Source organism: Castanea sativa, chromosome 6, assembly GCF_040712315.1.
Source record: "Castanea sativa cultivar Marrone di Chiusa Pesio chromosome 6, ASM4071231v1".
In the NCBI taxonomy this organism is placed as follows: domain Eukaryota; kingdom Viridiplantae; phylum Streptophyta; class Magnoliopsida; order Fagales; family Fagaceae; genus Castanea; species Castanea sativa.
This window is the reverse complement of record NC_134018.1, coordinates 28,255,694-28,327,782: the sequence shown is the minus strand read 5'-3', so window position 1 is coordinate 28,327,782 and position 72,089 is coordinate 28,255,694. Positions and strand designations below refer to the sequence as shown.

At 36.7% G+C, this 72,089-nt stretch overlaps 2 protein-coding genes, 1 long non-coding RNA gene and 1 pseudogene across 3 annotated transcripts; all 4 read right to left on the bottom strand.

Moving 5' to 3' along the window:
* Positions 1-26,830: 26,830 nt before the first annotated feature.
* Positions 26,831-32,255, bottom strand: LOC142639229 (calcium-transporting ATPase 12, plasma membrane-type-like). Its single transcript, XM_075813362.1, has 2 exons — positions 31,407-32,255; positions 26,831-29,670 (listed from the first exon to the last, which is right to left on the bottom strand). Exons 1-2 carry the CDS (start codon positions 31,776-31,778, stop codon positions 26,968-26,970), a joined length of 3,075 nt encoding a protein of 1,024 aa, XP_075669477.1. The 5' UTR covers positions 31,779-32,255; the 3' UTR covers positions 26,831-26,967.
* Positions 32,256-39,288: 7,033 nt separating this feature from the next.
* Positions 39,289-43,839, bottom strand: LOC142639228 (calcium-transporting ATPase 12, plasma membrane-type-like; annotated as a pseudogene).
* A 2,133-nt stretch (positions 43,840-45,972) lies between these two features.
* LOC142639286 (nuclear pore complex protein NUP133) lies at positions 45,973-54,969 on the bottom strand. Its single transcript, XM_075813481.1, has 8 exons — positions 54,648-54,969; positions 53,991-54,106; positions 51,947-53,779; positions 50,904-51,625; positions 50,674-50,820; positions 50,037-50,373; positions 47,946-48,019; positions 45,973-46,681 (listed from the first exon to the last, which is right to left on the bottom strand). The coding sequence occupies exons 1-8, from the start codon at positions 54,839-54,841 to the stop codon at positions 46,133-46,135; spliced, it is 3,972 nt and encodes a 1,323-aa protein (XP_075669596.1). The 5' UTR covers positions 54,842-54,969; the 3' UTR covers positions 45,973-46,132.
* Positions 54,970-62,541: 7,572 nt separating this feature from the next.
* On the bottom strand, positions 62,542-66,853 carry LOC142638006 (uncharacterized). Its single transcript, XR_012844955.1, has 2 exons — positions 66,354-66,853; positions 62,542-63,078 (listed from the first exon to the last, which is right to left on the bottom strand). It is a non-coding gene; the product is annotated as an uncharacterized LOC142638006 (long non-coding RNA).
* Between the last annotated feature and the right edge of the window lie 5,236 nt (positions 66,854-72,089).

Genomic DNA, 72,089 nt, shown 5'->3' with positions numbered 1-72,089 from the left:
GTTGTTTTGAGATGATTTTGACCGATTTTGACTTTTGGTTAACCTAGGGTTTACTGGGGCATTTTGGTCAATTTGGCCGGAAATGGCACTTCGAGTGCTCCAATGCCTGAACGGGTTGCGCCACGTCAATCTAAATGTTTCCATGACTCCTTGGAGAATAGTTAATATTTTTGGAATTTTTAGGGTCCGACATGCAAATCGAGGGCGGACAATATACAGTATCTACATCCACGCTTTCCATAATTATCATTTCTTGAAAATTCTTTGTTAGGATTTAAATATTCTATTTTATGATGGCAAGCATGTTAATCAAAACTAGTCTTGTTATAGTCTTTAGAGTCTATAGATATGTTAAGACAAGTGCTCAAGGTTTTGGATTTAGTGTGCAAGAATAGAAATTCGATTCATTTCAACTGATCAAAAACTTATAGCTTCGACTAATTGAAATGAATCTCAACTGATTGAAACATGGTTTTACTAAAAACATATTTTTAGCCTGTAAGCCCATCAATTGATTAGGGTTTCAGTTCTATTTCACTTAGTATATAAAGAAAACCCTAAGGCACGTTTTTAGAAGACTATGGAGCTACTCATTTGAAATCTAAAAGGTTCTACAAAGTCACTATCGGTGTCCATTCTCATACAATCTGAACTGGTGGATTTGAAGTTGCTGCACTCCAGTTATCATAGCTATTGGATCTAAAATTTCAAGGGGATATTGAAGTCATTGATTGGAGGTTTACATTGCAACAAGTTGCTATTAGAGACATCTATGGATCTCAGAGTTCAGTTTGATAATTGTAATTAAATTTATGAAGAATGTGCTTATTTAGTCTGTAAACTTTTATTTGATAGTGGATTTATTCACCTTGGGATTGATAAGGTCAAGTCCCTTCAAGTTTAACCTATGTGTAACGATATATTTGTAAAAAAATTAGGATATCCTGAGACAAAACTTACTTTACATATAATTGAGTCCTAGTTTCTACTGTGTTCAAGAAGACCTCAAAGTTGACAAATAAGTGGTATTATTGAAGACACAAGAACACTCAAGGAACTACCCAAGAAAAGTTGAAACTATAGATGCCGATACCTCCTTGATACTTTTCAATCTATTGAGATTTGGTGAACTTCGATACTTGCTAGATGACACCTTTCGATCTATCAAGCCTTGGGTAAATTGAAATCCAAGATCTGTTTTTGACCCATGATGACAAGGCTTCCTAAGGATCCGCATACTAGGGTTCCAGTGCATATAAAAGGTCTTAACAGCCGTCATCTGATTATAGAGAAATATAGAGAGGTACACGCTTAATAAAAGTTGCTGCAACATTTTGTATGTCTTAGGTTTTGTGCCAAACTGCTTCTAGATCATCCAAGTGTGAATTGACGAACTCAACCAAGCTACAACAATCAACAAGTTGTTGTAGAGTTTGTCACATACTAGTATTCGTGCAAAGGAGAAGTCTTCTACAAGATTAAGTCCAATTAGGGATTAGAACTGAGACTGGTTTATCTCAGTTGGTTCTTCTATAGATAGGTACTTTGAAATAGGCCAAAGGGCTCTTTTCTTTATACTTGTAACCACTTGTTCTTAATCAGTGTATTCTTCAGGAGTGGTGACTTAAAAAACATCTGGTGAGGTTTTTGCCTGCGAAGATTTTCCCTATCATAATCAAATCGTTGTGTCAAACTTATTTTACACTGCACTCAATTTAGTTTGGTGATTTGATTGTGCCTTATTTTGATTTGCATGTAATATTGACTAATTAATTTACTTGGGTAATTGGATTGATTAGCTAGGGTCAACCTATAACCCAACACCATGGAACTAGTTTGTTTCATTAGTTTCCTAGATCATCATTTCATGTATTATTTACTTTTTCGCACTTGCATGATTTTGATGTTTATCTAATTAACCTAAGACTTTTCAACAACCTCCTCCTCTAATTATTATATCATAAAAAAATTAAAAAAATATATATTAAAAAAAAAGCAAGAAAAAATTTGAATATATATATATGTGTGTGTGTGTGTGCAGGATTTTTCCTTGCAATTATGGAAATGAATCAAGACTGGCTTGAGCAGATGCCATTAGTAGTATGTCACTTGTCAACGTGTCTAACGCGTATAAGGTGGTGGATTATTGAGCAAATATTGTCTAAAAAATTAATTTAACCACAGCAAGCAAACAAAGTTGTTTGTTGACTAATTAAACTTGAGTGTTGTGTGTGAACTTGTTTGATTGAGTTGAAACTTGAAACCTATATATGTCGGTAATTGTGGGCCGGGATTGGCAGATTCTATTCACCTGAGCTTGTTCAAGCCAATACGGCCGGGGCTCTTAGTGCATTTAATTATCTTTTTGATAAATTCTACCTTTCATTTTAACTAAAAAATTATCTTTTTGATAATCCCATGTTCAATTTGGGTCGAATTATAGGCATAGATTGAAAATTTACATTTACAGGCATGTTTTGAAGATGCTATACATAGGTAGGCATATGTTCTTTCCAAAATGTTTGTAATCCAAGGTAGCATTAGTGAATAATACCGTGCTATGCCTATACAAGGATTGAAAAGAAAAATCAAGCCCTCATAGTTCTTTTTCATTTATTAAAGCAACAAGATTTAAATGTGGAATCCACTCCATTATTATGATGATACCACTAAACTAACCAGCAGTGGTTACGATGAACACTGAAAACTCAGGAGATGTTTGGTTTGTGTTTTCAAACAACCATTTTTAATTTTTAAATAATATTACATATATTTTTACACACTTTTTTACTCACATATATTTTCACAAATATTTTCAAACAATAATTTTCAATTTTTAAACACATATATCAAACAAACCCTAGTTTTCATATTCAGGAAACGTCTTTGAAACTACATGCAGAATTTTTCCATGCAATTATGGCCAAGGACTTCAGACAAACGCGTCTAATGCGTGTAAGGTCAAAGGTGGTAGATATTATCTTGTAACTATTTTCTAAAACTAAAAGATTAATGTCACTTCAGCAACACAAAAAAAAAAAAAAAAGATTAATGTCACCACACCAAACCAATCAGAGTTTTTTTGTTGGGTTAAAGTAATAAAACAACTATTTTCAGTTTTTAAACAATATTACACATATTTTTACATATTTTTTCTTTCACACGTATTTTCATAAATATTTTCAAATAACAATTTTTAATTTTTAAACACATAAACCAAACTGGCTCAATTTTCATATTCAGTAAACGTCTTTGAAACTACATGCAAGATTTTTCCTTGCAATAATGGCCAAGGACTTCAGACAAACGCGTCTAATGCGTGTAAGGTCAAAGGTGGTGGATATTATCTTGTACTAACTATTTTCTAAAAGATTAATGTCACCACACCAAACCAAGCAGAGTTTTTTGTTGTGTTAAAGTAATAAAACTTGTTTGAAGCCGTGCATGTCGGTAACGCGGCTAGTTTTGGGGGTGGCAGATTCTACTGACCTGAACTTTTTTAAGTCAATACACGGCTCTTAGTGCATCTAATTATCATTTTGATCATTTCTACCTTCCATTTCAATATTATATATATATATATATATATATATATATATATATATATATTGTAAGTGCACAATTGTACCTGGACCCAAAGACAATCACGGGCTCAGGCCCAATGAGCCTTAAACAATAAAATTTGTAGAGTGTGGGCTTGAAATCTAGATTAGAAGTACTGAGAACTTGAGAACATGCTAAAAGTTACAAACACTTGTAAATAATAAACGATAATTGCAAATAGACCTCCTCGGACGTGAGCCAAGGACTACTTCTGTATTATTCTCTTTCTTTCTTAAAGGTTACAATTCTTCTTTCTTTCTTTTGTTTCTTGGACCCCCCCTTTCTTTGGCGTTCATCCCCCTTAAATACTTCTTTTCCTGATGCTTTATCCACCTGTTGCTCCAACCCCCTCCCTCCTAGATATTTCTTTTCTTAGTGCCTTTGAATAGTGACCAGAAGCTTCAGTTCTACTGTTCAGGGGTCACTTCCCCATTAATGCGGCCAGGGAGGTAGGTGCAGAGTCTTTAATGTGGAGGTGGCAGCCTTTGCTTTTGGTATTTTTCTAACACCGGTGTATCTCTAAGGTTCAGGGTTTCCCCCCTTTAACCAACAGTCTTTCCGGAATATTGCCTTGACCTTCATAGTGAAGCTTCGAGTTCTCCTGGGTCCATCCGAAGAGAAACTTACCCTCGGATGTGTCCTCGGATCCTCGGCGTATGGACCGATTCGCAGCACTAACAGATTCTTAGCTTAAGAACAGGTCGGCCCTCCTTACTACAGCCCAAAGGCCCATATGCCCACTTGGGTCCTTTTACTCCCCACAATAGCCCCTCAAAACTCTATTTTTCACCATCCGAGGAGAAAAATAGGGTTTTGATCCAACGAGAACTTTCCCCACACGTTTTGTAAATAACCGCACGTGTGAAGACCGTTTCGCGTTCCAGAGGATGCCACCTGGCGGTTTGATTTTCAAAAACGCGCGCATTTATTACTGTAAGTTACACATTGTCCCCCACGTTCAACGGTGAGATGAGCATCCAACGGCTCTCGTTACTCCACGAAAGTTGGGCGGGACAAATGCAATTTCGAGGCCGCTTCCCGTACGTCGTGACGCTTCGGGAACCTGCGCCCTCATTTATTTCCTCAGAGGCTAATCCCATCAAAACATCAGTAATCACCTTTTGTCTACAGAAATCCGTGGAAGTTCGCACAACTTGAAATTTGTAAGTTCTTATTCTTTTTCCTTAACCCTTTCTCCTCGGATCTTGTCATCGGCTCCCCTTCTAACTGTTCCCCCTCTTAGAACTTAGTCTTTCGTTTCTTTCTGATGGGAAAGTTTAAGTGTCTAGTAGATACCGCCGCTGGGATGGAAGGTTTTAGGGCCAAGTATCGCATTCCCAGCGACGTAGGTTTAAAATACTACCCGGCGGAAGCCGTGGCCGATTCTAGGAAAACCGGAGAGGTCATCATCCCAATGGTCGCCTTCGTAGAAGGTGGGATAACCCTCCCAATGAAACCCGTAACCAGGGAGTACCTCCGCAACCACCGGTTGTGTCCCGATCAATGCGCTCCCAACGTTTTTAGAGTTTTGGGTAGCGTCGACGCTCTAAACGAGCAGATGGGTCTCAACCTTACCTGGCACGACGTTGTCTTCATGTACGAGTGCCATAAACTTACCAATGTAGGTTATTACATCAAATCTCGTTCCAGCATAATTAGGCTAATCTCCTGTTTGCCCAAGTCTAATAAAGGCATGAAGGATGACTACCTCATCGTCTCTGGCAACTGGCACGACGGCCCCCACTGCCCAGTTGAGTGGGGAGATCCAGGTGCGACACCTTAGGATTTAACTTCCCACCCTATAATTCCCTCTGTCATTTAGGAATGTGCATTTGCATTTACTTGAGCGTCTAACCTTAATTTATCACATGTTCTATGAATCTAACCATGTTTGTCTATTTTGATGTCTTTCTTTGCAGATAAGCAACTCGTGCGCCCACGCCTAAGCCACTGCAACGTTGCAGATTTGAATCGTGTGCTATGCTCCGAGGTGTTTGTCAGCGAAGATTTACAACTTAGAGCGGCTCATCTAATACTAGGCTACGATCCGATATCCTCGAACTTCCAGGAGATAGAGAACGCCATCATCGCGGGGGATAGAAGGCGTAAGAGAATACACGTAGCAAGACTGCGATTTCTTGCCGACGACGACATCCCTGACGCCCCTTACACCATTTTGTACCATCGTCCTATTGCGGCAATTCCCCTCGCCACGCACTCTCAGGCAACAGTTATCCTAGAGGAGCAGGTGTCTTCGTCGAACACGTTGGACGAGGAGATAGATAGGTTCCAACTCGAGGACGCCCCACGACCTCGCGGAAACCAGTTCGTTGTTCTTTCCGATGAGGAAGAAGAAGCAGCCGAGGCCTCTGGGATCACGGGTCTAGTGATAGCGTGTCCAGACGACAGCTCCATTGAAGAAGAGATGGACGAGCTGAAGGACCTTATGACCGCGAGAGGCGCACGAGTGGCAAAGAAGGGAACGAGAGGGTCCCAAACTCCCCCGGCTTTACCACCACCTCCTCCTCCTTCAGCCGAGCCCAAGCCTCCGGCCGAAGATCCAAAGAAGAAAAGGAAGGCGGAGGCCGAGGGGGTTGGTGGTGAAAAGCAGAAGAAAATGAAACAGCCCGCGCCGGCCCAGCAGCAGAAATTGGACAAGGGCAAAAGGCGCGCCCGCTCAGTCGAAAACGGGGAGATCAGGGACGTGGCCGAGGTTCGCCGAGCACCAGCCACCTGGTCTCCTGACTTGAGACTGGACGGCGCACCAATTCCCTGCCACTCCAGCATTAGGGCAGTCCAACAAGGGCACGCCCACCACTTAGCCGAGGTGTTGGAGCGTCCTCTTCTACTGTCCAAGGACATGGAACCTTGGAGAAGATGGGCCAGCCGCAGCTGTTCCTCTCGTTAAAAAAGGGTTTAGCTTTGGTAAGTTCCATCTTACACTTATATTCTAGACTCATTTGTAGACACTTCTCCATTTTTAAACTCCTGACATTTTTTGCAGTCCATCCAAGAAGTGTTCGCGGCCGAGAAGTTCGTGGAGGACCATTGGAAGCGAGCTAGGATGGAGCAAGAGCTAAGGTAGGAGACAGAAAAGTCCCTAGGCCAGGCCCTAGCAGAGAACGGGAAGATCATGTCGCAGCTGGCCGACTTGAAAAGAGAGAGAGATGGTGACAAGGCCAGCTTGAAGACGATGGAGACCCAAGTGGAGGGGCAACGTAAGCTCCTTCGCCAAAAGGACGACGAGCTCTCTCAAGCCCAACGAGTACGCTCTGACTTGGAGAAAGAGCTTACGCAAATGAAGGCGGAGGCTTGCAGCCATAAGCAAGCACTAGAGGCCGCGAAGAAGGCCAGCTATCAGGAGGGGGTGACTAGAACGCAAGAATAGCTGACAGAGGCTTTTGCGGCCTTGTACCGAGAGTACTGTCGGCAGGTCTGGGGAGAGACCATGAATGCAGCAGGGGTTCCTCAAGCTTCCGAGCTGAGGAAGCCCGAGAACATTTGGCTTCCCCTAGACATACAGGAAATTGAAGACCCTCCTGTTGCTGCCTCTCCTGCCCTTCCTCCTGTGGTGCAAGAACTTGTTCCTGATCCTACAGAACCTGAAGGTTCCCATAAAGAAAAGGACGAGTGTGGTGGTGCCGAGAAGGAGCAAGTTCAAGACATAGAGCCTCTCATCCCTTCAACAGACAAAGGGAAGCAAGTTTTGTCCCCCTTTGAGCTGGAACTGAAGAGTACCGAGGCTGGCAGCAGCTCCCTCTAAGACCCCCCTGCACAAGCTTAAGGCCTAGGATAGAACTTTTTGTACTCCTCCCCTTTTTTTTGTATATGATTAATGAAAAACAGTTTTATTCAACTTTCCTTCGTGTCGTATTTGTTTTACTTTATTCTTTTTGTGCTTGTCATGAAAGTTCTCACTAATAAATAGTTAAAGGAAGAACAGAATAAATAAGTCTAACTCCACCAATCAAACAACTATAACTTCAAAACAGCCGTATGACTTAGTTTGAATATTAAACAATGCCTTAGTTAGAAAACTCACATGATGGTTAAACCTTTGTAATCTGAGGTATTGCTTTTAGTAGGATGTAAGGTCCGAGGACCATTCCTTACCAAAATTTGTTTAATACTTAAAGATATAGAACTTAAGATCCAAATTAATGAATGGTAAGATACTGATTTGCACAAAACGTGTAATAAGAATAAGAACAGTGACAAGATATTAGGAATAGTAACTTCAAATGTTAATTTCCCCAAAGTAGGAGGTCTAAGGACCCGGCATAACTAAGGTTCTGTTTAACAAATGACAAGATATCAATTTTCCACAAGGTTTGTGGTCCGAGGACTACACTTAACCAAGTTTCTGTTTGACTCTTAAGAATAGCAACTTCAAATGTTAATTTTCCCAAAGTAGGAGGTCCGAGGACCCGGCATAACTAAGGTTCTGTTTAACAAATGACAAGATATCAATTTTCACAAGGTTTGTGGTCCGAGGACTACACTTAACCAAGTTTCTGTTTGACTATTAAGAATAGCAACTTCAAATGTTAATTTTCCCAAAGTAGGAGGTCCGAGGACCCGGCATAACTAAGGTTCTGTTTAACAAATGACAAGATATCAATTTTCACAAGGTTTGTGGTCCGAGGACTACACTTAACCAAGTTTCTGTTTGACTATTAAGAATAGCAACTTCAAATGTTAATTTTCCCAAAGTAGGAGGTCCGAGGACCCGGCATAACTAAGGTTCTGTTTAACAAATGACAAGATATCAATTTTCACAAGGTTTGTGGTCCGAGGACTACACTTAACCAAGTTTCTGTTTGACTCTTAAGAATAGCAACTTCAAATGTTAATTTTCCCAAAGTAGGAGGTCCGAGGACCCGGCATAACTAAGGTTCTGTTTAACAAATGACAAGATATCAATTTCCACAAGATTTGTGGTCCGAGGACTACACTTAACCAAGTTTCTATTTGACTCTTAAGAATAGCAACTTCAAATGTTAATTTTCCCAAAGTAGGAGGTCCGAGGACCCGGCATAACTAAGGTTCTGTTTAACAAATGAAAAGATATCAATTTCCACAAGGTTTGTGGTCCGAGGACGACACTTAACCAAGTTTCTGTTTGATTCTTAAGATCAGCAACTTCAAATGTTAATTTTCCCAAAGTAGGAGGTCCGAGGACCCGGCATAACTAAGGTTCTATTTAACAAATGAAAAGATATCAATTTCTACAAAGTTTGTGGTCCGAGGACTACACTTAACCAAGTTTCTGTTTGACTCTTAAGAATAGTAACTGCAAGCCCCAGAGGTACTTATAACTTTGAAATGTTAACTAACAAAAGCACATTTTATTAATAATAATACCTTCTAAGGTTATTTACATTCCATGGGCGTGGTACAATTCTTTCATCTAGGTCAGCTAGCCGATATGACCCTATGCCAGCTACTGAAACAATGCGATAGGGGCCTTCCCAATTTGGTCCTAGCTTACCCCAAGCTGGGTTCTTAGAAGTGCCCACTACTTTTCTTAGTACAAGATCACCAGGTGCGAGTGGCCTTAGCTTCACGTGGGAATCATATCCCCGTTTTAGCTTCTGTTGATAATAAGCCATTTGGACCATAGCTGCCTCGCGTCGTTCCTCAAGTAAATCAAGACCTTTCTCCAGGAGTCCATTGTTATTCTCCGGGCTAAAAGAACTCGTCTTCAGGGTGGGAAAACCAGATTCCAGAGGTATAACCGCCTCGGCTCCATAAGTCATAGAAAATGGTGTTTCTCCCGTGGACCAGCGCGGTGTAGTCTGATACGTCCACAGAACATGTGGGAGTTCTTCTACCCATCTGCCTTTCGCATCGTCCAACCATTTCTTGAGCCCACTAACTATGACCTTGTTAACGGCCTCGGCTTGCCCATTTCCTTGAGGATAAGCTGGGGTAGAGTATCTGTGTATGATGCCCATGTCACCACAGTATTTCCTAAAAGCCTTGCTGTCGAATTGAACGCCATTGTCTGAGATAAGTGTGTGTGGTATACCGAATCTGGTGACGATGTTTTTCCAGACAAATTTCTTGGAATCAACTTCCCTGATATTTGCTAAGGGCTCGGCCTCAACCCATTTAGTGAAATAGTCTGTCCCTACGAGAAGCCATCTTTTATTTCCTGCAGCCCTCGAAAATGGCTCCACTATGTCCAATCCCCACTGTGCAAAAGGCCAAGGACTGGAGAGAGGGTTTAGAACCCCTCCAGGTTGATGAATATTAGGGGCGAACCTCTGGTATTGATCACATTTTCGAGCATAATCCTAAGCCTCCCTCTGCATATTGGGCCACCAATAACCCTGAGTTAGAGCTCTGTGGGCTAAGGATCTTCCCCCGGTATGACTCCCGCAAATACCTTCATGTAGTTCTTCTAGAAGTACTTCCGTTGATTCAGGGTGCACACACAACAAGTACGGTCCTGAGAAGGATCGTTTATACAGTTTCTGGTCCTCGGACAACCAGAAACGTGGCACCTTTCGACGTATCTTATCTGCTTCAGACCTGTCCTCAAGAAGGATGTCATTCTTAAGGAAAGATATAACCGGGTTAATCCAACTAGGTCCAGGCCTTATCAGATGAATGCGAACTGCATTGACAGCAGTAAGAGTTGGCTCTAGTAAATCCTCCACGAGGATAATCCTGGGCAAGCCCTGAGCCGAAGACGTTGCTAACGTAGCCAAAGAATCTGCATGGGTGTTTCCACTCCTAGAAACGTGAGCTAAAACGAAGGAGTCAAATTCAGCTTGCTGGCGCTTGACCTGGGCCAAATATTCTTGCATTCTTGGGTCCCTAGCCTCCATGGTCCCCGTGACTTGTCCAACCGCTAACTGAGAGTCCGAGAACACATGGATTTCCTTTCCACCCATTCTGTGTACCATCTTCATGCCCACCAAGACTGCTTCATACTCAGCCTCATTATTAGTAGCCGAGAACGCCAATCTCAAAGATTTTTCAAAGACAATTCCCTCAGGGGACATCAGGACAAGTCCCACACCAGACCCTCTCTGATTAGCTGCCCCATCGACATACACTTTCCAAGTCGAAGGTACTGCAGCTGTGATCACACCAACTGATTTTTCATCCATGTGTGCCTCTTTCAGAGTTTCTTCTAGCAATGGTTCGGTAAATGCTACCACCAAGTCAGCGAGGACCTGGCCCTTCACCGAGGTACGAGGCTTGTATTTAACATCAAAGGCTCCCAAAATGGTTCCCTATTTTGCCACCCTGCCAGAGTAATCGGCACTACGTAACACCGCCTTAAGAGGCAATTGGGTCAGGACCACCACAGTGTGAGACTGGAAATAATGAGGAAGCTTGCGAATGGCGTGAACTATGGCCAGAAGCGCTTTCTCCAAGAGCAGATAGCGCACCTCGGCCTCATTCAAAGACTTACTAACGTAGTAGACTGGTCTTTGCACCCTGCTTTCATTCCTTATAAGGACCAGGCTGACCGCGTGGACGGCCACTACCAGATAAGCAAACAAGACCTCGTCCGCCTCGGGGTGAGACAAAATGGGTGGCCGAGAAAGATATTGCTTAAGCTGTTGGAAAGCTAACACGCAGTCCTCGGTCCATTGAAACCCTTTTCACTTATTCAACAATTGGAAGAAAGGACGGCATCGGTCAGCTGATCGAGAAATAAACCTATTCAATGCAGCAATCATTCCGGTCAATTTCTGGATCTCCTTTGGGTTCCGAGGCAGCTGCAAATCCTGAATAGCCTTGACCTGCGCTGGGTTCACTTCTATGCCTCTATGATTAATCATATATCCCAAGAACTTTCCGGACCCCACGCCAAAAGAGCATTTTGAGGCGTTAAGGCGCAGCTTGTACTTTCTTAGCACCTGAAAGGTGTCGGCCAGATCTTTCACATGTGAAGGTATTGTTTTACTCTTCACCACCATATCATCCACATATACCTCAATGGTCTTCCCTAGCTGCTGTTCAAACATTCTGGTCATCATTCTTTGGTAGGTAGCCCCAGCATTCTTCAACCCAAATGGCATGACCTTATAGTGGTAGTTCCTTGAGGGAGTAATGAAAGCAGTCTTCTCCTGATCCTCCAATGCTAATGGGATCTGATGATAACCCTGGAAGGCATCCAAAAAACTCATACGAGGATATCCGACAGTGGCATCCACCAATTGATCAATGCGCGGCATTGGGAACGAATCCTTGGGGCAGGCCTTGTTCAAATCTGTGAAGTCCACACATACTCTCCACGTTCCATTCTTCTTTTTAACCACAACCGTATGCGCCAGCCACTCGGGGTAGAAAACTTCTTTAATGGCCCCGGCCCTCTTGAGTTTGAGCACCTCTTCCTTCACAGCCTCGGAATGTTCTTTGGAAGAACGCCGAGGTGGCTGCCTTCTCGGAACAATGGCAGGGTTGACGTTTAAACGATGACAAATGAAGCTCGGATCCACACCTGGAGCCTCATAAGGGTCCCACGCAAAAACATCGTTATTGTCTTTCAAAAATTCCAACAACTCCATCTTCTCCTGGTGCGGCAAGCGTATGCCGACTTGGAAGAACCTCTCTGGATCATCGGCTATCAAAAACTTCTCTAACTCCTCACAATGAGCCTCCTCTCCTGTCACCACTACAGGTGCATCAAGAACTGTTAATTGCTATAAGTCTTTGGTGATCAAAGCCGAAGACTCGGCTTCCGTCTGGTGCAGCACTGCAGCCGATATGCACTGCCTGGCCACCGATTGACTGCCGAGGATCTCTTCAACGTATTCCCCCGAGGGGAACTTGACCTTAACATGTAAGGTAGAGGAGACTGCTCCCAGGGCGTGCAGCCATGGCCTGGCGAGGATAGCTGTATATGGGGAGTACGCGTCAACCACAATGAAATCCACCTCAACCGTTTCTGAACCAGATTGAACGGGTAGGCGAATCTGTCCCTTCGGCACAACGGCTCTTCCTTCAAAACTTATGAATGGTGAATCATAAGGAGTGAGATCTTCCAACTTCAACCTCAGCCCCTTAAATAAATCAGGGTACATGATATCTGCACCACTGCCCTGATCAATCATCACCCTTCTTACATCATAATTCCCTATCCTAAGAGTAACTACAAGAGCATCGTCATGGGATTGGATAGTCCCCACCTTATCCTCCTCGGAAAATCCCAAGACGGGCAAATTCAGCTTCAACCTCTTCGGCCTGCAGCCTGACCCCTCGGCCTGAGGATGTGAAACTGCCATCACCCTGGTGGGACCCGAGCCGGTCCTGCCAGGTGCAGCAAAAATAACATTAATTGTTCCTAACGCCGGCCGAGATGAATTGTTCCTCTAATTGTTTGAGCCGGATTGACTGCCCTGCCGATTGGGTTAACACAGGTGCTGCTTCAGTTTTCCTTCACTGACAAGCTGCTCCAAGTGGTTCCAAAGGGTCCGACAGTTCTCGGTAGTGTGGCCCACATCTTGATGGTACTGGCAAAAAAGGTTCTGATTCCTCTTTGCAGGGTCTCCTGCCATCTTACTAGGCCACTTGAAGAAGGGCTCCTTACGAACTTTCTCCAGCAATTGGTGTACTGGTTCTCGGAACACAGTGTTCACGACCTGAGTTGCTGCCGAGCCGGATCGACCGATGTAATCTCTCCTCGGCTTGTTGTTGTGGTATCTGTCCGACCTGAAATCCCTTCTCTCCTGCGGGATAACCTTCTCCTTACCCTTTCCCTGCTGCTGGTCTTCCTCTACTCTTTTGTACTCGTCAATACGATCCATGAGGCGACGTACACTGCGGACGGGCTTTTTGGTCAAAGACTTTCTCAAGTCATGATCAGTAGGAAGACCTACCTTAAAGGTATTAAGCGCCACCTCATCAAAGTCACCATCTATTTCATTAAACATTTCCCAGTACCGGTCGAAATATGCTTTCAACGTCTCCCCTTCCCTCATGGTCATGGATAGCAGCGAGTCCAATGGCTGAGGTACTCTGCTACACGTAATGAACCGCGAAGTGAATGCTCTAGTGAGCTCCCCAAACGAACCTATAGACCCCGATTTAAGGCCGTTGAACCACCTCATAGCAACAGGTCCCAAGCTAGAGGGGAAAACTTTACACATCAGAGTCTCGTTATGAGAGTGCACCGCCATCCTCTGGTTAAAGTGACTCACATGCTCCACCGAATCAGTCCGGCCATTGTAGATGGTAAAGGTAGACTGGGTGAACCTCCTGGGAAGCTTCTCTTTCTCAATCCTCCGTGAAATGGGGATTTGGAGAGTTGGTGCAACGCCTGACTCATAGCATCGTTCCCTAAGCCCCTAGAAGGAAGCTTCTTGTGTCTGCGAGCTGGCTGGTCGTCCTCCTCACAAGAGGACATTGCGCTGGGGGGTGAGCATGACTTTGAGCTATAACTACCTCCCCAGACTTCCTCTGAAGAAGGATTAGATGAGGATGGTGAAGACTTACGTCTGGCGCGGCGCAGCTTTCTTTTCAAACGACCAATCTCCTTCTGCATGGCTTTAGCATCATCCTCGTGGGTGGTGCTACCCCCGCCATGAGTATGGCTAGCCCTAGGGTATTTTGTATGGACACTTCCCTCACGATCCCTTTGACGCTCAAGACGCTCGAAATGATCCTCCGGTTGTGATCCCTGTGATTCTGCATGGTGAGAACCTAGGCCTGCCATGGTATCCCAATCCTTTCTAGACTAGACTTCCCACAGACGGCGCCAATTGTAAGTGCATGATTGCACCTGGACCCAAAGACAATCACGGGCTCAGGCCCAATGAGCCTTAAATAATGAAATTTGTAGAGTGTGGACTTGAAATCTAGGCTAGAAGTACTGAGAACTTGAGAACAGGCTAAAAGTTACAAACACTTGTAAATAATAAACGATAATTGCAAATAGACCTCCTCGGACGTGAGCTGAGGAATACTTCTGTATTATTCTCTTTCTTTCTTAAATGTTACAATTCTTCTTTCTTTCTTTTGTTTCTTGGACCCCCCCTTTCTTTGGCGTTCATCCCCCTTAAATACTTCTTTTCCTGATGCTTTATCCACCTGTTGCTCCAACCCCCTCCCTCCTAGATATTTCTTTTCTTAGTGCCTTTGAATAGTGACCAGAAGCTTCAATTCTACTGTTCAGGGGTCACTTCCCCATTAATGCGGCCAGGGAGGTAGGTGCAGAGTCTTTAATGTGGAGGTGGCAGCCTTTGCTTTTGGTATTTTTCTAACACCGGTGTATCTCTAGGGTTCAGGGTTTCCCCCCTTTAACCAACAGTCTTTCCGGAATATTGCCTTGACCTTCATAGTGAAGCTTCGAGTTCTCCTGGGTCTATCCGAAGAGAAACTTACCCTCGGATGTGTCCTCGGATCCTCAGCGTATGGACCGATTCGCAGTACTAACAGATTCTTAGCTTAAGAACAGGTCGGTCCTCCTTACTACAGCCCAAAGGCCCATATGCCCACTTGGGTCCTTTTACTCCCCACATATATATATATATATATATATATATATATATATATATATATATATATATAATAAAAATAAAAAGTCCCAAGATTTTACACTTTTAAAATTTGAAGGTTTTTGGATTTTACACCCTAAAATTTCAAAATTTGGATTGTACTCCTCGAAGTTCTATTTTGTTCGTATCAACGGCCCATCTATCTATATTTTCCATTAAGTGCCATATAACCACTCATTTTTAGTTTATCCAATAAAATGATACCAAATCATTTTTGTAGCCTAGAAAAAATTAAATAATTAAAAATGGCATGACATAATAAAAATTATGTGACATCATTTTATTGGATAAACTAAACATGCGTGACAAGTTTATGTAGCACTTAACGAAAAATATGGATGGATAGGCTGCTGATTCAAACAAAATAGAACTATAGGGGGTAAATTTTAAATTCTGAAATTTTAAGGTATAAAATCTAACACCCCAAACTTTTGGAAGTAAAAAAACTCAGAAACTTAAGGGAGTAAAATCCAAACACCCTCAAACTTCAGGGGGTAAAATCTAAATTCTAAAACTACAGGGTATAAAATCCAAACACACTCAAATTTTGGGGGTGTAGTTTGCAATTTAGCCTATTATATTTTTATAGTATGCTTGTTTGAAAATATAATTAGATAAACTTGTCATTGGATTGTAAAAGTTTGTCAAAAGGTTAGTGACGGCTGTAGAAATTTTTTCTAGAGTGGTCACTAAGAAACTTAAATTATACAAAATCTAATAAAGAGAGATTTAAATATATCAATGTCACAATAAACATGGGAATTCATAAAGTATTACAATGTCATTCTCCTAACAAAAAGAAAAAGAAATGGCAAATTACAGCTTACCCGCCTGTTATTTGGCCGAAATTTAAGCTGTCTACCTGTGCTTTGAAATTTGATACTTTACCCACTTAAGGTTAATTTAGTTAAATTTCCTTAACCCATCTCTATTAAAAACATGGCTAAATTTGTGATTTTGCTTCACTTTTATGTTTCTCTCCTCAAAAAACACAAAAATACAAGATGAAAAAGAATCTAGTGGAACACTTGCATCATGGGATTTCAAACCATAGGTAGGCAGCTTAAATTTCGGTTAAACTTTAGGTGGGTAAAATATCAAATTTCAAAGTACAGGTAGGCAACTTAAATTTCGGCTAAACCCCTAGTGGGCAAGTTGTAGTTTGCCCAAAAAAGAAATATGGACTAATAGGAGATAAAGTCAGAACTAAGAATGTTGAGATGAAAATAATAAAATGAGAGAGAGTCTGAAATGAGGAGAGAGAGAGAGAGAGAGAGAGAGAGAGAGAGAGAGAGAGAGAGAGAGAGAGAGAGAGAGAGAGAGAGAGAGAGAGCGCAACATATGATATTTGCTACAATAGCAAGTCAAGTGCTCGAGTAGAGCAAAGTTGTTGTGACTACAAAGCTTAATAGAGCGGAGCTGTCGACATCTCCAAGGAGATCTCAAGACCATAGCATTTCCTTTGGTATTGTTTTTAGGAAAAATGAAATTATGAATTATTTTTATATAATGTGTTGAACAGGTTATAGATTTAAATGTTAGGGATTTTTTTTTAATCGAATTTTTGTTGAATAATTTCTTCACTTGATTGTTGTTTGGCCTAGTTTTGCTTTTGTTTAGGTTATCTTTGTTGTCATCTAATTTTTATTTTTGTTTTTTTTGAAGGGGTTAAGGATTATGTTTGGGGGGCCATAATATTTTTTTTTTTTTTTTAGTAATGTTTGTTAGGTTCTAAGACCTTAGGGACTAATGTATTAGAACTTCAATATGTAATGTGTTGGCAAACCATGATCAAAACATAGAGTCCAAGTTTAGGGTTGCTCAAATTGTGTTTAATTATAAAATTGGAATCGAGTGAATGCAGAAATTATTGGACAAAATTTGCAAGGCTCGATCTATCGAAAATTAGACTCGATCGATCGAAACTCGTGCAGATTTAATTTTCTGCAGAATTTCCAATTTAGCCCAAGCTCGTTTGACGTGTAGGGTTTTATGTTTTACTCTAAGTATAAAAGGAAAAACCCTAGCTACATTTTAAAGGGCTTTTTGAGTATTATGTGGTGAATCTTTTGTGAGATCTTAAGGTGTTTACTTTCATACACACACATAGGGTTATCAAGATCAAGATTTGTATCAAAAGCTTGATGATCACTTCAGTTGCTACTTAAAGAACTTAAAGAAGACCTGAAACCTTTGAGTGGAGTCTTAAAGTCACAAGTAGGAGAACTTGTGGTTGCAGCAGATCAAGGAAAGAAGTAGTCGGTGGACTTGGAGCTGTTATGTGGTCGTGGTAGTAAGTTTTCTACTCGAGGTAGAATCTTTTGTGAGATCTTGAGGTGTTTACCTTTATACACACACATAGGGTTATCAAGATCAAGATTTGTATCAAAAGCTTGATGATCACTTCAGTTGCTACTTAAAGAACTTAAAGAAGACCTGAAACCTTTGAGTGGAGTCTTAAAGTCACAAGTAGGAGAACTTATGGTTGCAGCAGATCAAGGAAAGAAGTAGTCGGTGGACTTGGAGCTGTTATGTGGTCGTGGTAGTAAGTTTTCTACTCGAGGTAGCAATAGGATGGTAGTGGTCCAAGTCTTATTGTACAAACTTCAATTCTTTCTTAGTGGATCTGTTTTTTACCTTGAGGATAGTTAGGTTAAATCCTCCCCACATTTTTTACCAATTAGGTTTTCCTAGGTCATCAGATATTTGTGTTCTTTACTTTCTGCATTATATTTATTTACACATATTTGTTTAACCTAGTTTTAATTAACAAACTTGTTAATCAACTTGGCTTAATATTAGGTTAAACATATTGTGTTAAGGGGTCTACTTTACAATGTTATATCCACAATATTTTCACAATAAATCTTATGTGACAAATTTTTATTGGGAGGTAAAAAAATGATGTAAGTATTGGACCTAAATTAGAATTAATAACATCTTATCAATTAGGGTTTTTTGTGAAAATATTGTAAACGTAGAAATATTCTTATATTTTTTGAACCCAAATTCTTGTGATTCTCAAGTTAGGGTATTCAATATTTTTTTAGGGTGGTAAAAATAAGTTAATTTAATATATAAATTTTTTTTTTTTTGGCAAGTATTTATACTTTTTTTTTTTAAAGCTAGGGTGTTCAAAAAAGCACCCTAACTTGAATGTGGAGCAGCCCCTTGTTCATATGATGTTAAATTAGTATTTGTACCTTATTGATATAAAACATTTTAGTAGTGAAAATTCATATTAAAAATTCATAGAATTATGATGAGTTAAAACATTTTAGTTATGGTGTTTCACAATATTTAGGAAAATAATAAGTTAATTAATCAAGTAACTCGTAAATAAGCTCAAGCTTGAACTTTTAATACTTAACTCAGCTCTGTTAGTTTACAGCTAGCCCTAATCAAGAGGCACCTTTAAGATGGTACTAATTAAAAAAAAAAACAGTGAAACACTAGCATAAATATAAACTCAAGCTGTCATTTAATAGTCCTTCATTATATGATCTGTCAATAATGAAACAAACTGTCAAGGTTTTTTTTTTAATAAAAAAAATTCCAAGCATCCTGACAAAGGAAAGGAAGAAATATTATTACACATAAAACAGTATTGGCATCAAAGGAACATTTGGTCATCGCATGGACTAACCATTTAGATTAGATTCCTTTAACCCAATAAAATGAAAAATTATAATAACAATAAGATCCAAAGCATTACAAAGAAAGTTAGATGTAGACCATAAGCTCTCTCTATCATTACTGTTAAGTGCATCAAAATGAAGAATTTTAAACTTAAGTAATCAAAATAAAAATATATCTAAACTCCAAGGGTAAACAATGTAATTAGTAATTTCCAGGCAAAGACATTCAAAACCTGCTTAGTCTCGTGGTCCCATTCAGCTGAAAGAAGTTGTACTCTAAATGTAAACTGAAAAGGTTGGATCCACTTTGTCTTTATGCAAATAGTGAAAGGTTGTTGAGTTAAGATAGCTTGACTCCGGTTAATTAATTTAATTACTCAAATTAATTAATTAGATTAAATTACATGTAAATTGTGGAGGTACTAACAAATCATCAAATAACTAAAATGCATTGAAAAAAAAAATTGACACAGTGATTTGTTGACAAATGGGAAAAGCCTCTCGCAAGGCAAAAATCCTATCGGGTGAATTTAAGGTCACCACTCCCAAAAATCCATTAATCAATAATCAAGCGGTTACAAGTATAAGAAATCTTACCACTGTCATGGCCTATCCCAAAGTACCAAACTACAGTTGAACCCTCGCTTCAATACCTAATTGGACTTGATCTTGTAGTAGTCTTTTTTCCTTTGTTGCACAAATCTCCAATCTGTGACTAACTCCTTGTAGGTTCTTTTTTTTTTTTTAGAGTACCCAGGCCCAAGTAGGAACAAGGACTCTAAGCCTTATACTTGTTGTTTGGTGGACTGGGTTTGGTTCACCGCAGCTATATTGAGCTGATTACGAACCAAATTGTGCACAAAACATAGATCCTACAACACATGCACATCCATACATACAAAATATATACCTATTGTACAGTAAAAGAACAGTAAAAAGGCAATTTAAAACGTTCGGGATCCTTAGAATGATGAGTAATACTTCATTATTTCTTGAGTTTTTAAGTACATTAGGCCCTCTTTCCACTGGGATGTGTTACAAGATTCAAATAAGTTTAAAAGTCACAGACTTAGATAGCTCTTTGAGGCTTCTAAGACTTGTGAGGTTTGAATCCCTTTGAATCCAAGTGTATCCTCTAGTGTCTGCCTCAGGATCCCTCACAGAATTTTCCTTCTTTTTCCCTTTTTTGAATTCTAAAGGGGTTTTCTAAAGGATCTTTTAACTCTAATTCACTATTGTTGAATGATTTTTGCTGATGGCTTCACCCCTTTTTATGTTACCTTCCTAGAGTTTTTGGTGTATCACTGATTCCTTCCATTTGCTACTGTAGGTACCAGAACCAATGTTGTGTCAGCAACATTGGTGGCTGGTCATTTCCTCATTTTCTCACTATATTCTTGTTTTGAGGTTTCCCTCCAAAAAGTCCCCAGCTGACCTACCTCTTTTAGGGGGTCCTAAGGGCTAACTTTTAACTTCCTTTTTCAAGGCTTCTAAAGAGGCTTTTTAGAAACTCCCTTTTAGCTGCCTTATCATTTGTCTTTTTTCTCTAAATAGGCAAATTCTCCCTGTCAAACTGAAAGATCCCTAGCTACCTTCCTTTATGGTTCACCTTGCTGCTCTTCCCGAGGTACCAGGCTTCCCTTCATAAGTGTTGGTTCCTAAGTCATCAGCTATTTCCAAAGTCTTTTCTTCAGAGTTGCAGGCAGCTGATAGGACATGTCTTTCTTCGTTCCTTGTACCCATGAGCATGCTTCCTTGAGCTATCTAACTCCAGCTAATTGTTTCTTGCATTTTCCGAGGATCTTGTGGTTCTAGCAATTCCAAGGTATCCTAGTTCAGTCCTTTTCTAGGTTCCCAGAAAACTCTCCTTACAAAGGCTAAGCTAAGCTTCCTTTTTCCTTTTCCTTTCTTTTCAAAGCCCCAAAGCTTGCCCATTCATAAGCTTGGGCTTCCTTTTACCTATTTTAAATGGGCCTTAGCACACAGATTGGGCATTTCCTATCCTTGAGGGCTCATTAGTTTTTTTTTATTTCAATACTTATAATATTTTGGACCTCAACACTCCTTTTCATGGATCCTAATACGTGACTAATTATAGCAACTTGAATGATTGTTGTTGACTGCAAAGTTCTTCATTTCATAAAAGATGAAAATCAGGAAGCACTTGGTTATAAAATCCTATAGTGCACAAACGCAGTAGTTTCACACAGAATATATGAGCTCTAAGTCTTTGTATCCGTATCTGACGGCTTTTAAAATATGCCTTATATATGACTAGGGTTGTGAGAAAAGAAACCCTAATCAAGTAATACAACATGGGCAAAATTTTAGATCTGGAAATTCTGAAATCGTAATTCTCGATAGATCGAGCTTGTGTTGAGCTTCTTCATTTAACCTCGCTAGCAATATTTGTCAAGACTTAATGAAACAGTTTTTCTTCACTAGTTTCTTGAATCAATCTTCATGACTTTAAAGATACCACTTGATATGTTTAAGCAACATACTTCTTGATACATTAAATCCATCTTAGATCTACTCAAATACATGTAAAGCGCATTTTGCCAAAGAATTAGCCAATTACATAAAAAAATATGACTCTAACAAAGGCCATTAGTATTATGCCACTTGTCAAGGTGTATACGCTTAGCTTGGTTGTTCAGAATTGGGAAAAGTTGTTTTATCAAAGCAAGAAGAGTAGCAATGTTGGGATATTGCCTCCAATTCCAATTATGACATGGAAAGTCAATTGGGTTTCTTAATTGAAGAAGAAAAAATTAATTTAGTTTTCCTTGGTGTGGAAAAAAAGACTATTCCTTGGTGTGGAAGGAAAGTCTATTCCTTGTTAAAGAAATAATTTATTCCTTGTTCTAAAAGGAATAGAAAAAGAGTCTTATAAATAGATAATGCTACAAAGAATTTGATGGCTTTGGCTCAAGGTCCTCCCTATAGGGAGAGGGAAATAAAGTGTGAAGCCAAGAGAGAGAGAAAAAAAAAAAAGATTTTCACTTGGAAGGTACCACAAGGAGAGAGACAACAAGGTTTGAGTTTTGTCAACAACATTTTTTGTAAAAAAAATATTAAAAAAAAAAACAAGGAGACGTGCCGCATAGAGAGAGATAACCAAGGAGAGTTACATAGAAAATAGAAAGAAGAAGAGAAGAAAGTTAGAGAGAAGAGAGCCAAGTGTTTTCATCTTCGAGACAAATAATTAGTGTCCATAAGAGTAAAGAAAAACAAAAAGGGTTTTCTTTAGCCGTGAGACACAAAGAAAGCGTGTATGAGAGTAAAGAGAAACAAGGACATTTTTCTTTAGCAGTGAAACATACATAAGATGATTTGTTGTTGTATCTGGTGGATCTCAAGTTAGACGTAAACTTGAGAATTATTGTAATTGATTTGATAATATGATTTGATAATAGTGAAATTATTCGGAATTTGTCTCGTGATTTTTCCTTTCTAGGGAAAAGAGTTTTCCATGTAAATATTTATGTTCTTATGTGTTATTGTTATTTTGAATTTGTAATTTTGGTGATATTTTTATTTGGTACTCAACAAGTGGTATCAAAACTTGATTGATTTAGTGGATGCTTTTTTGTGTGTAAAGTACGATGAAAGAGAAAGGTTTGCTGTGATTAAGACGGAGCTATTCCAAGAGGAAAAAAGATGGTTAATGGAATTTGGGTCAAGGTGGAGATTGTTGGAAAATTGCCTCAAATTCCAATTGTGATTTGAAAAGTCAATTGGGTTTCTAAGTTGAAGAAGGAAAATTTAATTTGGATTTCCTTGGTATGGAAGAAAAAATACTCCTTGGTGCGGAAGGAAAGCCTATTCTTGTTTAAAAAGTATTGTATTCCTTATTCTAGATGGAACAAGAAAAAAGTTTTATAAATAGAGAATGCTACAAAGAATTTGATGGCTTTGGCCCAAGGGTACTCCTTATGAGGATAGGGAAAATAAAGCCTAAAACTAAGAAAGGAAAAAAAAAAAAAAAGATTTTTGTTTGGGAGGTAACACAAGGAGAGACAACAACGTTTAAGTTTTGCCAACAACTTTTTTTGTAAAGCACTCAAATCAAAGAGAATTTGTGAAGTTTTGTTTAATGTTGCTAAGTGCCAAAGAAAGAGGTGCCACTTTCGAGATAAATAATTAGTGTGTGTGAGAGCAAAGAAAAACAAGAAAGGTTTCCTTTAGCTGTAGACACAAAGAGAGTGTGTGTGAGAGTAAAGAAAAATAAAGAAATTTTTCTTTAGTTTTGAAACATACATAAGAGGATTTGTTATTATATTTGGTCGATCTCAAGTTACGTATAAACTTGAGAATTATTATAATTTATTTGATAATATTTAAATTATTTGAAGTTTGTCCCATGGTTTTTCCCTTCAAAGAGAAAATGTTTTCCATGTAAATATTTCTATTCTTGTGTATGATTGTTATGTTAAATTGGTAATTTTGGTGATAATTTTATTTGGTACCCAATAAATAGTATCAAAGCTTGGTTGATTGAGTGGATTCTTTTTATGTGTGAAGTAAGATGGAAGAGAAGATTTTGCTTTGATTAAGGTGGAGCTACTCTAAGAGGAAATAAAGTTACTTGATTTCGGTGGAGCTATCCCAAGAGAAAAGAAGGTAGTTTATGGAATTTGAGTCAAGGTGAAGATTGTTCAGGAATTCACTCAAATTCCAATTATGATTTTGGAAAGTCAATTGGGTTTCTTAGTTGAAGAAGGAAAAATTAATTTGGGTTTTCTTGGTATGAAAAAAAAAAACTACTCCTTGGTGTGGAGAGAAAGTCTATTCCTTATTTAAAAAGTACTATACTCCTTGCTATAGAGGGAATAGGGAAAAAAGTCTTATAAATAGACAATACTATAAAGAATTTGATGATTTTGGCCCAAAAGTATCCCTTATGGGGAGAAAGAAAATAGAGCGTGAAACTAAGAGAAGAAAAAAAAGTATCGTTTGGGAGGTAATGCAAGGAGAGACAACAATGTTTGAGTTTTGGCAACAACTTTTTTTTTTTTGTAAAGCACACAAATCAATGAGAATTTGTGAAGTTTTGTTTTATATTGTAAAGTACCAAAGAAAGTGGTTCCGTTTTCGAGATAAATAATTAGTATGTATGAGAGTAAAGAAAAACAAAAATAGTTTTATTTAGCCGTGAGACACACAGAGTGTTTATTTAGACATACACAAGAGGATTTGTTACTATATTTGGTGGATCTCAAGTTAGACGTAAACTTGCAAATTACTGTAATTGATTTGATAATAGTACGTGAATTATTTGAAGTTTGTTCGATGATTTTTCCCTTCAAATAGAAAATGTTTTTCAATTGAATATTTGTATTCTTGTATGTGATTATTACTTTGAATTGATAATTTTGGTGATAATTTTATTTGGGACCCAACAAGCAAATGGTATGTAAACATGTTTACGTCAATGACGTAGCAGCAATTCTTGCGAGTTGCAGATTCTTTGATCTTAACTTTTTTAAGTCAATACGCGGCTCTCAGTGTATTTTACTTTTGGATAATTTCATGGCTTTCTATTTGGTTAAATTATTTGGCATTGATTGAAAATTTACAGGCATGTTTGATAGATGATGCTATAGGCATTTATTTTCAATCTAACAAATTGTATGCTGCATTTAACTAATGAAATTTGCTGAGAAAAAAAAAAAAAAAAGTTGTAATCCAAGTGTAGGATTAGTCAAGAATACCATAGAAATATATTCAAGCCTTATAGTTCTTTTTCATGTATTTAAGCAACAGGAATAAAAGTGAAATCTACTCCATTTTGACGATAATTTACCATGACCACTAGACTAATTAAGTTGGTTCTTCAGCATCGGTTTCTCTTTTACACAAGCCTACTCGTACCATGAACACTGTTAATGCTGTTTTTACATTCTGGAAATATCTTTGAAACTACATAAAGGACTTTTCCATGCAGTTTTGCAAAGAAATTCAGACAAGCACAGAATTCGTAGTTGTGTTAAGATGAATTTGTTTAAGGTCTATGTTTGAGAGTGACAGATTCTATCGACCTGAACTTGTTTAAACCAAGACATGTTTTTTTTTTTTTTTGCCCTTTTTTTTTTTCACATTATACATTGTAAAGTTGGGGAGGAAGAATTTGTATCTTATAAATTTCCCGTAGAAATATTAAAATACTAGGAAAGACTAAATGTCATTTGCAAAGATAGGCTTAGTTACGTAAGCTTAGTTGTATCATTGTATCAACACTTAAGATTTTCAATTTTTAGTTTTCATGCAACTGAAAATCAACCTTTTGATAAGCTTTATTGTTATCAAGAAACTGAAATTCATACCTTATACCTTTTGATTAGTTAGGAATTATGATGCTTTGTTGGTAACTAAGTCATTTATATTAACTAATTCATTTATATATTTTCTTAATATACGGCTATATATGATTTCTTTTGCTCTTATTCTCATATTATTTTTAAAATTTAAATATAAAAATAAAAAAATAAAAATAATAAACTTTTTTGATTACCATTTGAATTATTCATCTTATAGAATTTCTTTTTATTATTACTTTCAAACTCGGGTCTAAAAGTCTTTCAATAATTGATTTCTAATTACATTGTGCAATTATTAAAAATATTTTTAATAGTTGTTTGACACCACACTAAGATTGTTGAGGCTTAAACATCTTCACGGTTTAAACCACTAGATAATAGTAGTAATACTATATATGGATTGTAGGGATTTTTATCATCTAGTGATTGGCGGACTCATCCGGAATGACAGAGGGGATTGGATTGGGGGATTTGCTAGGAGGCTCGGGTGCGTTAACAGCTTTACTGCAGAATTGTGGGGTCTTAGAGATGGTCTTATGCTGTGTGTTAGCTTGCGGCTGAGTGCAGTGGATGTTCAATTAGATGCCATGGCTCTTGTTCAGCTGCTCACCTCGTCTTCTGATGCTGATCTTGCTGTTCTGCCTCTGCTTGAAGACTGCAGGCAGTTGATCTCTCAGTTAGGCCATGTCCGGATCAAGCATTGCTACCGAGAAGTAAATTCTTGTGCTGACTGCTTGGCTAGGATAGGGACTGAACTTGAAAGTCCTTTTTTGTAGTATCAAGATCCGCCTATGGATCTCTTGGAGCTCTTAAGCTCGGACAAGAATGGCATGTTTTATAACAGGGCCATACCTGATCCTTATATTCCTATTTAGTTTGTTTTGTTATTGCAGTTTCCTTTCTACCCAATAAAAAAAAAGATTGTGGGGATTTTTTTTCCTGTTTTATTTTAATCACTCCTAAGGTATTTTAGTAATTTGCGAGGTCTAGGGGTATATTGGACATTCTAGGGATATTTATGTCAATTTCTAGTTCTAGGGGTATTTGTGTCATTTTGAGTATTTTAAGGGTATTTATATATTTATATATATATATATATATATATATATATATATATATATATATATATATATATATATATATATATATATGTATGTAGGAGTTGAGAAACCGCTACCGAAAAGAGAGTATATTGTAATGATTACCAAACAAAAAAAAAAAAAAACAAACAAACAAACAAACGGCGGCTACAAAGAGACTTATAATAGCAGTTGAAAATTTGCTACAATAAACCCTCTCTAGTAGCATTTTTTTTGGAAGTGCTACAAAAAAAGACCACTGTTACAGCTTGTCTTTTTGTTAGTGCTTCCCTTAGAAAATTAGTGACTTATGAGCAATTAAAGCTTATGCTTGTTCTTGGCTGGGATTTGAGAGAACAATGAGGGGATGTTGTTTGGGTATAATAAAGGAGCATCAACAAGAAATCCTAAGTGGACAATGTCTCATAATTTGAAGTTGAATTGTGCGAGCTGAGAGCGTAGTTAACTTTTTGGCATACTGGCATGGATTGGTCAGGTGCTTTAGAAGTAATAAAAAGGCAAGATAATTAAGTAGACTAATATTATATATAAAGCCTGTTATCATGTGCAATAAAACTATACATTCTGATCATTATCTCGGAAAGCTATGAAAGAAAATTTTTTTTTTAAAAACGAAGTATTTGACATTTATAAACGAAGTATACGACTAGAGAAACATTTATACAATTCTGGGAAAGGTAACAAAGAAGTGAGAATATGTATCAAAAAAAGAAAAAATTATACACTAACTAGGCACAATGAATTACTCAAAAAGTTCTTTTTACAACCCGATGGCACATTTTCATCATAAATTATGATAGTGGTAAAAAGTGCGGGCAATGCAAGGAGAAGGATGGTGAAAAATGGAACGCCCTAATAAGAAACATAGGGTGAAGGCATCCCGTAAGGCAATGGGCATTGCAACTGAAATCAGAAACAATGACCGTATGCCAGCAGCAAGCCATCTCAAGGCCAATGGAAGTGCAGCAACAAGAAAACAGCAAGTCCACTGCACTGCATTCAACTTCCCAAATTGGGTTTTACTTCCCAAATAATGTATCAACACCGCCTGCGTGACAATAACAACAGTTAAAGTCAGCAAAAGAGAATAGTTTTGAAGGAAAACCCAGAACACTTCCCACTTTACTAGGTCCATGGCATTGAACTGATTAAAGATTTGGCATAGGATAAAAGTGTTGAAGACCATGGTTTTCCGAACGGCATCGTTCATGTCAGTTATTGCTTGACCCTTGAGTTGAAAGAGTAGCAAAATGGAAGCTTGGTATGAGGCTTGAACTGCTATGTTTACCCACACGGCCTTGGTTAGACGTGATTGAGTTCTTTTAGCCGGTTGATTGGTTAGCAGCTCCTCGCTTTTCAACTCCATCTTCATAACTAGGCCACCTAGAAGGCACAGAACCAAATTCATCCACATCAATCCGAATCCTGTTATTGGGGATTCTCCACGAACCATTGTCATCACTAGGCTTATTAACAACCCAGATAAGCACGCAGTGAACTGAAGTTGAATGAACTTCTGAATATTGTGGTAGCAACATCTACCAAACTTCAAAACAGGAACTAATGAACGATAACCTTTAAGGATGATATCAGAAAACTCTTTCACCAATATGGTGCTCTGGGTTTCCTCAATGATCCCTACATCAGCTTCTTTCAGTGCTAGAATGTCAATTGTTGTTGATCCACCAACGAATGCAACTATATGACCCTTTCGCTTCGAGCACTGTATCATGCAAACCTTGTGCTCAGGGAGGCAACTTCCTACCACTGTAGCCCGATCCAATTCCTCCATTTCTTCTCTGGTTTTCAGTTTTCGAATATCTTCGCCTTTAAGTGCCACATTCATTGAACCAGGACTAGAGATTCCCAATTCAAAAGCCATGGCTCTTACTACTGAGAGCTCATCATCTGATACCAACTTGACTCTTACTCCAGCATTTCTTAGAGTTTGCACTACTGATTTAAACTCTTCCCGACATGGGTATTTCAGACCCACTATTGCCAACAAGCTTAAGCCATCTTCTTTGAGTTCTGGGACCTCAATTTTTCTATAAGCAAATGCAATGGGTATAAGACCGCCATCCTCCATATCTTTAATCAGTTTCTTGAACTCTTTCTTCTGACCTTCAATTGCATGACTTTCCCCATTACTGTCATAGTAGTGTGAACACATTTCCAATATAGCTGATGCAGCCCCATCCCAGTGCAAGTGCATAATTTTTCCATCTTCACCTTTTTTCCTCATCAAAGCCCCACTTCCTTTCTTGATACAACTTTTATGGTCAAGAATGTCAAAATAACTTGGAAGATTGACATCTAAGCTGTATCTTTGCTTTGCCCAAGAAATGAGCAAAGCGTTGGTGGGGCTAACAGAAATCTCAGACACACGAAGGGACACATCAATTCCCTGTTTCAAAGCTTCAAGATCATATTGGTCCCCATCGTTTTTGATATCTTTCTCTCCCACAAAAACTTTGCTAACCTCCACCGGTTCACACATTAGCCCACCAGTTGCATCAATGTAGATGACTGTAACCAACCCCATTGTGCCACAAGCTAATAAGTTTTGAGGGTGTGCCCAAGATAGCTGCACCTTTTCCTTCCAGCAATACAGAGACACTGTAATCACAAAAGGCATTCCGTGTTGTATTCCTATTACCACTGATGTAAGAGCACTTGTCAAAATCCAAATCTTTCCTTTGGATTTCAGGGCAATTTTCTCAAAGATTTTCGTCATCGTGTCCACTGAAACATTCCCCTTAAGCTCTGGCAATCCATTACTATTACTGTGGTTACCATGTAGGAGGCGAATTAACACCACAAGACTAATAAGAACAGTGACACAAAGAGCAATCATATCCATGTAAATACTCGGCTTCTCAATCCGACCTTGAAACACTGTCTTCTCATTAGGCTGATCGGTCACCAAGCTCAGCGGCTTGCGCATAGCTGTATTGTCACCAACCGATGTTACAAGCATTCTACCTTTACCCTTAATAACCTTTGAACCTGAGAAGAGAAACGGGTTTCGCTCGTGGTTAATTCTGGATTTCAAAACCTCATCTACCATCAAGTCCTCCCTACTCACTAGCAAACCATCAGCAGGAACACGATCACCCTCCTCCAACAGCACTATGTTACCCACCACAACTTTGGAAATGGAAATCCATTGGGAATTTTCACCCCTTTCAACAAGCACTTCCAATTTTTCCATATTCTTCAACTTCTTCTTCGCCATCTTCCTTTCATGAAGATAGTTCCCTACTGAAGGGAATGCCACAAGCAGGACTAAAGCAACAAGTATTGCAACCCCATCAAGCCACCAATCTTTTCTTCCTTTCTCTATGACACCAGTAACAAAGGACAAGACAGTGGAGACCAGGAGGAGGACATTGGTGCAACTGCCACAAGCTTTCAAGAAGAAGTAAAAGAACCCTTTTTCCTTAACTAAGTTCCATGCTTGATCTTGGCCTCCTTCAATTCCATCCTGTTGAGATTGAGTGAGTAAATAAATTACACCACCATTTCTAATAGCTTAAGCTAACTTAAAGAAAGAGCTGTATATAATATTTAGGCTCAAAATTTGTTTTCTTTAAAATTGCATGAATTTTTATTTAAATTTTTTTTTAAAAAATCCATCCCTAAATTATTAAAACTGTCCTTACAATTTTTATTATATATATATACCCTGACCAATTTCATGTCGCTTGTTTACTTCAAATATATTTTTCTGTAAAACCAAGTCAAACATGTCAGATTTTTAATACTAGATATATTTCAGCCTAGTTAGACAAGTAAGATAACAAAAGTTAGATCACTTGCGGTGCTTGTATAGTAAAAAAATGACTGCATTTTAACCAATCAAATTCACCAATATCAAATTATGTAAAGTTGTGTAAAAATACATAATTTGTATAAATTTGCGCTTGTATTATTTATTTTATATTTAGTTTTTTATTCTTTCTTCTTCGGATGAGGAAAGAGAGTGAATAGTAGTTATTATGTGTGAAAAAAAAACAATTAAAAAAATACAAAAAAATTGATATTCTAATGAAATATAATGTATAATAAATTTTCTAGTGTGGAATATTTTAAAATGAGTATGTAAAATAAAAAAAAATAGATTTTTATACTAAAATATATATAAATTTTTGCACAAACTAATATAAATGCTCTTCGCTAGTAGGAGGAAAGCTATGATAAAAAGTATTAACATTTTTAATAGTTTAGAAATGGTAATAATTATCACACCTTATTGCATATTTACCCTACACACTATTACGCGGGTTGAAATCAACTTTTTAAAATATAATTTCAAAAGGAGTATGCACAGTGTACAATAGCAACGCTTAACAAAGACTTTTTTGTTTAGAAATTTTATAAAATAAAAAAAAAATCTTGTAACTTAGACCTGTTTGTTTTGACGTTTTATCGGGTTTGTTTTACAATAAAATATTTAGTCAAAAATAAAATATTTACAGTTAACTAACTTTAAGATTTATGTAAAATATTTTACATTTAAAATTTTAGTAACATTTGTTCTCAAGCTCTCGTCCCAATACTTGAATTGATGGACAGTACCGCTCCTTAGTGGAAGGTCAAATGGTTCGAATGAATCATTGGTATTGCCAATTAGTTTGTAGTGCTCTATATGGGGAATTAATTAATAACGGTAGCATTAATAAGTTAATAATGATAGTATTTAATTAATTAGGTAAACACGTAGCAAGTTTTTATTGGTGGAGTATATAGTGGAGCAAGAAAAGTGGGACAGAAGATTTGAACTCTTATATGTGGTGTACAATCACAGTGCCTAACAATCAATTTATTGGGTGTACCTGAAAGTGAATGGGTGAGTTGGGAATTGATAAAGGAAGAGGATCTGATGGTAGTTTGGATGGTTGGTGGAGTTGCGGTGAGTTGGTGTTTGTCAGATCAGGTGGTGATTGTGAGATTGTAAAATTCTTTTACTTTGCTAAAATATACTCGTTTTTTTTTTTTACTGTAAAATGAAAAAATATTTTGCGTTAATTAATTGGCTCTTTTTAATATTTTCAACGGAATCAAATCCACCTCCATCTTCAAGACTTCAACTTAAAAATAAAAAAATAAAATTTAAATGAAAAATAAATTAAAAAAGTAAGAAATTTGTAAAACTTACTGTGCAAACTTTAAGAAAGAAAGAAAACAATACTTATATTATATATGCAAAAGGTTTATTACCTCCGAATTAGAACGCAGGAGTGCAAGAACCGAGTCAACGCCGCCGAGTCTTCCAAGACCGTTCAAGTCCCTCTGTTTCACAATTTTCACAATCTCAGCAACTTTCTCCGAAAAGGCCTGTTCAGAGTGAACGTCGATTACATGAAAGGAGGGGGTTCTTTCAAGTATTTCAGAGGAAGCCGGTGGTTCTTTCGGTAAAGGAGATTCTTGGTCATCAGGGGTTTTCTTGAGAGTGATGAAAATGCCTACATATAAACTTTTACGCCAAAAGCGGCCGTACTTAGGTGAAGTAGTGGTGGTGGTAATGAGTAAGCCAGCACCCAAAGTCTGAGCCTCAGTATCATAAGCTTGATTGGTGTTTGACTCGAACATTTTTCTGGGTTTGTTTTGTTGGCTAAAAGTAGAAAATCCAAGAAGATGACACAGTCAGAATCAAAGCTATGTATGTTTTTTTTTGTTTTTTTTTTTTTTAGAAGAAGCTATGACTATTTGGAGGTTTGGAAATAATCCGGTTTTAATAATTGAGAATGACTAGAAACAATTATACTTCAAAAAGAAAAATTCTTTCTGTTTTCAAAACACATCTTTCTGATTTTGGCTCAGCCTAAAGAAAAGAACGTTATAGATATACCTTCCTTAATTTCTCTCTCTGATGGAACACAATGCAACCTGGCCTAAATTTATTGAAGATATGATACAAGTAAATTAAGGACTTCCGAAGTGACCGAGAAATTTAATTGGGTAAATAATTTTTTCTTTTCTTTTTTTTTTTTTTTTTTGGCTGAATGTTGGGTAAATAATTACGCACCCAACTATCCAAAGTCTTGATTGGAACTAAGGGCTTAGAAGTAGAACTCATCCTTATCTTGTTACGCGTCTTGGAAAATAGATATATAAAAGAGACAAATTTTTGCATTCAAAAGCCTGCAGACTACTCTTGTGGGTCTGATCCCATATATAAATTATAATATATTCAGCTAGTTCACTTTTTCGTGAGGCAAATAGTGAACGAGAATGATCAACCATTACTTTGTCGACGCGTATGAGGTTGTTGAATATTTGATTTATGATTTAGCACAGCAAAAACCAATAAGAGTAGCGAATAATTAATGGAATGTAAAAGTTTTACGTCTCCTGCGGCGTATACAATCTTTGATCTAAATTCCAAACTTCATTAAGTCAATTCCCTACGGGGCTATCAGTGTAGTTTGCTTTGGGATAATCTCATCTCACGCCGTTTTATTGGATTAATTAGAATGTTTGGCATTGATTGAAAGTTTACGGGCATAATGTTTGACAGAGGCTGTGTGTCCGCCTGGGAATCGCGTTTTGTGCTTCTCACAGCTGCGTTTTCATTTTTTTTCTTTTTTTTTCAACCGCAGTTGTTGACTTTTCTTCCGTGTACCATACACCTCAGTGGGTTCCGTGCACTGTTCACGAGACCCACAAACTTTACTTACCAGCAACTTTTTCATTAAAAATGGGTCATACAGCATTATTCACACATTTAAAAATTATTTTGCTACAATATTTTCAGTTTTCAGCTATATCCAAATAGACCATGTATATCACTATATATGCCACATTTAACTAATGAAATTCGCTGACCAAAAAAAAAGTTTTAATCCAAGGTTAGGGTTAGTGATTCGTGAAGATCGAATACCGTTGGTACCCAATGCCAGGAACAGAGCCATAATTTTGTGTTAGAAGGGGCTGAGATATGAACAAATAAATTCATGAAAAGATCTATTGTTACAAGTGTAAAACTTACTAATTCAAAGATCATTTGAAGCGTAGATGAGAATTTGCAAGTGTGTGTATATATATATATAATCTGAAATATAACATTTATTATTGTTAGGCTTCTTTTGTGCCATTTTAGCCAATCACATCATTCACTTATCTTCTACTTCTTCTTTTTTTCTCATTTTTAACTTTTATTCTTCCTATTATAATAAATAAAAATAATAATAATAAAACTTTTTTTCTCCCTTTTAGTCCACATTTACTGTTACATTTCCTCCACATTTCCCCTCCTTCTCTACCTCTTTATCTTCTCACTACTCTCTACTTTACTGTTACACTTCCTTCATCCCTTTCTCTTTCTTATATTTCTACTCTCTCTTTCCCATTTTATTTTGTATAAATTTGATATCATTTCTCCCATTTAATCCTTATTTATCACACAAAATATCTGTGAGTACTCTCTCTCTCTCTCTCTCTCTCTCTCTCTATATATATATATATATATATATATACACACACACACATATTCACTTTCTTTTGGTGGATTTTTGTTTCTTCTTTTAATTCTGATTAAAGTTGATTATTATTATTTGTTGAATATTTGTTTTGGTCTTGTGCTTTTTTTATTTCCCTTTAATCACTCCAACAAAATGTTTTTTAGCGACGAATTTTAGTGAGGAAAATTTTTTCGTCACTGAAAACTTACATTTAGCAACAAAATTTATAATCTATCACTAAATATGAAAAAATAATAACCTTTAGAATTTCGTCGCTAAAAATGAAAAAATAATAACATTTAGTGATGAAATTGAAATTTCGTCGCTATTTGTTGATCTGAAACAAGGGTGTCAAAATGAAAAAGTAGGGCACGAATTTAATTAGTCTACATCGACGAAATTTTTCATCATTGAAACTTTAAGTTTTTAGCGACGAGATAATTTCGTCGCTATAGGAATTTGAGTTTGAGTTAATACATAGATTTTTTGGAAATGGGAATTTCAGTTTCTATCAAAACACAATCTACATGACTATGACTTTGAATATGCTTACCAATTGTTTGAGTAATAAATTATTATAAAGTCTAACTTTTATTCCTTTAGCTTCATTTTAATTTTGGTTAAGATAACATTGTAATTTTGTAATGAGTTTTCATTATAATTATGATAATCTTCTTATTCCTTAAGAGATGAGACATTTGAAACTTATAAAGTTTAGTTGTATATTTGGCAAATATAGCACAGTACAACAAAAGTAAGAAGAATATGGTTCATCTTAAAAAAATATAAACTAAACACAACAAATAATAGAATGGTATATTTGTAGAGATAAAAAGATAAAAAAAAATACTTGTAGAAATATTTTTAAAAAGATAGATAAAACTTGGAGTAATTGTTGCTCTTTATATATTATACCCCATTACATAATGTTTATTTATTCCCACGCATCGTGTTGGTCTATGGCTAGTGTGCATAATTGATGCATATACAGTAAATAGTTGTTTTTAAACTACTAGTAGCACCTGGAAACTAAAAAGAACGTATACAAGGACTATACCTTTTTGGATAAATGAGAAATAATTCTCAATCTCTTATCCTTTCACTAAAATTGATACATCTTGTAGACGTCAAAATTTCTTAGTTTGAAATAAATCAAACAAGTAAAATAGTTTTACAAATGTGAATTTGTATTGATGAATATGTGGTACAATTCTCTAAAATTACAAAAGAGTGATCCTCTGATTCGATCTCCTTAAAAGAATTGTTGATTAGAATTGTAATAATGTGATTTTAACTCAAACACCAAATATCCTTCAATTTGGCTAAAGGATGGATCAAAAACCCTTGAAACAAAATCACAATGAATATCTAGCTATGAGCTTGTTAGAAATTATTTGTTCTTCGTGTTCTTCATCTTTGAAGGTTTTGCGATGGAAGTTCTTTGGGGCTTTTAAGGCTTGAATCTAGAGAGCTTCACTGATTTACAATTTCTTGAAGTTTTTGGAGGCTTTTGAGCTTGATTCCAACAAACTTTACGATCTAGGAAGCTATTTTGAATGTTTCTGCTTCGAATGTTCTTCAATTTTAAGGTTGAAGTTCTTAAACTCTTTGAGGCTTGATTCCTACAGAGCTTCTATACTTCCAAGTGCTTTTGAATCTTCTTTGATGCTGCTTGTGCTCTGGATGTCTTGGTGTCTACAAATGCCTTTGGAATGCTTCTATTTATTGGAGTTTGGGGGTGGGTAAGCGACACGTGGCGAAATTTGATTGGTGACATGTGTCACAATCTGATTGAAGGAGCTTTAAGATTTTTTATCCAAGACACGTGGCATCTTTTAATTGGTCACAATATTTTGATTTTCAAGGTGACACATGTAAACACCCGATTAGACTACCTATGTCATTGCTTACAAGTGTCGAATTGCTTATGTCATTTCTTACACACGCCGATGTGTGATTGGTTTTTTGCATGCATTTTATGTCCCTATTTCAACGACACTTGGCAAATTTCTGTTGGTTTCTGAATAGTGGTGGCAAAACCTAGTAGCAGTACATGGCGTTTTGTAATTAGCCATACTTTGTGGACTTGGTAGCATGATGTGTCAACTGTTGATAGGTCAGGAATTTTCCCTCTCTAGAGTCTCTCTCTCTCTCTCATAGATGGGATTTGGGTTACCAATAAAGTTGAGTAACAGAAAGTTTATATCATTAGATTATAGAACATATGGTCCATTTTTGCCTATTTTTGAATTAAGCAATTAGAAACAAGATCCGAGCTTCCTTAGAATTCAATTTGCATAAAAATATGTATGCTCTATTTCATAATACCTTGGCTGCATTTATACGTAGAGAGATGATAGCAATGTTCAAAAACTAAAATCAAGGAATAAACTAGCACCCAATGTTAAATTAAAGGACTAAGAGCATTCGCATCTGAAATCTTCAAACTATTTTATTTTACCATCTCAAAACCTACTTTATTATTTATACCATATCATTTTACAACACTCCCAACATCCCAACTTTTATTTTCCTATTCTACTCAATAAAATAATATTTCTACACAACAAAATAATGTATCCCAAAATCACCATCATTTACAATACAACACATTATTTATTCTTTCTCTCTCATTGTTCTGTTCAAGAACAACCACAAACCCATAGCAAGCAAAACCCAGACCCACGATGGCAAACCCACGGCCACAATCAATAAACACCACCAACCACAAACCCAAAACAACAAACTCGTCCACCACTCCACCACTCACCACAAACCCATACCACCGAACCAACCAACCAGCCACCACCACTGAAAATCTAAAGAACACCACCCGCGGCGGCAAACCTAGACCCAGACCCATGGCAAACCCAAACAATCAAAACCCACCCATAGCAAACCCCATCAAAACTCACCCATAGCAAACTCCCATCAAAAGCCATTCCAAAAATCCAACACAATCCCACAGAACAAACCCATATGAAAGATACCACGCTGCCGCAACCCATTGGCCTAAAACCCAAACCCACAACTGCACCAATCCATGTCGCCGCCATCAACCAGAGAGAGAGAAAGCAAGCCACATCGGCTACTGTCAACTAGGCCAATCTGCAACAAGAAAGAAGATAAGTAATGGGAGTGGTGGCTCGCTGTGATGTGGTGGCTATGGGTTTTGGGTTTGAAGAGAGAAGGAAGAGAGCAGAGAAATAACGAGAGAGAGGAGAGAGAAAGTGTTGGAATTGTTTAATAAAAAGTAGGAGAGAGAGAGAGAGAGAGAGAGAATTAAATAATAATATTTTAGTTTACCATTCAACTATAGTGCAATTCTACCTTTAGTAATTGCACTGTAGCACAATTGCAAATTTTTTTGCAATTATTGGTTTTTACAAGTTCTGATAGAGTGGGAATTTTGGGCTTAAATGCTAAAATATGCTTACATTTGGCATTTGGGATGCAAATGCTCTAAGTGGCTGAAATAAAGGAACCAAATACTAAAGTTAAAATTAAGGACTCAACACTCCTAGGACTCTATTAGGATAATATACTAACGTTACAATTCAAAACAAGTTAAAAATAAAATACTAACTGGTAAGCATAAGTTCTTAAAAAAAAAAAAAGATAAGCATAAGAGCGGCATATATGATGTGTGTGTGTGTATATATTTCTTTCTTTCTTTCTTTTTTCCATTGAGTCGAGGGAGCCATTGCCCCCCAAGCCATAACATAGCTTCGTCCATGCCCAAAGCCCAGCGGCCAAGTCTTGGAGAATGGAGGGATAACCTGAGAATTAATACCCAAATCCATGTCCCAACTGAATTGGCTAAGAGTGACTTGAGAAATGGTCTTGCTGCAGAATGTCAGGGTATGAGGACAAGTGGGCCCATAAGTGACCTAAGACCCTTACAGAAGGGAATGTCATGAAATAAGCCCAAAATAGCCCAACCCATTTGTATAAAGGAGTTAGAAGAAGCTGGAGAAACCTAGAACCTTCGCTGGGCATTTCAATGAGAAGAGAGAACATGGCAGAATGAAGAAGAGGAGAAAAGCTAATGGGTAAAGCAGAGAAAAGCAAAGCACAATGAAAAAGTGAGAGAAACAACAGGGGAGACTTCCCAAGTCCCAACTACAGAAGACAAACTAACAAATAAAGTAATGTAAAGCTAGGTACTTCAATGAGAAAGCATAGAAGAAATAAACATGTTGTGGGGAAAAAAAAAAAAAAGAAGATAAAATTCCTAGATATCAAACGCTGCTGAACACCCAATGTTGTATCATTGTATCAATACTTAAAATTTTCAATTTTTAGTTTTCATGCAACTGAAAATAAACCTTTTGATAAGCTTTATTGTTATCAAGAAACTGAAATTCAAACCTTATACCTTTTGATTAGTTAGGATGCTTTGTTGGTAACTAAGTCATTTATATTAACTAATTTATTTATATATTTTCTTGATATACGGCTATATATGATTTCTTTTGCTCTTATTCTCATATTATTTTTAAAATTTAAATATAAACATTAAAAATAATAAACTTTTTTTTATTACTATTTGAATTATTCATCTAATAGAATTTCTTTTTGTCATTACTTTCAAACTCGGGTCTAAAAGTCTTTCAATAATTGATTTATAATTACATTGTGCAACTATTAAAAATATTTTTAATAGTTGTTTTGACACTACACTAAGATTGTTGAGGCTTAAACATCTTCACGGACCACGGCTTAAACCACTAGATAATAGTAGTAATACTATATATGGATTGAAGAGATTGTTATCATTTACGATGGTAGGGATTTTTTTTTTCTTTGTTTTATTTTAATCACTCCTAAGGTATTTTGGTAATTTGTGAGGTCTAGGGGTATATTGGACATTATAGGGATATTTATGTCATTTTCTAGCTCTAGGGGTATTTGTGTCATTTTGAGTGTTTTAGGGGTATTTTGGTTATTAGGGTGTTAGTTTTCTGCATAGGAATATAAAAAACAAAACAAAAAGGACTAAATTTTGTGGTTTTGTATTTAGAAAACACCTATAGAAGCAAATACATACATATACATATATATATATATATATATATATATATATATATATATATATATATAGGAGTTGAGAAACCGCTACCAAAAAAAAAAAAAAGTATATTGTAATGATTACAAAAAAAAAAAAAAAAAACTGCAGCTACAAAGAGACTTATAATAACATTTGAAAATTTGCTACAATAAGCCCTCTCTAGTAGCATTTTTTTTTTTAAGTGCTACAAAAAAAGACCACTGTTATAATTTATCTTTTTTGTAGTGCTTCACTCTTAGAAAATTAGTGAATTATGAGCAATTAAAGCTTATGCTTGTTCTTGGCTGGGATTTGAGAGAACAATGAGAGGATGTTGTTTGGGTATAATAAAGGAGCATCAACAAAAAATCCTAAGCGGACAATGTCTCATAATTTGAAGTTGAATTGTGTGAGCTGAGAGCGTAGTTAACTTTGTGGCATACTGGCATGGATTGGTAAGGTGCTTTATAAGTAATAAAAAGGCAAGATAATTATGTAGACTAATATTATATATAAAGCCTGTTATCATGTGCAATAAAACTATACATTCTGATCATTATCTCGGAAAGCTATGAAAAAAAAAAAAAAATTTTAAAAAGGAAGTATTTGACATTTATAAATATACGACGACTAGAGCAACATTTACACAATTCTGGGAAAGGTAACAAAGAAGTGAGAATATGTATCAAAAAAAAGAAAGAAAAAATTATAGATAAATTAGGCACAATGAATTACTTAAAAGTTTTATTTACAACCCGATGGCACATTTTCATCATAATTGATGATAGTGGTAAAAAGTGCAGGCAATGCAAGGAGAAGGATCGTGAAAAATGGAACGCCCAAATAAGAAACATAGGGTGAAGGCATCCCGTTAGGCAATGGCATTGCAAGTGAACTCAGAAGCGATGACCGTATGCCAGCAGCAAGCCATCTCAAGGCCAATGGAAGTGCAGCAACAAGAAAACAGCAAGTCCATTGCACTGCATTCAACTTCTCAAATTGGGTTATACTTCCCAAATAATGTATCAACACCGCCTGCACGACAATAACATCAGTTAAAGTCAGCAAAAGAGAATAGTTTTGAAGGAAATCCCAGAACACTTCCCACTTTACTAGGTCCATGGCATTGAACTGATTAAAGATTTGGCATAGGATAAAAGTGTTGAAGACCATGGTTTTCCGAACAGCATCGTTCATGTCAGTTATGGCTTGACCCTTGAGTTGAAAGAGTAGCAAAATGGAAGCTTGGTATGAGGCTTGAATTGCTATGTTTACCCACACGGCCTTGGTTAGAAGTGATTGAGTTCCTTTAGCCGGTTGATTGGTTAGCAGTTCCTCGCTTTTTAACTCCATCTTCATAACTACGCCACCTAGAAGGCACAGAACCAAACTCATCCACATCAATTCGAATCCTGTTATTGGGGATTCTCCACGAACCATTGTCATCACTAGGCTTATTAACAACCCAGATAAGCACGCAGTGAACTGAAGTTGAATGAACTTCTGAATATTGTGGTAGCAACATCTACCAAACTTCAAAACAGGAACTAATGAACGATAACCTTTTAGGGTGATATCAGAAAACTCTTCCACCAATTTGGTGCTCTGGGTTAACTCAATGATCCCTACATCAGCTTCTTTCAGTGCTAGAATGTCAATTGTTGTTGATCCACCAACGAATGCAACTATATGACCCTTTCGCTTCGAGCACTGTATCATACAAACCTTGTGCTCAGGGAGGCAACTTCCTACCACTGTAGCCCTATCCAATTTCTCCATTTCTTCTCTGGTTTTCAGTTTTTGAATATCTTCGCCTTTTAAGTGCCACATCTGTTGAACGAGGATCAATGATTCCCAATTCAAAAGCCATGGCTCTTACTACTGAGGGATGATCACCTGATACCAACTTGACTCTTACTCCAGCTTTTCCTAGAGCTTGCACTGCTGATTTAAACTCTTTCTGACATGGGTATTTCAGACCCACTATTGCCAACAAGCTTAAGCCATCCTCTTTTGAGTTCTTGGACCTCAATTTTTCTATAAGCAAATGCAATGGGTATAAGACCTTTATCCTCCATAACTTTAATCCGTTTCTTGAACTCTTTCTTCTGACCTTCAATTGCATGACTTTCCCCATTGCTGTCATAGTAGTGTGAACACATTTCCAATATAGCTGATGCAGCCCCATCCCAGTGCAAGTGCATAATTTTTTCATCGTCACATTTTTTCCTCATCAAAGCCCCACTTCCTTTCTTGATACAACTTTTATGGTCAAGAATTTCAAATTTACTTGGCAGATGGACATCTGAGCTGCATCTTTTCTTTGCCCAAGAAATGAGCAAAGCATTGGTGGGGCTAACAGAAATCTCAGACACACGAAGGGACACATCAATTCCCTGTTTCAAAGCTTCAGGAGGATCATATTGGTCCCCATTGATTTTGATATCTTTCTCTCCCACAAAAACTTCGCTAACCTCCACCGGTTCACACATTAGCCCACCAGTTGCATCAATGTAGATGACTGTAACCAACCCCATTGTGCCACAAGCTAATAAGTTTTGAGGGTGTGCCCCAGATAGCTGCACCTTTTCCTTCCAGCAATACAGAGACACTGTAATCACAATAGGCATTCCGTGTTGTATTCCTATTACCACTGCTGTAAGAGCACTTGTCAAGATCCAAATCTTTCCTTTGGATTTCAGGGCAATTTTCTCAAAGATTTTCGTCATCGTGTCCACTGAAACATTCCCCTTAAGCTCTGGCAATCCATTACTATTACTGTGGTTACCCTGTAGGAGGCGAATTAACACCACAAGACTAATAAGAACAGTGACACAAAGAGCAATCCTATCCATGTAAATACTCGGCTTCTCAATCCGACCTTGAAACACTGTCTTCTCATTAGGCTGATCGGTCACCAAGCTCAGCGGCTTGCCCATAGCTGTATTGTCACCAACCGATGTTACAAGCATTCTACCTTTACCCTTAATAACCTTTGAACCTGAGAAGAGAAACGGGTTTCGCTCGTGGTTAATTTTGGATTTCAAAACCTCATCTACCACCAAGTCCTCCCTACTCACTAGCAAACCATCGGCAGGAACACGATCACCCTCCTTCAACCGCACTATGTTACCCACCACAACTTTGGAAATGGAAATCCATTGGGAATTTTCACCCCTTTCAACAAGCACTTCCAATTTTTCCATATTCTTCAACTTCTTCTTCGCCATCTTCCTTTCATGAAGATAGTTCCCGACTGAAGGGAATGCCACAAGCAGGACCAAAGCAACAAGTATTGCAACCCCATCATGCCACCCATCTTTTCTTCCTTTCTCTATGATACCAGTAACAAAGGACAAGACAGTTGAGACCAGGAGGAGGACATTGGTGTAACTGCCACAAGCCTTCGAGAAGAAGTAAAAGAACCCTTTTTCCTTAACTGAGTTCCATGCTTGATCTTGGCCTCCTTCAATTCCATCCTGTTGAGATTGAGTGAGTGAGTAAATAAATTACACCACCATTTCTAATAGCTTAAGCTAACTTAAAGAGAAAGAGCTGTATATAATATTTAGGCTCAAAATTTGTTGTCTTTAAAATTGCATGAATTTTTATTTAAATTTTTTTTTTAAAAATCCATCCCTAAATTATTAAAATTGTCCTTACAATTTTTATTATATATATACATACCCTGACCAATTTCATGTCACTTGCTTATAATTTTCAGTAAAACCAAGTCAAACATGTCAGATTTTTAATACTAGATATATTTCGGCCTAGTTAGACAAGTAAGATAACAAAAGTTAGATCACTTGCGGTGCTTGTATAGTAAAAAAATGACCACATTTTAACCAATCAAATTCACCGATATCAGATTATGTAAAATTGTGTAAAAATAAATAGTTTGTATAAATTTACACTTGTATTATTCATTTTACATTTAGTTTTTTATTCTTTCTTTATTTCTCTTCGAATGAAGGAAGAAAGTAAAGAGTAGTTATTGTGTGTGAAAAAAAACAATTAAAAAATACAAAAAAAAAAATTGACATTCTAATGAAACGTAGTGTATAATAAATAATTTGATGTGGGGTATTTTAAAAAGTGAGTAGGTAAAATAGAAAAAATAAGTTATTATATTAAAATATACATAAATTTTTGCACAAACTAATATAAATGCTCTTAGCTAATTGGTGGGAGGTCAATTAGCTTGTAGAGCTCTATGGCATGTACAATTACAGTGCCTAAAGGAAGGGGATCTGATGGTAGTTTGGGTGGTTGGTGGAGTTGCGGTGAGTTGGTCTCTGCCAGATCAGGCGGCCGTTGTGAGATTGTAAAATTTTTTTATTTTGCTGAAATATACTCTCTTTTTTTAACTGTAAAATGAAAAAAATATTTTCCGTTAATTAATTGGCCCTTTTTAAATCAAATACACCTCCATCTTCAATACTTCAACTTAAAAATAAAAAATAAAATAAAATTTAAATGAAAAATAAATAAAAAAGTAAAAAAATTTAAAACTTACTGTTCAAACTTTAAGAAAGAAAGAAAGAAAACAATACTTATATATGCAAAAGGTTTATTACCTCCGAATTAGAACGCAGGCGTGCAAGAACCCAGTGGTCCCAGTCATCGCCGCCGAGTCTTCTAAGACGGTTCAAGTCCTTCTGTTTCACAATTTTCACAATCTCAGCAACTGTCTCCTGAAAGGGCTGTTCATCATCTACATGATCTATGTCCCTCCCATTATCAGAGTAAACGTCGATTAGTATTTCAGAGGCAGCTGGTGGTTCTTCCGGTAAAGCAACATAAGATGGTGATGACAGTGGAGATTCTTGTTCATCGGGGGTTTTCTTGAGAGTAATGAAAATGCCTACATATAAACTTTTACGCCAAAAGCGACCGTACTTAGGTGAAGTAGTAGCAGTAGTAGTGGTGGTAATGAGTAAGCCAGCACCCAAAGTCTGGGCCTCGGTATCACAAGCTTGATTGGTGTTTGACTCGAACATTTTTCTGGGTTTGTTTTGTTGGCTAAAAGTAGAAAATCCAAGAAGATGACACAATCAGAATCTATGTATGTTTCTTTTTTACGGTGACCTGGGTTTAGCTTAGACTGCTTAGCGAAAACCGTTGGCCTATACAAATAGATACAAATTCCGTTTGGATACAAATTTATAGAAAAATCCCAGCTTTCCGCGTTTTGGCTTTTTTTTTTTTTTTTTTTTAGTTGTCAGTTTTCGCATTATTATATGCACTATTCAGTGGTTCCTGTACTGTGTAGGAGACTTACAAACTTCTCTTTTCAACTAAATTTTTATTAAAAATTGGTCTTATGGTATTATTCATATTTTTAAAAATTATTTTACTACAGTGTTTTCTATTTTCTATTTTTAGCAAAATAAACGCTATTTAAACAGGCCCTAAGCCTCCGTTTGGAAAGCTTGTTTTGCACGTTACCAATAGAAACTTATTTTTTTGGTGGGTCCCGCGCACTGTTTACAAGACCTACAAGTGCCTTCATTAAGCAATTTTTTCTTTAAAATTAGATCTTACTGCACTATTCACATATTTAAAAATTATTTTACTATAATATTTTCAGTTTTCAGTTTTTAACAATAAATTTCCTAGAAATTTAATTGGGTAAATAATTACGCTAATAATTAATTAGAGGAAAAGACCCAACTTTCCAAAGTCTTGATTGGAACTAAGGGCTTAGAAGTAGAACTCATCCTCATCTTGTTACGCGTCTTGGAAAATATATATATAAAATAATAAAAGAGACAAATTTTTGCATTCAAAAGCCTGCAGAGTAGTCTTGTGGGTCTGGTCCCATATTTAAATTACAATATATTCAGCTGGTTCCACTTTTTCTTGAGGCAAATAGTGAACGAGAATGACCAACCATTACTCGTCGACGCGTATGAGGTTGTTGAGCACAGTGGAATATTTGATTTATGATTTATCACAGCAAAAACCAATAAGAGTAGTGAATAATTATTAGAATGTAAAAGTTTTACGTTCCTTGCGGGTTACATAATCTTTGATCTGAATTCCAAACTTCATCAGACCCAACTTCTTTCTTAGAAAAATGCCCAAATTAGATGATGTCCAATGATATCAAGACACGTGTCAAAGGTGTTAAAACGTGAAAAAACAACCATCAACAAATACCATAGATATCAGGCCTTTGGAGTTCTTTTTCATTTGTTTAAGCAACAAGATTAAATGATAAATCCACTCCAATTATGATGAAATTCACCAGCATTTTTTCTCCCTATGACACAAGAATACTGATACCATGAACACTGGTAATACGGTTTTTATATTCAGGAAATATCTTTGAAATTACAAACAGGACTTTTCCATCAATTATGCATAGAAATTCAGACCAATGTATGGACTGACTTATTTTAAGTCAGTCCATACGCGGTTCATAGTACATTTAACTTTTAAATGCCTTTTTTGATAATCCCATGACATTCAATTTGGTTAGATGTTTGGCATTGATTGGAAATTTACAGGGATATTTTTAAGATGCTTTAATTGTTTATTATCTTTCCCACAAGTATTATTCTGTATTTAACCTGAGAAAATGGTGGGAAAAGAGGGTATGAATCAAGGATAGGCCTAATAATTGGATTTTGTTTATTTAATTTGTCTTTTTCTTCCTTTTTTATTTTTTGGCTGAATAACGACTTTATTGATCAAGCCGAACAGGGGAGAAACAATGTATAAGGAATTTGAACTTTAAACACTTCCCCATAGAAATACTAGAAAATACTATTAAAACTAAAAGTCATTGACAAAGACAGGCTTAGTTAAAGATAATAATTATCAATCCCTCGTTACTTTTTCAAATCCAACCATTTAACATAAGCTTACCCATACCACCGACACGTGTGATTTTCAATTTTCATGCAACTGAAAATAAACCTTTTGACAAGTTTTATTGTTATCAAGCAACTGAAATTCATACGTATGTATGAATGAGACCTCTGGCCGTGTTTGCTTGAGCAAATTTCATAATCTAGTGTTGCAACCCGTACTAAAAGTATAAATTAGAAAACCTTCCCCACCCACCCCCCCGCGGGTAACAACGAAGGCATAGAAGAGTAGAGACGATCTGGTAAAGTAAAATTGTCACGGCTGAAAATGAACAGTGAAACCTTACAAACATAGATATAAACTCAAGAAGCCATTTACTGATCTCCCATCATATGATCCATCAATAATGCAACTAACTGTCAAGAAGGCATCACATTGAAAATAGAAACATGTATTTTCTTATCGTAGGAGGCAACTATTCCACTCAGAAGAGTAAAAATACCTGCTTTGTATTAAATAAATAAATAAATAACAGCAAAACATCAACAAGATTGTTAGTTGTATAAGACCTAACAAAATATTCTGACAATTAACAATTATCGTTCTTAACAATATTATTCCATTGGGGAAAGACCCTCTTCTAGTCTGGTATCATCATGAACACTCCCCAACATGATAGAAGTCAGCATTAGTTTGCCTGCCTCTGGGAAATCCTTATGCTGCATCAGTATTGACTCCACTGAAGAAACCGAATCCCTAAAAACTGGAGGCTCCACATTTTCTAGTCTAAGTGGCAAAACTTCATCAAACCCTTCTCCAAAAGTTTCTGCATTGGGTCCATAACATCTACTGGAAGCCTGGAAGAGCACAGTTTCCCTCAGATTCTGCAATGTTTCCTCATCACTCCACCCTTGAGCTGTAGATTCTTGAAAGAGTTCATTCCAATCATCCTGATCAGCAGCATTCTTCCAGCACTCCTCCAAAAGATTTCTGTGGGTCTTACGAAAAGAGGAGCTGGTCCATGCAAATACATCGAAGGCACACAAGGAGAGCGTTGCATTTTGACCTTTGAGGCACAGCTTAATAAGCTCTTCTGGATGGAGGAGACACCTTTCAACATATTGCTTCTCTTTGTCAGGTGGGAGGAGTTGTATTATTTCTTCCTGTATGAGATGAAGGAAAATATATGAACTGACATTGAATGGACAAAGTCTAAAAAATGTACAGCAAAGTTTTGTTTAGTTATCATTAATAAGTAGACATGGAGGTTCACAAAGCAGACCGTAGTTTCTGTAAATGACTTCAGCAAAAAAAGGGGAGAAAACCATGTCTCAACAGATTTTGATGCCTCTAAAGAGATCTTTTTGGTTGCCCAACCTGCGACTTCACAAGACTACTTTGGAATTCAAATTTGGAGCTAGTCAAGACAAATAAATTCTTAGAACGTGCTATGTGGCACTCTTTGTCTGTCTGCATCATTTGCCACATCCTACCCACCCCCAACTTTATAAAAGCCTAGAAGACCAACCGGTGGGTGGGTTTCAGAGTAAGCTTAGAATAGTGGAAAACCCTCTTAGGAATATCATATGCTATCAGCAATATGGACTCCATAGTCAATATGAAATTTCAGCACTAAGCATAAAATGACTGCAATCAGACTAGCTTTTTTTATGTTGTTTGGAAGAAATTTGAGATGTCACTAAACATAGAATTATGTGATTTTTATTAAGGAACAAAATGGCTTGGGCAAAGAACTTAAGAACATTGCACAAAGAAAACTGGTACAATATTCCCAGCATGCTCTGATTTGCTCAACTACTCAAACAAATTTGATAGCAGTTAGAGGTCCTTGACATGAACCATGAGCTTTTCAAAAGTAAACAAACTTTGGGTGTCAAAATGGCAGCCTATTATAAAATTGGCTATAGATAATCAATATGGGGTATAAATTACAGAGTAGAGATTGAAAAAAATAGGAATTAAAAGAAGAAAAAAAAATATAGGGAAAATCCTTAGCTTCACCACCTAGAATCTGCCTCTACCTGAAAGGCTAAAACCAACAGGCTGTTTAAAATCACAACCAAGCTTAGAGAAACACCTCTCTCAATCAGAATTTTTATTCAAACCGCACCGTTTCAAACCATTCCTAGAGCGTCTTTTTCATAGGCTTAAAGGGTCTTTTTCATAGGCTTAGGCTTACAGGATCACATTAACACACATTGACATCCCATAAAATCCACAACAATATTAAAGCCAAATTCAATATTCAAAAGAAGTTAAATCTAGTTAAAATTTCAAAAATGAGATCTGGAAGATAATCTCAAATAATAAATTCTGAAATAATTTTGGTTGTTCTCCTTGTATCAAAAGACCCTTCATGGCTTCAACTAAAGATTAAACATGATCAGTTAACATTCTACAACAAACCTGCAATTTCAGAATTTTCAAATCAGCCTCAATGCGCTTTAACTTTGTCTCAGAATCAGCATCCTTACCTGGTGCTGAAGCAAAAAAAATATAATCAGAATAAAATTTCAACACATCTTTCATAGGCAGTAGAAAAAAAAATCCCAATACAAATCATCAACATGCTACTCAGCAAAACAAGAAATTACCATAATACGACCACCAAGACAGGAAAATTTTAAACAAATCAATTGTTGTATTAAAGTATAGAGTTAATTTAGTTAGTAGTGGATCCTCCTACTGATCTAACCAGAGGCTTTATTTCAGTTGATCAGTTTACTATAATGGCAGCTGTGATCTTTGATGTCTTATGGAAAGCCAGGAATGCTGTAGATTTTTGGTAATGAGCAAATAGACCCAGTTATTTAGCCATGAAGAGCCCAATTAGCTTATGAGGAGCACACGCAACAAAGGAAGAAGATAGTTGGGTTTAGGCAGCAAGTGCAGGATATTTGGGAGGGCCCACCAATGCATTGGATTAAGTTGAATGTGGATGCGGCTTGGGATAAAAGAGAAGTTTGTTTGGCAAGAAATTCTAGTGGTGCGGGTTTAAAAGCTTGGACAAAAAATCTGTCAATTCCCTCTGTTGTAGTAGCTGAAATGCTAGTTGTAAGATGTGGCTATGGAGATAGCTTTGGAGGAGAATTTCTTTCAGGTTATAATAGAAGGAGATGCAAAGGATGTCTTTGAAAGCTTGCAAACAGGGTCAAATAAGGCACATTGGGAAATAAAGCAACTCGTTGAAGACACTTTGGAGTTGGCCAAGAGACATTTTCAGTTTCAATTCAATTGGGTTAATAGAGAAAGGAACAAAGTTGTGCACTCATTGGCAATATGGGCATTTTGTGGCAAATCTCATCATGCTTTGGCTTTCCCGGACAGAGTAGTTCGTACTCTAAAGGAGGACATCTCTCTGTGTTGATCTTTTTCTTTTGTTTTGCTTGTGTTGTTCTCTGTATCTTTATTGCAGCAAAAAAAAAAAATATATATATATATATATATATATATATACACATATATTTATAAATTGTCAGTTTCTCTTCCTGCCTTTTTGGCAGACCAATGGACTACAGACAGAAACTAATTATAGGCTATCAGGATATTAATAACAGCTTTTCTGTCTTTAATAATCATGTGATGTCTCTTTTGTCTAGAGTTCTGTTTCCCAATGTACAGTCTTCAGAATCTTCTCACTAAAATATTAACAATTACATCACTGCTTACACACATCTTTTTTAAGATCCATGTAGACTCTGGCTCCGGGGAGTTAAATAAGATGAATATCCTTTTTCTCCATTTTTGGCTGGGAATGTTCAAGACTACATATGTGGATTGTATTCAACTACAAAGCAACTAACTATGGAAGTTATCCAAGATGGATGGATTGAAACTTCTCTTATTGGTGAGTGACGTACACACTCAATTGGTTTTAATCTCCCAACTTCACACTACACCCTCACTTGAGAGGGTAGGAAGTGCCATTTGAATCAAGAATCATTAGCAGAAACTGAATGCTGATTTAAGGAGCTCCTGAGATAAAGTGATATGAATAGTGCTACAGCAGCTTTGAAGCATGACATTCATGAAAATTGGCCTAAAAACAATACTAAAAGCAAGCATGAGACACCGGTGTGTGCAGGAGCATGTGAGGGAGCAGAAACAAGAATTGCAGTTTAGAAGCAGCTGTCACCTAATACAGAATACCCCAAAAATTTCTGGAGACAAATTGAGTGTATTCCTCAATTGAAAAAAGAGATAGAGCAGTACCAACTTGATAAGAGAGATAATAATGGATTTCCAGCATTACAGGTCAATAATTAAAACCACAAGCATAAGCAAAAGTGTGGCTAAAGTCACTCATAAGCCTCAGCTTTGTGGTTTAATGAACATCTCAACTCGACTTTGCAGAATTCAAAAGAAGTAGCCCATTTAGAGGGAAAATAGTGGGAGTGAACAACCAAAAAAGAAAGTATGTAATCAAGAAAAAACATGAGTGAACTGAGGTAAGAATATAGGATTTACTATAAAAGAAAGCTATAGCTTAGATCATACCTGCCCTTGCAGCTATCTTTGAGAGATTTAAAAAGCGCTTTCTGTCTGCCAATGTTGGTTCCAAATTCATACTTTCAGGGTCTGCCCCCACTTCAGCGGCTGAAATAGAGCTCTCATCATGAGAGAGAGCTAGCATATGAAGAATTTCTGAAGCTGACAAAAATTGATTTAGGAACACTTCATGAAGCCAAAGAAGCTCCTCATGCTGTCTTAAAAAGATAGATAGCTCTTCTGGGAACTCTTCCCCAAGTCTTAAAAGCTTAGAAAACTGTCTCTGCTCATACAGTTGTTTAAAGACAAAGTAACTGAATCCTCCATTAGGTCCCATGCTCTCATGCTGCATACATAATCATCTAAACAATCTTAAGAAGACACACTAGCATCAAATAAGACTAGGAAGGACTGGATTGCAGAGGACTTATGTTGTTCCATATCAATGACTGCATATGTGTATAAGCATGCAGAAGATACAAACTTCAAAATTCACAATTAAGGAATAATTCTGAAGCAGCTTGACTCTAACTTAAAAACATTCAGGCCTCCCATAATTTAAACAGTAATGATGACAATCTGCAGCAAAGCCTGCAATTTAGCACATAAAAAGGGCAGAGCAAGCAGTGGACAACCATATACATACCATAAGATTTCTAAGCAGGACTGAATCATTGAGGTCACAGCATATTCTCCACATAGCTCTGTAGCATTCGTGCCGTTTTGCAATGGACAGCAAACGTGAAGAAAGCTTCCGAAGGATTTCTTCCTTTTTCTCGTCTTCATTTAGATCCTGCAAAGATACGCATTTTAAGGATGTATAGAAAATCAGCAGCAGGGAAATGAGGAACATCTTGAACAAGATAGAATATTAACCTGATGCCTGCCTTCAACATAATCTACGACCTGCTTATAAAGGGAATCAAGGAGTGTGTCCCTCCTATTCCAATACTCATCTAATAGACCTTTGTGTCCTTCACCACGGTCAACCTTGGCTGTGACAGCACCAGCATATGCCTCAAGTAGAACTTCAGTCAGTACTTCCAGATGAGTATATAAATCAGATTTTGCAGACATATCAATTCCAGATGCTTCATTGAATAGCTGAAGTATATAGGAAGCAATGCTCCAAAGCCCATTACGTACTACGGGTTGACAATACCACGGTGTTAAGTGCTCAGGTGGTGGATACCACAAGTGATTATCATTTCTGTAGTGCATGGCCTCATGAATTATAGTAACACAAGCATTTGAGAGCTCACAAGCTCTTTGGATCTGAATCCCAAGCGGCTGCTCTATACTTATTACATAATCAAGATGTCTGTCTAGGCAATAAAATATGTCTTCAAGATCAGAAACCTTACTGTAGAACACCTCAGCATTATCCCTGTCCATCAGAAGAACAGTATTTCGTCGAGCTCTCTCCCCAACTAATTGAATAAGATCCCAAAGAGCACCTGCCATTTGAATTTCTGCACTAGAATGGGAGGAGCCAACTCCAATTGAACGGTTCTGGCTAATCACATTTTGCAGTTCTCTCAGTCGAATCATCCCAGCAAGCTTTTCACCATGTTCCAAGATAATTTGCAAGGAATATCCTGACAACAATACTACAATTTAGTATTGACATGTTTCAATTCTTTTATTTATTATTTTGTTTTAAATTTAAAATCAACAGCAAGAGTTGAGCCCCAGAAAAACCCCACTCCAAATACCTTAACATCAATGCTGACACAGCTGTGATATATAGTTGCACTAACACTAAGACTAATGAAGTCCACAGTAAGATCAATGAAACATCATCATAAAGTACAAGCTTTCAAGTTTCAACACAGATCACACATACTGTAAAAGGAATTTGAAACTGAAACACACACACACACATATAGTTGTCATATAAAATAGGAAATAGAGCATACTCTGTCTAGAACACAGCTCCTCATGGCATTTGGATAACGCAAGAAACTGGAGAAATTTTGTATGCTTCTGCTGCTTATCCATGAGTTGGGTAGACACCACAGCCATAGCCAAAATCTCAGCACCTCTGGTTGTTGTCCAGTGTTTAGCTAAGGTGTCTACAATTGATTTGCTCATCCGCGCAAAAACATTTGTTTCCCCATCCCTTTCAAATGCCCCAGAAATTTTTAGCTTTTCCAGCAAGCTATCAACCTGCCCAGATGATAGAAAATCATGGAAAAGATGACTCAGCAGAGCTTCTGATTCTTCATCTTGGCCAGTTCGACGTGCAATCCCAGTAAAACCCCCAGTTTGTCTTTCTCCAGCATCCCATGCTTCAGAACTTGCCCTTCTAGGAGCAATATCAGCCGCAAATGTGAGGTTTCTTCTTTCTTCTTGTGTAGATCCTTCATTTGAGCTCCCCTTACGTGACAAGCTTCGTTCAGGCGGTTCAACTCCACCAAGTACAACAGCCTTTTCAGGTATTGCCCATATTCCTGCTTTCTCGGTCAGTACAACCCATGCCCCTTCTTCAACATCATCCGAAGAAGGAAGAACAGAAGCATCTAAAACTTTTCCAGCATCATAAGGCAGGTCAAATTGATAGAGCTTTGTAGCATTTCGATAATAATGAGAGACTGTTGCCGTTCCATCACCAGACAGTATGATTGCTGATCCTGAAGGCTTGCCCCCTACTCGAAGTCTCATGGAGAACAAGAAATCCTCATCCTCTACTCTTGCTTTTGGGATTATTACCTGGATAGGAGCTTTTTTCTCTAGAACTCTTTCATGTGTTGGCTCTATACTCATCCCAGATTTATACTGCATGGTGAGAAGAGAATACTGTGTGTAGCTTGAACCACTAGCCCGGTCCTTACAGAAGGTGGCAACCAGAATGGTAATCACTTTTCCGTGATCATCTACCTGCACATCAAGAGGCCATATTCGCTTCTGACCAGCTAGATCCTTCTTAATCCCCAAATCACCATCTGTGCCAATAATTTCATGGGACCAGAGCTTTGAAATGTGTATTTCAGGATTCAGATTAACACTGAAACAGTGTATCTCATGATCAGTCAACAGATAAAACTGTCTATTAGATTCCTCGGGAGAAACATGTGAAAAACGCCAAGTTAGTGACCTTGGATACCCCTTGCTCTCTATAAGTTGACCACTATCACCCCCTTGAGAGGATAAGTTCAGTATATCATCATATACTTTCTTACGGTGAATGCCACTGGGACTGCAGTAAAACTGCCAAAGCTCACCATTTGAACCACATGCAAAGGCAACACAGATGTGCTGGGAATTAGGGACTGCAGAAGCAATCAAAGAGTTCAGTGTACTTGATCCAGTCAAACTACTTCCAAGCCTAATAGGTTGTTTGTGCCTGTTTGGGGTGGTCTTTCCATCAACAAGTGAAGAAGTCACTTCCAATTCATCAGAAGATGCAAAACTGGTAATAGGATCAGTTCTCCCTTCAGAATAGATGTCAGGCCAGTATATAATCACTCGAGTTTTTTGGTTACACAAAACAATACCAGCAGAGTTGCAATGTTTCAAAACTTTCTTTGTTCTCCTAGATGTGCTATCCCAATTGACTACACAAAGCAACCAACTGTTCCGGTCATTACTGCCAATGTTTCCATTTTCTGTAACATCTGAAGGAAGTTCAAGAACAATGCATTTTGTTGAAGCTGCAGGTGATAAGTAACTCCAAATGAAAAGTCTATTTCCACAGATTATCCAAGCAAGAGATGTTCCCTTTTCCATTCCACCAGATATACATGCATCATCTGCCAGAGAAATATCAAGATTTAAGAAATTTACACTCTCAAAGCATAATTGGTCTTTTTTTTTCTTTTTTTAAACAGGAATTCTACTCCGGATAAGGAAGAAAACCTTTGAATTATCAAACCCTATTATTTACCACTCATCAGATCCTCACAGGAATATAGCATTAAGGAATCTCCAAATAGTTTAATTTCATGGGTCGGTTAAACTAACCAGGAACACGCAGTTGCAGCCAACTGGCCTGTTCATCACGAACCACTTGAGGGAACTCTCCAACATATACAGGCTTGATAGCATCTGCATTATCACTTCTGTTCACTGCTGGAATTCTAGGCAAAATTAAATTATTCATTTCATTAGTAAACAGAGATCGAAACAATACATGACCCCTTACTTAGCCTCAACCATTAAAAACACACAACAATAACCACACACACAAAAAATAATAATAATAATAATAATAATAATAATAATAGATGCCTACATCATAAATTACAAAACCCAGTAGCTCTCCTAAATACCTCTCTTTGTCAACAGAGAAGAAAATCTACCCTCCAAGTTACACATACATATATATATAGTCAGGATCAAGTTACACACGACGTAACTTTAAGTAATGTCATTGGATTAAAATTTTCAAAATCCCCCCATTAGATCTTTATGTGCTCAACACGCATGCCAATTAGATGCTAGTTTTTGGTGTAGGCAAAGTTGGAACCCTATGTCTCTTATTGGAGGACAAAAGAGTTTAGCAATAGAGATAACTAGTACCCACGTATAAATAAAATCAACCATAGATTCCTTAAACTAAAATTGAACACAAGAAAACCATTTTCCTAGAATAGAGGAAGTAGTAGTTGTTGAGGGAACCTGGCGAAGACGGAAAGGCGAGGAGCCCAAGGAGCAGGGGTGCCGGTGGAGGGGCGATCCGGAACGGAATTGTCGATAAGGGGTCGGCGGTGAGGAGTGATCGGAGATTCGATTTTAGGGAGCAGAGTCTTCTGCACTACATTTCGCTCTCTTTTCGAGCTCAAATTGCCTCTCTTTGTTCCCGGAGAGAACATTTGAGAGAGAGAGAGAGAGAGAGCGGGGTTTAGGGTTTATGGATTTTTGAAATTTGAGAGAGAGTGATGGAGTGGTAGAAAGAAGTCATTTTAGTGAGAAGATACCAGAAAATGTGGTGCGGTGTGGTGTGGTGTGGTCCGCCTCCGCCAAGCCAATGACTTCAAACTTTTATCACTTTTTCTCCCCCACATTTTGGATTAATTCTCAATTTAATCACAAAATTGATTTAGTTACAAATATCGTCTCTAAAAAAAAAATTATTTTTAAAATAGTCTCTGTTGTCAAATCAATAACGGAAACTTTCTACGTGACAAATAGAGTACCTTGCTTACTGACGTAGCGCTGATATGGCCATTAAAATATTATTAAAAATAATTATTTGGCATTTTTAAATAACACATTAGCATTTTAATTTTTTAAACAAAGCCACGGCAGAAAATTTATAAAAAAAACCTTAAATCTAATTTAATTAAAATTATTTTTAAAAAAACAAAAATAATTACCCTTTTAATTCTTTTTCTTTTTCTTTTTCTTTTAATCTCATCTCTAAACTCTCTCTATTTCTAATTCTCTCTTTCTCTCTTCACCCTCGACGAAATGTCTCTCAAACCCAAACTCTCTCTAATCTCAGTGATGAGGTCGCTACCGTCGAACTCGTTTAAGACTCAGTGAGGTCGCTGCTGTCGTCAAAGAAAGAAAACCCATCACGAAAGTTCGCTGATTCAGTAACTCACCATAGTCGCTGATTCGGTATGGCTTCATTGTACGAAACCCCAATCACCGGTTCGGTATTGGAGCCCAAATCAGTGGTTGTGAAGCCGAGATGACCCCAAACTCTCTAATCTCATAATCTCATCTCCGCTCAAATCCATACACCCAATATTGACCAATGGCTAGCAGATCAAGAGGCTGATCTTCGAGGTTTTGATCATGGAGACCAAGGGGTCTTGATGTCGTGAAAACAATGGGAAAAATTTGGAGTCTAGCATGTGGGTGTTGTGAACACGGATCTGTGGTTGGATCCGTTGATGGTTTTCATTTGGGTTGTGATCTGGGTTTCGTTTGTGTTTGATCTCTATTTGTGATTTGAGTCTGTGTTTGTGTTTGATCTATGTTTCTTTTTCTTCTTCTTTTTCTTTTGAGTTGTTATCAGGGTCGGTGTTTGATCTCTATTTGTGATCTAGGTCTGTGTTTGTGTTTGATCTCTGTTTTTTTTTATCGTTTGTGTTATTGTGATCTGGGTTTGAGTTATTGGTTGTTGGGTTTGTGTTCTTGTAATCTGGGTTTGAGTTCTTTGTTGCTAGGTTTGATTGGGACACAAATAACAAGTCGTAATGTTCTTATGAAAATTAATAATGATAAGTAATAATTTTTTTAATTAAATTATATTTAAGGCTTTTTTAAAAATTTATTTTCTTATTTATATATTTTCTGACGTGGCTTTGTTTAAAAAAATTAAAATGCTAATGCGGTATTTAAAAATGCCAAACAATTAGTTTTAATAATATTTTAATTTGATGAGGCAAAACGGCGGGTCGGGTCAGGTTCGAGTCGGGTCATTCGGGTTTGCGGGTCAATCGGATCACGGGTCAAAACGGGTCATTTTTAAACAAGTCAATCAGGTCGCAGGTCGGGTTGACCCGTATTTTTCAAACAAGTTTTTTTTTTTTTTTTTTAAATAGATGCAATCTGTCAATTGTTTATGAGTTCCTCAATTGTGATTAGATTCTCACTGGTAGTACTATTACCACTTACCAATTACCACTAAACATTTGATACCCAAATTTGGTGCAACTCTTGTTCTAGCTTTCTAGAAGCTAATCTTGGTATAATCTTCAATCTGTTTAAAGTAGGAAGAGAAAATGAAAGTGGCAAGTAAAGAATGACAAACTATAATGGAGTACATAACATATTAAGTAAAAAAGAATAAGTAAATATTTTATAAGAATAACACCTCAATCTCAATCTACTCAACGTTGGTAGGCGTGGCAAAATGGGTGAGTCGGGTCGGGTTTGAGTCGGGTCAATCGGGTCATAGGTCAAAACAGGTCATTTTTAAACGGGTCAATTGGGTTGGGTCAGAAAATTCTGACCCCTTTAATGGCCGCGTCAGCAAGCAAGGCACTCCATCTGCCACATAGGAGGATTCTGTTAGTGGGTTGATGGCAGGGACCATTTTAAAAATGATTTTCTTTTTTTAGGGACGACATTTGTAATGAATCAATTTTGGGACCAAAATGGGAATTGATCCAAAATGTAAGGACCAAAAGTGCATTTTCGCCTAAAAATTAATTATGTTGAATGGAATTAGGAGGATAGAAAATGATGGGAGGGTGGAAAAGTGAGAGGATAGAAAAAATTTAATTTCCCTCCTTTTTGTTTAGTTAAGAGTGGAAAACTAAAGGGATGTGAGTTAAAAAATGACGTCCAATTAAAAAAATGACCAAAAAAATGCAATTACCCAAATTCATTGAAAAATAAAAATCACGTCTAAACAAAAAAAATCACAAAAGAAAGCAAAAAAAAAAAAAAAAAAGGAGAAAAAGAGCAACATTGGACAAAGCCTACGCCCAGGAAAAAAAATGCAACATCCAAGAAAAAAGGAAAAAAAAAAAGTAATGTATTGGACTAAGCTCATGTGCAAATGTAAATGGGCATTTTTGTCATAAATCTATCAAACTCCCCCCCTCCCCCCAACTCAGTTTTCTCCCCATTTTGGAGAGAAAACATTTTGATGGGTTCGGAGAGAAAACGCATGGACCTTACCATCAATTTCCTCTCTCTCTCTCTCTCTCTCTCTCTCAACCAAACACTCTCCAAAAAAATTTATCTCTTTTTTTTTTTTCCATCCTCCCTAAAATCCACTCTACCAAACACACCATTAATAAATAAAAAATATAAAATGCAATTTTAGTACATTTAATTATTTGGAAAAATTACATTTTACACTTACCCCTAAACTATGAGAAGCACGCTTAACCTTCCTCAATTATTATCCTAAACTAGCATGTAACTCCAAGCAAACGATTGGATATATTTAAAATTAAGCAAAATTTTATTATAAAAATATAATTAGTTAGTAAATTTTTTTTTTTAAAGCATGTAACACATGCATTCATACATACACATAGATACATTTAAAATTAAACACAATTTTAATCATAAAATATATATATATATATATATAAATATATATATATATATATATACATAATTAGTCAAATTAAAATTTTAAAGTAAACGTAATTAGTCACATATTAAAATTCTTACCTAAATTTAATACTACTTATGATTATTTTTTTCTAATTTTTAATAAGATAGAACGTGTGATGATTTTTATTTTATTTATTTTTTGAAAAACATGTGATGATTTTTATCGAGTATATGTAATTGTTTTTTTTTTAATTTTATAGTTTATTAATATTAAATTCTTAGTATTTTGCACTCATTAATTCACTTGACACAAAGATTAAAAAAATTTAAGTAGACACATGTCACAAGCTTAAGTAGATAATTTTGGTGTAGTTCCCACATAAATTTAGACACATGGCGCAAAATTGGATTATAATTTCAAACTCTAATTCAATTTTCTCTAAGATTTACCTATTAATATATATATATATATATATATTTATATATAGATATATAGATGACTTATAAATTTGAATTTGTTTTTAGTTATATGATTATGTTTTTTACGGTTTATTATATTGGACTTCTCTTTTTCTACACTAAATTAACTAATTTGGCACAAAAATTTAAAAATTTAGATTAGATAGAACACGTAGCGCAAAATTAAACTCTAATTGAAATTCAATTTTTACACTAAATTAACTCACTTGGCACAAAAATCTAAAGTTTATATTAGATGAGACACATGGCGTAAAATTATATTTTAATTGAATTCCAATTTGAAATTTAATTGAATTTTCTCTCTGCTTTACCTATTATTATATATAAAAATCAATTCACTTGAAACAAAGATTAAAAAATTTAAGTAGACACATGGCACAAGCTTTAGTAGATAATTATGATGTAGTTCTCACATAAATTTATATACATGACGCAAAATTGGATTATAATTTCAAATTTTAATTCAATTTTCTTTAAGGTTTACCTATATATATTGATGATGCGAAGAAAATTAGTAGACTGGATGCTTCGGATTTAAAAGGACTACTGGCTGTCTTGATGGCCTGAAAAAGAAAGGACAATGATCAAAGGTGACCGGGGTCGCTGACCAAGAACCCTCCGATGCCAAAGTTAGTTTTTCTCTCTTAAAATTTGGAGTTCCAACTTTTCAAGAAATGTAAAAAACGTACCTTTGTCTGGTTGGAATGGACGTTTATATAGTGCACCCTAGAAACAGTTATTAAACTTGTAACCTCCCCTATATTTGAGGAGATTTGAGGGTTCAAAGATAACTTCCACAACTGTTTAGGAGTTACATTTTTCTCATATAACTGTCATTGAAAGTTATACGTGTGATAAGGAGTTGTAGTACCGAATCAGGAATTTTCCTAAGTGTCAAGGGTTCGTCTAGGGGGTCTTCCTCACCTGCTTCAGAGAAGGGTCGTTCCTCTATGGACGACGTTCTCACGGACGAGGTTGATGGCTCCCCTGGACGAGACAAAATGGTTTTGTCAAACTTGACCATGTGAAGCTCATCCAAGCATCTTCCCGCATGGACGAGCTCTTTACGGACGAGGTTTTTACAACCTTTGCTTTCCCAGCCTTGTCTTGGACGACCTCCATGGACGATATTGGAGTTGTATTTTACCATACCCCATCATATATAAATATAAATGACTTATAAATTTGAATTTTTTTTAGTTATATGATTATGTCTTTTATGGTTTATTATATTGGACTCCTTATTTTCTACACTAAATTAATTTAATACAAAAATTTAAAAATTTAGATTAGATAGGACACGTGGCGCAAAATTAAATTCTAATTGAAATTCAATTTTTACACTAAACTAGCTTGTAACCCCATGCATATGCATAAATATACTTAAAAGGTACATATTAAGATGCATAGTATAATTCTTATATATATAATTTAAATATTATTGATAATCATTCTTATATATATATTTTTTAACTCTTTAAAAAATTTTGTAAAAATGTTATTATGTAGACAATGTAAATTGTTCATTTTTTAAATATTTTTTATGTTTATTAATTCTAAACTCTTTAGTTTTTGTACACAATAACTTACTTGAATGAATATTTATGATATGGTCCCACATTTGATTTCAAAATTAAGAAATAAAACACTCTCTAAAAATAAATAATTTAGGACACATGACTCGAAATCAGACTTCAATTGTAGAATCTAATTGGATTTTCTCTAAATTTTACCTATTAATATATATATATATATATATGACTTATAAATTTAAATTGTTTTTAGTTATACAAAAAAATGCTCATAAATATAAAATCATTCAAACTCTCTCTTCCTCTAATTTTATATATAGTTTTAGATATATGATTATGTTTTTTATGATTTATTTATATTAGACTTCTGGTTTTCTACACTAAATTAACTCATTTGACCAAAAAAAAAAAAAAACTAGATGGGACATATATAAACTCTAATTGAATTCCAATTTGAAATCTAATTAGATTTGTCATAGTTTTACCTATATATATATGACTTATAAACTTGTTTTGTTTTTAGTTCTATAAAAAAAGCTCATAAATATAAAATCATTCAAAAATTAAGTTTTTAATAGTTTACTTATATTGGACTCCTCGTTTTTTACACTAAATTAACTCATTTGGCACAAAAATTAAAAAACTTAAATTAAATGGGACACATGTTGCAAAATTAAACTCTAATTGAAATCCAATTTTTACATTGAATTAACTCACTTGGCACAAAAATTTAAAAATTTAGATTAGATTAGACATGTGGTGCAAAATTAGACTTTAATTGAATTCTAATTTGAAATCTAATTGAATTTTCTCTTAGTTTTACCTATTATTATATATAGAGAGTATGAGAATACATGCTTAAGCCCTCCTTAATTATTACCCATATAACACAGTAACACCTGCAAACCTCTCTCTCTCTCTCTCTCTCTCTCTTTCTCTTAGATTACATAGCTACAGAGCTCTCTCTTCGATCTTCACTCTCCTTCCTCTTTGGTCTCAAAACAATTTGGCATGAAAATGATCTCTCTCCTCGGTAAGATCCATCGTTCTCTCTCTCTCTCTCTACTAGGCAAGATGAAATTCTTTCTCTCAATTGAGTTCAATGGTTTGTTTTTTCTTTTTTTTGCACTAAGCCAGTTGGGTTGGTGGTAGGTGTGGGTCTGGGTTTTGATTTAGGTTTGGGTGTGGCTGTGGATTTTGTTGTGGTTGGGTATACCAGTAGGGGAAAATGGGGGTGGGTGGTTGTGGTATAGCTGTACCTCTATAGGTTCAGATTTGGATCAGTTTGTGGTGGTGATGGAGGTGGGACTATGGTGGTATGGGTTTAGATTTGGTGATGGTAGTATGGTTTTTGAACTCATTTGCATTTGGTGGTCACATGGTGTCTATGGATTTGGTCGTGTTGGGGATATGAAGGTGATGGTGTCTGGTGGGAGTTGTGGCTGCCCATGGGTGTGGCCGTTTCTTTCTATCCTTTTGTGTGTGGTTACATCGTGGTTGTGGTGCTGTGGGTTCATATATTGTGGTGGACTTGGTGGTGATAGGAGTGGGTTTGGATTAGTTGTGGTGGTGTATCTAGTGATAGAGGTGGATGTAGATGGATTTGGTTTTGCTTTTACCGTTGGTGTGTGTGTGGTGTGGTTGTTGTGTTGAATTTTTAATTTTATTATTTATTTTTTATACCAACTGAAACATTCATTAACTAAAAGGAACTTTACAGAAAATAAGCCTTAGAGCATCCACATCAGTGGATGTAAAACTTTGTAAAATGTAAAAACCAACCAATTTTACACATTTTTCCCTAAAAATTCTCCACACTAGTCTTTCTAAAACTATGTATATTTACACATTTGCTACAGTAATCGTGCATATATACACGGTTACTGTAGATGTGTATCTTATTATTTTATTAATTTCAAGTTCGCACCTTTTTTTCTCTCTCTTCTTCGTGCACAACGAACTCAGTGACTTCTCCTCTCTTCATCTTCTTTTTCCTCAGATGCACACAAACACACCCACACACAAACACATCCACACAGACAAATCAACACAAAGATACACAAATACACCCACACACAAACAAACCCACACGGACAAACCAACGGAGAGACAAATCGGTGCTTGATTGGAACGATCGGTGCTTGATCGGTGCTTGTGGGTCTTGCTTGATCGATGCTTGACCGAGAAGGAGTGGAGATTGGGTCTTGTTTGAGGAGTGAGGGGTTTGAGATGGCGGTGAAGCTGTGTCTATGGAGATCTGACCGAGAGGGTGTGGATTAGACCGAAAGGGAGAGTTGATCTGTGTTCAGAAATGGGTATAGAGATAGGTAGAGAGAGAGAGCAACAAATCAGAAAAAATGGGTAGAGAGAGAGAGAGCGCGCGTATGGGTAGTTGAGAGAAATAATAAAAAAATTGATAAAATTGATTATTTAAATAAAATAGATTGTAGAATAGATGGATTGATGTGGAGGATTTTGAGCAGTGGATATGTAAAATAGAAAAAGTAGATTTTTAGTGTAAAATAGACAGGAAATTATAGCCGAACTGATGCGAATGCTCTTATATTGGGCTCGGGTCCATGTAGCAAAATTGATCTGAACAATTAGCAGCTCTAGTAGCTAGATTAAGTACATGAGATATAACAAGTCTAGAAACAAAAAAGACATATATAATTAGACTTTACTGCTACAATTGATATAAGTCTAATAGGAGAGCTTAGTCCTGCTAAGAGGGATTGCTGGTCTAGTTATAGGTCTGCACTAGTTTCTTGTTGTTGCACAATACTAGGATTCTGCAAAAACCTAGATCTTTGGCTTTGAGAATAAATTCCACCAATGCTTCCTAAGTTGCCATGTAGATAGACTGCCTACCACTATTGGCTCCACCTTTGAAAATAGTACTCACATCCAAAGTATTGGCTTCAAAAGCGAAACCATATCTCCCAGCCTTTCTGTTTTTGCTTGCTGCCACCTTAATGAGAATTTGCCAGCTTTGGTGGGGGATGCTTTTGGTTTGCTTTGGATATGATTTGATTTTTTGCATTTGGCTTTGATTGAAAGCTTCTTGATACCTACAAGTAAGAGATTGAGAAATGAGAATAACTTCAATAGGGTTAGGAATTTGTCCTTGATGCAAAACCATATTCTTATGATTCCAAATTGACCAAAAGGTGGTGAAATGAGCTTGTAAGTAATTCATTCTATGCTCCATTGCTCTGCTTAAGATTATGCATTGACTCAGCCATTATTCTGCAGAATTACACTGAAGCTCAAAAGTTCTTAGTCCCAGGATTGAGCCATGCCAAATAGCTCTTGCACAGGGGCAATTCAAGAATAGATGTATTATTGTTTCTTCCTCTTCATCACACATCAAGCATCTATTAGTAACCTGGATACCTATTCTACTCAGATTTTCAAAAGTGGGTAAGCTATTGTGTAGGAGTTTCAATATGAATAGGAGTATTTTCAAGGGTAATTTAACTTTCCAAAAGAAAATCCAAACAAATGAGGCTAAGGTAGAAGTATTTTTTGGTGTTGTACATGAATGGCTCTGGTTTTGGTGGATTAAGTTGTAAGCCTTGTTAACTTTGTATTCACCAAAAGTGGTGTGTTTCCGAACTAGCTTGTCAACATTGCCCTGAGTTTTAGGTATTGGAATATGCAGAATGTCCTTAGTAATGGATGAATGGTAAAGTTTCCTAACACGGTCACAATTCCTTGATTTTTATTATTATCAAAAAGATCAACCACTGTGCCATTGGTGAGTTTGTGTTCCCTAAGGGTTTGGTTTGGGTAATGAAACCAATCAGGATGAGAGAGGGGGATTTGATGACCATTTCCAATCAACCAACGACCTTGATGAAGGGGAGCAAATTGGGTTTCTGTGATGTTTTTCCAGATCCATGAATGATGAGGTTTAGGTTTGTACTCTCTTAAGGAAGTTCTAGGGAAATATTTGGTTTTGAATGTCCTGGCCATCAGAGAGTTGAGAATTGTTCTTGATTCTCCAATATTGTTTTGACACCATTGCTCGGTTGATGTAGCTGAATTTTTTGATCCCAAGGCCTTCAATTCTCTTTGGTTTACAGAGTTTTTCCCAATTCAACAAGTATAACTTCCTAGTTCCAAGATCATGCACCCACAAAAATGCTCTTATTATGGCATCCTACTTGTTGCTCACATATTCAGGAACTCTGAAGCAACTTAAGGTATACAAAGGCATAGACTGAAGAACAGATGATATTAGTGTTGCTCTACATGCTTGAGACAAGAGTTTGGCTTTGCATCCTTTTTGTTTAGCTTGGACTCTATCTACTAGATCCTGAAAGTCAAGCACTTTCCTACCTAAAAGTTTGAAGTTAATGCCTAGGTACCTACTAGGATTCTGAACAAGGTTGACCTGTATGGAGCTTGCTATGTTTTCTTGTTCATTTTGAGGAATGTTAGGAGAGCAATACAAGTTTGATTTAGTGAGTTTGTGCATTGACCAAAAATAGAGCAGTTCACAAAATTATCTTCCTTAAGTTGGTAAGGGAGGACTTGTCATTTTGGAAGAAGAAAAGGGAGTCATCTGCAAAAAAGAGGTGAGTGAAAGAGACACCCTATTTACCAATGGAAATACCCTTAATTTGTCTTCTGTTTTTAGCTTGAGTGAGTACAATTGAAAGAGTGTTGGCACAAAGAAGAAATAGGCAGGAGAAATGGGATCACCTTGTTTAATACCCCTAGTTGGGTGGATGGCTTATGTGGGGCTGCCATTAATAAGCAAGGTATACTTGACAGTAGTGACATATTCCATGATCCAATTCACCCTTTACTGAAATTCATGGCTAGCATGACAACTTTGAGGAGGTTCCAATTAACTTTATCATATGCTTTGCACGTATCAATTTTCAAAGCTCCAAACCCTTTTTTCCTTCATTTTTTCTATTTTAGGGTATTGATGATTTCATGAGCAAGAAGAATATTGTCAGTGATACTCCTACCTTGGATAAAAGCATTTTGGAATGGTGAGATAAGTTTATGCATGAGAGGTTTTAACCTATTCACTAGGATTTTGGAGATGATTTTGTATGTGACATTGCATAGATTAATTGGCCTAAAGTGGGTTACCTCCTCAGGGTTACTAACCTTGGGTATAAAAGTAAGGAAAGTTTGGTTTAGGAATTTGAGAAGAGAGCCAAAATGAAAGAAGGCCTGGACAGAGTTAAGGATGTCTTGCTTCACAATGTCCCAGTATTCATGGTAGAAGAAAACAAGTATCCCATCAGGTCCAAGAGCTTTATGAGGACCCAATTGGAAGACTGCCCTTTCAATTTTATCATCTGTTACAAGCATGTCAAGGGTAGCTTGTTGATGTTGGTCAATTTTAGGGATAGGAAGTGTTTTTAGTTCCTTTGTCAAAGAGTGAAAGGAACTTGTTCCTATTTCAAAAAACTGGTTCTTAAAGTGATTGACTATGGTGCTTTCAATAACCTCAGAGTCCTTAGCGATAGTTCCTTTATCTGTTTTGAGGTGTAAGATTTTGCTTCTAGCTCTTCTTTGCTTCACCAGTGTTTGAAAATATTTAGTGTTTCTATCACCTTGAATAATCTAATCTCTTCTAGCTTTTTAAGCCCACATGATTTCTTCCATAATCATCAAACTTTTAATCTTTTCTCTAAGGTCTCTTTCTTTTCTAACATCAGCTAAGGTTTGAATGGTGTTTTGGATTTCTTGGAGTTTTTTGATGTTTTTCCTTGATGTCTTTCTCTACCTTCCCAAAAACAGTTTTATTCCATTCAATGGCTTTCTTTCTAACATAGCCTAGCTTATGTTGACGTTTGAATGCTCTAGACCCTTGTGTATGGCCAAGCATTTTGAATCATTGCCTTACAATCACTATGTATCATCCACATCCTTTCAAATCTAAAGGGCCTTCTTCTAAAGGGTTGCTGCATTTCAAAATCCAACAAGAAAGACCCATGATCTGATCTTAGGATAGGGTGATTACAAAGTACATAATGAGGATATGTATTTATCCACTCCATAGAAGCAAAGGCTCTGTCTAGTCTCTCCCTAACAAAATTTTCATCCTCTCTTCTATTCATCCAGGTAAACTTTTGGCCTTTAGCCTCAAGTTCACACAATTCCAGCTCATTAAGGCTATTTAGAAATAAATCAGCTCCTGCAATGTTCCTATTGTTAAAAGAAAATTTGTCCTCATGTGACAAAACTTGGTTAAAATCTCCAATGCATAGCCGGATTGATTTAACTATATGCTTCAATTGTTTCAGTTCCAACCAAAAATCTTTCCTTTTTGTATGATCAGGTTGGCCATAAATAAAAATTATGGAAAGAGGGGTACCTTTGTGGTCAAGAAGATCAGCATGAATTAAGTGCTTTGAGCTATACTGGATGCTGAGATTCAGATTTGGTTGGTTGCCAACCAAGGAGTAGTCCACCACTAAGTCCCCCTCTTGGATATTCCCATCCCTTGCAAAATCCACATTTCTCCAAAACCTCTATGCCCTTATTCTGTACAAGCTTTATCTCCATTAGAAATAAGATGTCTAGTTTACCTTTTTTTGCTATTGTAGAATTGTAGAGGGGTTGTCCAGCTCTCTACAGTTCCAGCTCAAGATCCTTATCGCTGATTGGGAAGCTGTTGAAGGCCAGCTTCTGGAAGCCCTAAGTTAGTTTTAGCATGGAAGAAAGGGGTACAAGTATCTGTTGATATTTCTGGAGCTATCAAAGTTCTCACCTATAAAACTTCTTCATCAAACAGAGCACATCATAACCTTTTGTTTAATGTTTTTGCCAAACCTCCTAATTTCCTTTTTGATTCGTTTCTTGGAGCTCACTTTGATGGTTTCAAATTCTGTTGTTGAGTCTCATGCTTCACTACAGTTGAGGTATGTGTTCTGTGGAGATGAGAGTATAGAGCTTATAGGTGATGGGGGTTTTGGTCCTAGGTTGAGAAGGTCAAAAGGGCTTAAAATCACCTACTATGGGCTCAACAATTATGGGCTACCCCTCAAGAGTTGGGATTGCATGTGGGTTTTGCTGGTGGTTTCAGTAACAAGGGTCAGGTCATAGTAGTTATTGTTGGTTCATGGATCAACTCTATTATGGCCTCATTGGTTTTTGGATTAATTAAGGTTGGCCCATGACTTGAACCCCCTAGTTCAAATCTGAATCTCCCGCGATTGACCCTTTGAACTAAAGACTCAATGAAAGAGTCAGGGGATTCCAAAATGCATCCTTTTGCCCAACCTTGTTCTTGCATGGCTTCTGGTCTCTCTTCATTCAGCTTATCTAAGTTAAACATAACTGCAGTGGTATCACTTTTAGTGTTAGAGTCCTCAATTTGGGGATGGTGGCTTAGTCCATTTGTTATATATGGACCAATTCCTTCTATCCAAGTCCACTTGAGGTTTGATTCACTAGGTCGTAACCAAGGAGGTCTCATAGAAAAACTTGCATTGTTTGAGCTAAAATTAGGCCAGTTCAATGGGGGGTTGTGATTTTAGTTCTCCTTCTTCAGTATTGGGAATGGTTGAGTTGAAAGAGTTTGTAAGGGTGGGTGGGACTGTCAAAGCTCTGGTCAAGCTGTTTGTGTTTGCAGCTCCTTGTTGATTATAAGAGGGCCTTGGCTTATAGTTTGGGTGTTTGTGGTGGGGTTGTTCAGATTGAGGAGATTGATTGCTAAGTGAAGTGTGGAGCCACTAGTATGAGATTGTTGGTTAACAACTGATGGGTGAGTGAGTGTGGGTTCAGTAAAATTGTAATGGGGCTGAAAATTGGAGGTTGGGGTTGGGTATTGGGATCAGGGTAAGCAGAATTAGGATGGGTTGGAGCTGCATGATCAGTTGGGTGGTTGAAAATTCCATATCTATCTAAGTAGTCCATCTTCTTCTGCAGTTATGGAAGGCTCGAAGGTCATTGGTGAATTGAGGTTGCAATGCATCAAATCTGTATTGTTCTTGCTGGAGGTCTTGAATTTTAAGTCTCTAGCGGTATAGCATGATCTCAATATCCTTCATGTAGTGAGTGCATTGTCCATGGGTGTGACCAATACGACCGCATTTGGTACATAACTTATGAACCCTTTCATATCTACACCTAATCCACACTCTCGAACCATCATCTAGCCTCAACATGAACCCAGCAATCCACAGATCTATTCTGACCTTCACATGCATGAATCTAATGTTCCTTGGTATTTTATCCTCCCAATCAACCCTCTCCAATAATCCCAGCATGTGACCCATTTTTTCAGTTAACTTAGGGTATTGGTATTCCAAGGGTAATCCATGGAACTGAACCCAAATGGATATGTAATTCAACTGAAGATGACTCAAAATCAAGTTCGGCCTCCACCTTTCTAAAACTAAAAGGGCATCAGCAATAGCCCAAGGGCCTTCATTGCATATATGTAGGAGGTCCTCTTCAAACTTAAAATGAAAGACATAGAAGTAAGATTCTCTAGCCACTAATGAAACTATCCCTCTAATTCTCCATGCATTATCAATGATGTGTTATAAGTGACTTACCCAGAATTTTCTATAGTCCAGGATAAAACCTATTGCACAGAGATTCTAGAAGTTGCGTTGGATTGAAATTTCCTCAGGGTCAGGGTAAACTATGGGACCATGTCTTGCAAAGGGTGTTTCACTGTCTTCACTAGAGAGCAAATCAGACTCCTGTTCTTTGGCAAACAGATTAGCACTAAAGTCTGAGTCACTATTGTCCGTCCAACCATATTCTCTGGCTTGAATGTTATTCTGCATGGTTAGGAGGCGAAAGGAGTTGCATGCACCAGTAGGAGTGCAGTGCTACTCTTAAAAAGCAGATTTTGTGGACCATAAGAGTCACGAGTAGAAAAACAAGCAGTGTTTGGGGGAAGAAGAAAAGAAAAGTTTGAGGAAGGGTGAGAAGAGAAAGGGACAAAAGAAAGGGAAAGGGTATTGTGAGAGACTGCGAAAATTGGGTGCTCTCAAAAAAGAGATTTGTATGCTTTGAAGGCACTTCTCTTTTTAGTAAGTGGTGCAAAGTCGTCATTTATTTTTTTATACAAAAAAATAAGAAAAAACTAAATACAACTTTACATGACTAAAATGTTTCATTGTCATTAATTGAATAAAAAAGGTAAAAACTTGATAAATTGAGTAATTACAAGGCTTTGGATCCTAGTTACAAACTGCCAAAGATACATAGTTTTTTGTCCTAGTTACAATTTACCCAAAAATAAAAGAAAGATAAAACCTAGGTCTACCTATCCAAAAGAAACTAAATTTGGAGGTTAGATTACGGAATGGGAAGGTGTTAGACACTCATTCCGCCCAGACAGAGTTTGGTTTTCTAGACTCTTATGACCAATGTACCCTTTATACATTATATGAATGATATGTTGCATACATGAGACACTTAACCAAATTAAGTCACATAAATCTTTTTATGAATGTGTCCTCTTCTTTTTTAATTTCAGATCTGTTTTTGTGAATTAAAAAATTGATTTTATTCATAAAAAAGAAACCAGGCATGTTTTGTGTAATAATTTTTAAAAAAAAAGTTTTGTAAAGAAAAATTAGATTTGTTTTGGAACAAAGGTAAAATTTGGTTTTAGGTTTTTATGTAAAATAAATAAATCAGATCTTTTTTTTTATGTGAAATAAAATAAGAAAAAGATTTTTTAGAAGATGACTACACTTATGAAATAAACCTACGCTATATGCATCAAACATAAAAAAATAAAAAAAATTTACAACCTAACTTTCAATCCTTTCTTTTAAATTACAAAATCTGCTATGTTTTAAATAAATAAAAAATCAGATTTGTATTTAAGGAAGATACAGATCAGTTTTTATGTTTAAAATATTTAGATTTGCGTCTAAGGAAGATACAGATCAGTTTTTGTATTTAAAAAAATTCAGATCTGCATCTAAGGAAGATACAGATCAGTTTTTATGTTTAAAAGAAATTTAGATTTGCATCTAAGGAAAATACAGATCAATTTTTGTGTTTAAAAAATCCAGATTTGCATCTAAGGAAGATACAGATCAATTTTTGTGTTTAAAAAATTCAGATCTATATTTAATGAAAATACAGATCTTTTTTTAGCTTTGAAAAAGATTTGTTAATGAGTAGATTGTTGAAACTCAAAAAGTAAATCACAATAACAAAAGCATTAAGAACATATTTCAACAAAAATATTAACAACACATGGCATTAACATTAGAAATTAAAACTAAAAGAATACATCCACTCACCATCAAGTAAAAAAAATAGAAAAAAGAAAAAAGAAAGACTACCTCTTGCATGGACGTGCTCTTCTCATTGAGGGAATATTTTAGAGTTCAAAAAAATTTATTCAATTATCTTTGAAACCTAAAATATCTTGCTTACAAAAAAATAATTCTTAAGGCTAAAGCCTCTAGAATGTCTTTAACATAAGAGAGAAAATAATAGAAGAGAAAAGTTAGAAAGAGGGGAAATCAGAGAGCGTGAAAAGTGTGCTGAATTTTGAGAGGCATCCCCTATTTATAGAGATTGGAATGCTGAAAAAAATAAGCAAAAAACGTATGGGGGAAAATCCTAAAAAAAAGGAGATTTGGATAAGAGTAAGATGATTTTTCAGATCAGTACAAGCTTCAATATTTTGATCATATCATTTTAATCAAAATTTGGATTAAACTGAAAGTTTGATGGCTGAAGGGAAATTCGATTCTCTACAACTTTTCTAGAAATAGCGCAGTCCGAATTTTGAGTTTTACTATGGAAAAAGTCCCTTGGAACGTGAATCTGAAATTTGCCACTTGATTAGCACGTTTTTGAAGTGTTTTCCAACCCTAAAACTATATTTGGACGAATTTTATAGTTATTTTCATGATTAACCTCATTCCAAAGTGATAATTATTATTTTTAAAATAATTATTTTGAATATAATTATCCTAAAAGCCTAATTGTCTACATATCAGCTTATTTGTTTTAATCCCATGCAACAAATCTCATTTTAAGAAAAATACTCCACCAATCACATAAATTCATTTAATTAATTTTAATTATTTAGCCAATAAAAATTAATTTCAATTAATCATACCTGATTGGCTTCACCCCATACAATGCATGCAGACCGTGAAAGCTTGATCTCGTAATATCTTTCAATCCGCCGATCCGATTTGGAAACCGGACACACCGTCGCAACCGTTAGAATCTCAAGATTATTTTTATGATATGAAATGAATTAATTAATGCATGTAATGCAATCATGAATTTTGGGTATATAAATGGTCACTCTAGTCATCTTCCTTGATTAAATCATGGTGCAAAATCGAGTGTCTACATGTATATTTGTTTTTAGTTTGGTTAGACAAGGAGGAAAATTTCGGATTATGGTTGACTAAGCATACAAAAGGACACGCCTCAAGCATGCACAACCTTGGGATGGCAGGATGCTAATGATGAAAAAAAAAAAAGTAGAAATAAACAAGTGAGTATTGAATGGAAAAGACGGCTAACCAACTAGGAATTAGTGGAGGTAGAAGGAAGTAAGAGCATCCACATCAGTGGATGCAAACTTTCCATCTATTTTGCACAAAAAAACTATTTTTTCTATTTTACACACCCATTTATACAAAACACCCATATCAGTTTATCTATTCTACACATTTATTTAATAAAATAATCATTTTTTTTACAATTTTTTTACACATTTACACCCAGCCATGACCACCGACACGATCGACTTCATCACCAGTCTAGTCTCATCACACCCATCGACGCCACCCCAACTCCGTTCTTTGCCGTTCCGTACGCCGCTGAAACCTGATGAAGAAGACTTATTTTTTTTCCCGATCAGATCTAAGATGAGAAGAGAATGAATTTTTGCTTTCTCTTTTTTTGTTTAGTTCTCTTTTTGAATGGCTTTTATTCTCTATTTTAGCAAATGATTTGATCAAATGAGGAAAAGGGAGAGTAAGGGTTTGATGATCGGTGGTAGTGGAGGCATGGTTTGATCGGCAGCAGCGGAGGCATGAGGAAAAGTGAGAGAGGTGAGAGTGTGGGTTTGATGATCGGCGGTAGTGGAGGCATGAGGAAAAGG

Bases quoted from the DNA above. Each gene is read 5' to 3' on its own strand.
- LOC142639286 (XM_075813481.1), bottom strand. From the start codon at position 54,841: ATGTTCTCTCCGGGAACAAAGAGAGGCAATTTGAGCTCGAAAAGAGAG. The intron at 51,626-51,946 runs GTATGCTCTATT...TATTGTTGTCAG, and splicing joins GGAGCTGTGTTCTAGACAGA to GATATTCCTTGCAAATTATC. The intron at 50,374-50,673 runs GTATGTATATGG...TTATGTATGCAG, and splicing joins TCCTGCTTAGAAATCTTATG to CATGAGAGCATGGGACCTAA.
- LOC142639229 (XM_075813362.1), bottom strand. From the start codon at position 31,778: ATGTTCGAGTCAAACACCAATCAAGCTTATGATACTGAGGCTCAGACT. The intron at 29,671-31,406 runs GTAATAAACCTT...CAATCTCAACAG, and splicing joins TCCTGCGTTCTAATTCGGAG to GATGGAATTGAAGGAGGCCA.